Source organism: Aegilops tauschii, chromosome 5 (assembly GCF_002575655.3).
Source record: "Aegilops tauschii subsp. strangulata cultivar AL8/78 chromosome 5, Aet v6.0, whole genome shotgun sequence".
Lineage (NCBI taxonomy): Eukaryota > Viridiplantae > Streptophyta > Magnoliopsida > Poales > Poaceae > Aegilops > Aegilops tauschii.
In genome coordinates this window covers 177,960,023-178,032,111 of record NC_053039.3, presented here as the reverse complement: position 1 = coordinate 178,032,111, position 72,089 = coordinate 177,960,023, and the positions used below count along the sequence as shown (strand labels likewise).

The window sequence follows — 72,089 nt, the reverse complement described above, 5'->3', positions numbered from 1 at the left end:
CTTGCCAAAATGATAAGAGTGAAGTATGTTGGTGGAGTCACCCTCAAGAACTTTCTAGTTCTTCTTCTTCGGGATCCACACCATCTTGATGGGAATCCTTGGAGTCGTAGTCATACTTTATGAAGTAGAACTTGATGTACTCTTGGGAACCCACTTGACCAAGGCCTTTGGTGCTTCTTCAAATGCATCAATTTCCTATTGAAGCTTGTCCTTGCCTTTTTGCTTGTGGTCTTGTGGTGGAAGATCATCTTGAGCTTGTGTCCCTTTGAAAGAAGTAGGATCATACTTCTCTTGTTGAGGAACAAACTTCGTCTTGGGGTATTGATCTTCTTCCCACTCAACTCCATTGGCATTGAACTTTCATTCAAAACCAACACCTTGATTCTTCCGGTGTCTTCCTTGCTTGCGTACAATTTCCTCAAATTGCTTACTTCCGGCAAGGCTCTTGTAAACACATTTCTCTATAATTCCCTTCAATAAGCTATTTTATAGCTCAAGTGTAACTTGGCTAAGAGAATCATTAGTGGAATCAAGAGAACTACTAGAAGAAACAACATTGGATTTAGCATGATTGTTGTTACTACTAGATGAAACATCTTTCTTGTCCTTGTTGCTAGATTTAACTTGTGGCATGTAAGTAGACAAGAGTAAACGCTTGGCAATGTAAGAAGAACTTTTCTTGCGAAGATCATCATTGATTGCCTTTAAAAACTCATGCTCTTGCTCAAGGTTGAGCTTTTCAAAGCGTAGCTTGTCATGAGTCTTTGAAAGTTCTCGATGGTCTTTGTAACACCCCGGATGTAACTTTCCATATTTGTAACTCCAACACTTGCCATTTTCGGCTATGTGTTTGATATTCCCTCCATGGTTGGGTTTTGTCTTCGTTTTTGCATTTTGTCCATGTCATGCATCTCATATCATGTCATCATGCGCATCTCATTTGCATACGTGTTCGTCTCATGCATCCGAGCATTTTCCCCGTTGTCCGTTTTGCAATCCGGCACTCCCACATGCACCGGCGCACCCCTCTTGTTTCTTTTCGTGAGCGGGTGTTAAACGTTCTCGAAATGGACCGAGGTTTGCCAAGTGGCCTTGGTATACCACCGGTAGACCACCTGTCAAGTTTCGTTCCATTTGGAGGTCGTTTGATGCTCCAACGGTTAACCGGGTAACCGCAAAAGCCTTTGATGTGTTGCAGCCAAACCCCCCTCCTAACAGCCCAATAACCCATCTAAGCTCCCTCCATGCTCTCGGTCATTCGATCACGATCGTGTGGGCGAAAACCGCACTCCATTTGGAGTCTCCTAGCTCCCTCTACCAATAAATATGTCCTCCTCGTCCAAATCCGGGTCCAAACCCTAGTCTTCCACTTCCTCCGTGCGTCGGATGCGTCCGTCCCTCGCCGGACGAAACCGCGCCCGCGCCCGCACCAATCCCACTGCGCCACCTCTCACCGCCGCCGCTCCATCGTCGGCCCGTGGGCCCGTACGCCTCCCGCCGCCCGCGCCAGCGTCCCCGCCTCCCGCGCACCGCCCGCGTCCCTCCGCGTACGTGGTCGCCGCCGTCCTCGCCCGTCCCCGGCCACCGCCGCAGCCCGCCGGCCGCGCGCGTGGCCGCCGCCGCCCGCATCGTCCCCGGCCACCGCCGTCCTCGCCCGTCACCGCCATCCTCGCCCGTCCCCGCCGACCCCGACCGCCGGCGCCTCCTCCCTCTCCGTCCAAACTCCGGCCGTCCTTCCCCATCTCCGGCGAGCCGCCGCTGCCTCGACGTCCGAGCCCCGAACCCTAGATCTGTTTCGGGAGGTGATATTTCTGCCAAGTCCCGTATTTATCACATTTGTTGCTATGTTCATCACATCATATCTCAGTTCATACTGCTCTGTTTCATGCGCATGATATACCGAAATGTTCGACACGAGATGCTCTTCAATTTGTTCCATTGTGACATGTTCGTTTGAGTCCATCTTGAGGCCCAAATCTCTGGTGCAAGAGTGCTATATGATGTTTACTGCTGTTACTTATCAGAACTTGATGTTTTGTTATTTTTGTTGCATTTGACGTGTGCATCTTATGGGCATGAGCTCTACAGGTGTTTTGATCTATGCCATGCCATCTTTACAGAGGTGTATGCCGTGTATTTTTGTGATCTATGTGGTGACTAGCACAAGCATGCAAACTAGGCTTCGTGATGTTTCTGTTTCCAGGGACTTAGAAATTTTGTGAAGTCTTTTACTGCTGTCATTTTGTTGCCATGTATCCATGTGTCTACAGTGACATCCATGCTTCTTTTGGGTATGTTCAGTAAGGATTTTTTGGACATATGGTTATGCTCTATCCATCCATGTCCCTGTTTGCAATTATGGAGTGCCATAGCATGTCTTAATCTTACTCTACTTTTGCTATAAAATGTTCCTAGCAGAATGTTAACATGATATTCAATTTTGCCAAGGTTGTTGTAGTTGATCCATACATGCTATGAACTTGCTCTTGCCATGGTTAGCTTCATGAACATGCCATATTGCTGTAGGTAGGCTTGTTTTGTCATGCATTGCTTTGTGATGAGTGAATCGAGCTCACAAAGATGCCTTCATAATTCTGTTAACGCCATGTTCTGTTTTCTGCTAAGTCTGAAACCTGTTAACGAAACTTGCTATGTTTACATGGGTGCCATCATATCTTCTGATCCTTTTTGGCTCATGGACAGTAAGGAACTTTTGTTCTATGCATTTAGTATATTCATGCCATGCCTTGTTTTTCTATGTTAAGTTAATGTAGTATATTGATTTCTTGCTCTGAACATTGCTACCTGATGCTGTTTCATCCATGTTCAGTATTTTCACCAAGTCTGTGAAGCTGATATCTTTTGCACTTTTGCCATGCTTGTTTGAACATGTTATGGTGTGATCTAGCCGTAGCTCAGTGTTCATCTTTTGTCAAGAATCTCCTGTAGATCACTTTCATATGCTTTGTTGCTATGTTGGGGTGCTGTAGCATAGTTACTTGTTATATTCTATGTGCTATCATGCTGTTAATCGCAGAATCGTGTCATTCTTGTTTTGCTCGCCATTTGCAAACCGTACATCCGTTTCCGGTGATCTTTATATCGATTTCAACCGAAATCATCTCATCTTTCCAGTGGCATACTTGGGTTGCCAAGTTGATGCCTTATTCATCCTTTTTCTTCCGGAGCACGCATATCCATCGCATATCACATCTCGCATATCATGCATGTATTGCATCATGTTGCTTGTGCATTTCCCGTGATTGATTGTGGTTCCATTGCTTGTGTTCTTGCTGTGGGTAGAGCTGGGAGGCAAGTACGTGAACGAGGAACCTGTTGAGTACGCTTACGAGGATCAAGCTTTTGACAACTCTGAGAACCTTGCAGGCAAGATGACCATACCCTCGAAATCACTTCTATCTTTGCTTTGCTAGTTGTTCGTTTTATTGCTATGTTGCGCTACCTACCACTTGCTATATCATGCCTCCCATATTGCCATGTCAAGCCTCTAACCATCCTTTCCTATCAAACCATTGTTTGGCTAAGTTACCGCTTTTGCTCAGCCCTTCTTATAGCATTGTTAGATGCAGGTGAAGTTGAAGTTGGTTCCATGTTGGTACATGGATATTTTGGCATATCACAATATCTCTTATTTAATTAATGCATCTATATATTTGGTGAAGGGTGGAAGGCTCGGCCTTATGCCTGGTGTTTTGTTCCACTCTTGCCGCCCTAGTTTCCGTCATACCGGTATTATGTTCCTTGAGTTTGCGTTCCTTACGCGGTTGGGTGATTTATGGGACCCCCTTGACAGTTCGCCTTGAATAAAACTCCTCCAGCAAGGCCCAACCTTGGTTTTACATTTGCCTACCTAAGCCTTTTTCCCTTGGGTTTTCGCGAGCCCGAGGGTCATCTTTATTTAAACCCCCGGGCCAGTGTTCCTCTGAGTGCTGGTCCAAACTAGAGCCCTTTGCAGCGCCACCTCGGGGAAACTTGAGGCCTGGTTTTAGTTGTACGGACTGCTCATTCGGTGTGCCCTGAGAACGAGATATGTGCAGCTCCTATCGGGATTTGTCGGCACATTCGGGCGGCTTTGCTGGTCTTGTTTTACCATTGTCGAAATGTCTTGTAAACCGGGATTCCGAGACTGATCGGGTCTTCCCGGGAGAAGGTTTATCCTTCGTTGACCGTGAGAGCTTATAATGGGATAAGTTGGGACACCCCTGCAGGGTATTATCTTTTGAAAGCCATGCCCGCGGTTATGAGGCAGATGGGAATTTGTTAATGTCCGGTTGTAGAGAACTTGACACTTGACTTAATTAAAATACATCAACCGTGTGTGTAGCCGTGATGGTCTCTTTTCGGCGGAGTCCGGGAAGTGAACACGGTTTGAGTTATGCATGAACGTAAGTAGTTTCGGGATCACTTCTTGATGATTTCTAGCTTCGCGACCGTTGCGTTGGTTCTCTTCTCGCTCTCTTTTGCGTATGTTAGCCACCATATATGCTTAGTGCTCGCTGCAGCTCCACCTCATTACACCATCCTTTCCTATAAGCTTAAATAGTCTTGATCTTGCGGGTGTGATATTGTTGAGTCCTCGTGACTCACAGATTCTACCAAAACAGTTGCAGGTGCCGACGATACCAGTGCAGATGACGCAACCGAGCTCAAGTGGGAGTTCGACGAGGAACGTGGTCGTTAGTATGTTCTGTTTCCTGATGATCAGTAGTGGAGCCCAGTTGGGACGATCGGGGATCTAGCATTTGGGGTTATCTTATTTTTATTTGGATTTGACCGTAGTCGGTCTATGTGTGGATTTTGGATGATGTATGAATTAATTTATGTATTGTGTGAAGTGACGATTGTAAGCCAACTCTCGTTATCCCATTCTTGTTCATTACATGGGATTGTGTGAAGATGACCCTTCTTGCGACAATATCTACAATGCGGTTATGCCTCTAAGTCGTGCCTCGACACGTGGGAGATATAGCCGCATCGTGGGCGTTACAATCTTCCAAGGTAGTTTCATGAGCTAACATAAGAGTGTTTAGTTCTTTAGTTAGACGCTCAATCTCCTTCTTATCATCATCATTCGTTTTATCTTGATTAGCATGATTAATTGACGTTTCATCATAGTTTTCATCACTAGAGTTGTCAACAAGTAAATCATCATCATCACTATTGAAATCAACATACTCGGGATGTGTTACCTTTGGACCTTTGGCCATGAAGCATATTCCAATTTCTTCATTTGGTGAGTCAAATATGTCGTAGGAGTTGGTCGACACAAGTGCTAGACCGGCAACACCTTCATCTTGAGTATATTCAGAGTCGGAGTGATAACTTCTTTCGGAGTGATTGTCGGAGTCGGAGCCGGATACCCATTCACCAACATGAGCTCGATGTCTTCTTTTTGTGTAGCTCCTTGATGACTTTTCCTTCCTTTCCGAGTCCTTGCTTCTCCGAGAGGGTTTTCGTTCATAACGATCATCTCTACTCCTCCTTTCTCTTGGTGGTGACTCTTCTCTTCTACTTCTTCTTTTGGAAGAATCTTCTCTTCTTTTGTAGGGGGGCGTACACTCATTGGAGTAGTGTCCGGGTCTTCCACAATTGTAGCAATTACGCTCACGACTAGAAGATCTTTTGTCATTGTATGGCCTTGACTTGGAACTCCTTTCCTTGCTTCTACTCTTGTAGAACTTGTTGAAGTTCTTCACCATTAGGCTCAATTCTTCATTGAAGGTTTGCTTCTCACTTGATGATGTGGGAGCATCACACGAGGCTTTGTAAGCACCACTTGACTTGTTGTGTAGCTCTTCCTTATCCTTGAGTGACATCTCATGAGCAACAATTCTTCCAATGACTTCCGTTGGCTTGAGATCTTTGTAATTGGGCATCATTTGGATTAATGTGCACACGGTGTCATATTTTCCATCCCAGGCTCTTAGGATCTTCTTGATGATGAATTTGTCGGTAATCTCTTCACTTCCTAAGCCGGCAATCTCATTTGTGATGAGAGCAAGCCTAGAGTACATTTCAGCGACACCTTCACCATCCTTCATTTTGAACTTGTCAAGTTGACTTTGAAGCACATCCAATTTGGATTCCTTGACGGAGTCGGTACCTTCGTGCATATCAATCAAAGTATCCCAAATTTCCTTTGTATTCTCAAGACGGCTAATTTTGTTGAATTCTTCGGGGCACAATCCGTTGAAGAGAATATCACAAGCTTGAGCATTGTATTGTAGCATCTTCAACTCTTCCGCGGTAGCTTCACGGTTTGGTTCTCTCCCATCAAAGAATTCACCTTGCAAGCCAATACATACAATAGCCCAAACGGCGGGGTTATGTCCAAGAATATGCATTTTCATCTTATGCTTCCAACTAGCAAAATTTGTACCATCAAAGTAAGGACCTCTACGGTGGTAATTTCCCTCGCTAGACGCCATACTCTCCTAGGTTGTGAAACCAAGGCTATGACCACCAAAAGCTATGGAAATCAAAGCAAATGGAGACCTTAGCTCTGATACCACTTGTAGGATCGAAAGTATGTCTAGAGGGGGGTGATTAGACTACTTGACCAAATAAAAATCTAGCCTTTTCCCAATTTTAGTTCTTGGCAGATTTTAGCAACTTAGCACAAGTCAAGCAAACAACCTACACATGCAATTCTAAGAGTATAGTAGCGGAATGTAAAACAATTGCATATGAAGGTAAAGGGAGGAGTTTGAGGGAGCAAACGCAATATTGACACGGAGATTTTTTATCCGTGGTTCCGATAGGTGGTGCTATCGTACATCCACGTTGATGGAGACTTCAACCCACGAAGGGTAACGGTTGCGCGAGTCCACGGAGGGCTCCACCCATGAAGGGTGTACGAAGAAGCAACCTTGTCTATCCCACCATGGTCGTCGCCCACGAAGGACTTGCCTCACTAGGGTAGATCTTCATGAAGTAGGCGATCTCCTTGCCCTTACAAACTCCTTGGTTCAACTCCACAATCTTGTCGGAGGCTCCCAAGTGACACCTAGCCAATCTAGGAGACACCACTCTCCAAGAAGTAACAAATGGTGTGTTGATGATGAACTCCTTGCTCTTTAGCTTCAAACGATAGTCTCCCCAACACTCAACTCTCTCTCACAGGATTTGGATTTGGTGGAAAGAAGATTTGAGTGGAAAGCAACTTGGGAAGGATAGAGATCAAGATTTATGTGGTTGGAATGGAATATCTTGACCTCAACACAAGTGTAGGTGGTTCTCTCTCAGAAAATATGTGTTGGAAGTGTAGGCATGTTCTGATGGCTCTCTCTACGAATGAAGAGTGGGTGGCGGGGTATATATAGCCTCCACACAAAATCTAACCGTTACACACAAATCACCAAACTCGGTGGGACCGATTCAAAGAACTTGGTCAGACCGATTTGGTTCATAATGTGACCGTTAGGTATTTCGGTGGGACCGACACGTCAATTCGGTGGGACCGATATCATTAGGGTTAGGGCATAACGTAATCTCGGTGAGACCGATTACACAAACTCGGTGAGACCGATTTTGGTAATAGACTAACAGAGAGTTGGTCAGGCAAACTCGGTGGGACCGATTCGCTCATCTCGGTTTGACCAAAACGTTACGAAAAGGAAACAAAGTGTTTGCATTGCTATTTCGGTGGGACCGATCGCTCATCTCGGTTTGACCGAAACGTTACAAAGGGAAACAGTGAGATTACAATCCCATCTCGGTGAGACCGAGATCCCTATCGGTGAGACCGAAAAGACTAGGGTTTCTGGCAGTGGCTATGTCAACTGAACTCGGTGGCTCCGGATATGAAATTCCAGTGGGGCCGAGTTGGATTATTTGGTTTGTGACATATGTGGATATGAGAAAGTAGTGGAGGGTTTTGGAGCATATCACTAAGCATTTTGAGCAAGAACCTCATTAAGCAACACCTCATCCCTTCTTAATAGTATTGGCTTTTCCTATAGACTCAATGTGATCTTGGATCACTAAAATGGAAAATGTAGAGTGTTGTGCTTTGAGCTTGAGCCAATCTTTTGTCCTTAGCATTTTGAAGGGTCCACTTTCTAATCCATGCCATGCCAAGCATTGAGCTTTCCTGAAATATTCATCTTGGAATAGCATTAGCTCAATGAGCTATATGTTGTTAGGAATTACCAAAACCACCCAGGGATAGTTGCACTTTCAACGTCGCGCCTTAGCAATCGCTAAACCAACTCCGAGCGGTTATTGACCACGCCGGAGCACGATCAACCTGACCATGAGGGTCTATTTCCTGCGAGCAAACGAAGAACAAGCAAGAAACTGAGATTGCAATCTGGATATTGCGAATATAAGAGGAAAGTTTTATTAATGAAGGTGGGGTTCTATGACGCCTTTGTCTGGTCGTTGAACACAAACGAAGTACGCGGGGTTGCATCTATGGCGAACTTTTAATCTAAACAAAACCCAAAGTCTAAACGACGTCCTAAGGGCTGTATATATGGAGGACCGGGGGGGGGGATTTCGTGGCCCTTGGAGGAGGGGTCCGAACCCAACCGTAACTCTTGTTTCCCCACACATACAGACTCTAAAAACAGCCTATACTTAAGTATTTCGAAATTACATGGGCCTGGCCCAATAATAAGGTGACGCGGCACCTAGAATAGCCTCTGGACGAAATTTATGAAGTGGCATCTTGTATATTTCGTCCAAGGCTTCATGCACTCCTTATGGTGGCTTCAAAGTCCTGAAATCATCACTTGTAACTCCGTTCTTGTTCCCCTTGCGCATGCCATCATCTCCATGCTTGGTCTTGCTCCAGTGTTTATCTCTCTTATCCATGCCAAGCCCTACATTTGTAAGCAAAACAAATGTATCCAATTTAGGCAGCATCATATTCTCATGAACATTAGAATCATTACCAATAAACGTAAGTACCTGATAATTTAATTGGCGTGCGCGAGCTCTAGTAATTGGTCCAATATATGTAGCAGTAGGGGCTGTGGGTGTAACAATGGTATTGATGTCCTCATCATCCTACCCTTCTTGAAATGAAGTCGTCCTCGACGGAAGCTCATCTTCCTCACCCAAATAAGGCTTCAAATCTGCAATATTAAAAGTGAGACTAACCCCAAAATCTGCAGGCGGCTCAATTTTATATGCATTATCATTTATTCTCTCTAACACCTTAAAAGGACCATCAGCACGTGGCATTAGCTTTGACTTGCGCAAATCAGGAAATCTATCCTTACGCAAATGTAACCAAACAAGATCTCCAGGTGCAAACACAACATGTTTTCTACCCTTATCTCCAGCAAGTTTATATTTATCATTCATACGCTCAATGTTTTGCTTAGTTAACTCATGCATTTTTAAGAGCAATTCAACACGTTATTTAGCATCAAAATTAACCTTCTCCGAAGATGGAAGAGGCAACAAATCAATAAGTGCACGAGGTAGGAAACCATACACAATTTCAAAAGGGCACATCTTAGTAGTAGAATGAAACGAACGATTATAAGCAAATTCAATATGAGGCAAGCATTCTTCCCATATTTTCTTATTATTCTTCAAAACAGCCCTAAGCATAGTAGACAATGTTCTATTGACTACTTCAATTTGTCCATCAGTTTGGGGGTGACATGTAGTACTAAAAAGCAGTTTAGTCCCCAACTTAGCCCATAAACATCTCCAAAAGTGGCTAAGAAATTTAGTATCACGATCTGAAACAATAGTATTTGGCACACCATGCAAGCGAATAATTTCACGAAAGAACTAATCAGCAACATTAACGGCATCATCGCTTTTATGACATGGTATAAAGTGTGCCATTTTCGAGAATCTATCCATGACAACAAATATGCTATCCCTTCCCTTCTTTGTTCGAGGTAAACCTAAAACAAAGTCCATAGATATATCCTCCCAAGGAACACTAGGTACAGGCAAAGGCATATATAAACCATGAGGATTGAGTCGTGACTTAGCTTTTTGACATGTAGTGCAGCGAGCAACAAAACGCTCAACATCCCGTCTCATCTTTGGCCAAAAAAATGTGTAGCAAGTACGTCCTCCGTCTTCTTCACGCCAAAGTGTCCCATTAATCCTCCTCCATGCGCCTCCTGCAACAACAAAATACGAACGAAGCTAGCTGGAATGCATAGCTTGTTAGCAAGGAACACAAATCCATCATTAACGACGAACTATTACATGTTCTTCCTTCTTTACAATTCTGCATTACATCTTTAAAATCAGCATCATGCACATATTGATCTTTGATGGTCTCCAAACCAAATATTTTGAAGTCAAGTTGTGAAAGCATAGTATAGCGACGAGACAATGCATCAGCAATAACATTTTCTTTACCCTTCTTGTGTTTAATGACATAAGGGGAAGTCCTAACGAATTCAACCCATTTAGCATGTCTATGATTCAGTTTAGCTTGACTTTTAATATGTTTCAAAGATTCATGATCAGAATGTATAACAAATTCTTTGGGCACAAATAATGTTGACATGTCTCTAAAGTCCGAACAAGAGCATATAATTCTTTATCATAAGTAGAATAATTCAGACTAGCCCCACTCAATTTTTCAGAAAAGTATGCAACAAGTTTGCCATCTTGTAATAACACACCTCCTAATCCAATTCCACTAGCATCACATTCAAGCTCAAAAGTCTTATTAAAATCAGGAAGTTGGAGTAAAGGAACACGTGTTAACTTATATTTCAATACCATGAAGGCTTCTTCCCGTGCGGTACCCCAAACAAAAGGCACATCCTTCTTTGTAAGCTCGTTGAGAGGTGCGGCAATGGTGCTGAAATCTCTCACAAAACGCCTATAAAAACCAACGGGGCCAAGGAAACTTCTCACTTGTGTGGCCGTTTTGGGCTGCGGCCAACTCTCAATAGCTTCAATCTTGGCTGTATCAACTTCAATTCCCTATGGAGTAACAGCATAGCCAAGAAAAGATACTTGGTCGGTGCAAAAGGTGCACTTCCCAAGGTTACCAAAGAAACGTGCATCACGTAGAGCAATAAAAACAGCACGTAAGTGTTCCAAATATTCTTCCAAAGATTTTCTATAAATCAGTATATCATCAAAATAGACTACCACACATCATCCAATGAAAGCACGTAAAACTTCGTTCATTAGTCTCATGAAAGTACTAGGTGCATTAGTTAACCCAAAAGGCATGACTAACCACTCATATAAACCAAACTTAGTTTTAAATGTTGTTTTCCATTCATCTCCCAATTTCATACGAATTTGATGGTATCCACTACACAAATCAACTTTGGAGAATATTATAGAGCCACTCAATTCATCAAGCATATCATCTAGCCTAGGAATAGGATGATGATAACGAATAGTAATATTATTAATGCCTCTACAATCAACACACATACGTGACGTACCATCCTTTTTAGGCACTAGTATAATAGGAGCAGCACAAGGACTAAGAGATTCGCGTATATAACCTTTGTCGAGCAGCTCCTGTACTTGACGCATAATCTCCTTCGCCTCCTCTAGATTGGTACGGTATGGTGCACGGTTGGGTAGCGATGCACTGGGAATTAAATCAATTTGATGTTCAATCCCTCGAATAGATGGTAATCCCGGTGGCACGTCTTGTGGGAAAACGTCAGCGAACTCCTGCAAAATGTTAGTGACAGCAGGGGGCAAAGAGGAAGGCACGTCCTCGAATGAAAATAATGCCTCTTTGCACACAAAAGCATAGCAAACAGATTTGCTAAAATCTAGCTCATCAATATCAGATTTGGTGGCAAGTAAACATGCACTTTTCAATTTAATTTCAGAAACAACACTAGATGGTTTATTATTAGGCTTCATTTGTTGCTCAAATTCTTTTGCCACAATCTGATTTTCACTCTTATTTTTCTCCTGTTTTGCTTTATGAGCTCTATTAATATCATCTTTCAAAATGGAATCAGGAGTCATAGGAAGCAAAGTAATATTTGTATCCTTATGAACAAGAGTATACTGATTGTTTCTACCATGGTGTACAGAATTTTTATCAAATTGCCATGGTCTGCCAAGTAATAAGGAACATGCTTGCATAGGTACCACATCACAATCAACATAATCAGCATATGTAGAGATACTAAAATGCACACGAACAGTACGTGTTACCTTAACCTTGCCATTGTTGTTGAATCATTGAATGTAGTAAGGATGTGGATGTGGTCTTGTGGTGAGAGATAGCTTCTCCACCATCTCCATGCTAGCCAAGTTGTTGCAGCTCCCTCCATCTATGATGACGCGAACAGAACGTTCCTTCACAACTCCTTTGTATGGAACAAATTATGCCTCTGATTTTGCTCAGCTTGTGTGACCTGCACACTCAAAACACGTTGAGCAACTAAACATTCATACCTGTCAGTGTCTTCAGGAGCCATGTATTGCATCCCATGATCAGAATCATCTCCACCATGTTCTTCACGTGTAATAAGAGCCAAAGTCTCCTCATCATAGTCACTAGCGGACTCATACCCACCATCCTCAGTAGCAATCATCACACGCTGAGATTTGCATTCTCTCGCATATTGACATCTTCCCTTACAACGACGGCAAATAATATCACTTGTGTGCCCTGTTGATGCCATGGAAGAAGAAGAGCTCTGTGCAGGCCCGGCAGGTGTGCTCTTTGCAGATAGTGGTGGTTGTGCCTGCTTTCTGGTATCACGGCTAGAGGTGGCACCTGATGAAGGTGCTGGTGCAGTGGAAGCAAAGGATGCACGTGGTGTCCATGATGAAGGTCGACCTGCAGAAAAGTTAGTTCACGCCAATGCTTGTCGATCCTGCACTTCACGTTCAGCTTTACAAGCAAGATGGAATAAACGAGTGATATTATTATACTCCTTATACTCTAGAATGGTCTGAATCTCTCTATTTAATCCATCCATAAAACGTGCAAGCATAGCTTCATTCTCCTCAACAATACCACATGTAATCATGTCAGTTTGTAATTCCTGATAATATTCTTCTACAGAATTTTTTCCTTGTCTTAAACACTGCAATTTTTGAAGTAATTCACATTGATTATATGGTGGAACCCAACGAGTACGCATAGCAGTTTTCAAAGCAGCCCAAGTAGCTGGAATAGGATATAATCTACAATGTTCAAACCACCAAACACATGCAAAGCTAGTGAAAGCACAAACAGCAGCGGGAACACGTCTCTCCTCAGGATATTATAAACATGTAAATCGTTGTTCAGTTTCTAACTCCCAAGTAAGATATATATCAGGAACATATCTACCCTCAAATGGTGGAATATTCAATTTTAGTATAGGAAGATGGTCATGATCTCGTACCTCAGGTGGTGCAGCCCTACCGTTGCGATGATATGCATGAGGATGACCTGGTGGTGGTGGTGCTGGTGGTTGCACGTAGTTCTGCTTTTGATCAACCTCATCCTCGTAATGGTCCTCCACCTCTGCAGTAGCAGCAGGAGCTACAGAAGCATCAACAGTAGGTACAACGGCACCAGAAGTTTGACCAGACTCAAGGGGAACGCGTTGTGCTCGTTCCACTTGATTTGGAAGGCAATGTTGTTGTTGTTGTTGTTGTTGTTGTTGTTGTAGAGGTGCGATAGGTGCAGCGGGCGGTGGTTGTGGAAAATGCGCGAGCAATTCATTAAACTTGTTATCGAGCTTTGTTTCGAACGCCTTGTCCTTGCCATCTATCTTCTCCATGGTCTCTTCAAATATGTTTAGCACATCTTCCACCTGTCCACTCATCATTTGCTGAAACTTATCATGTAACTCTTTGTTCGTCATATTCTCCCAGTCAGTCTCGTCGGCTTGTGATCCTGCCATGGTTAGCCGCAATAGAAACACACAAGAATATGATCCTACAGACTACTAGGAAGTGGTGCTGGTGTGTCACAAATCCGTCAAGCGAATCTCAAAATCTTACTAGTTCTTAGCAAGCAGGAGGTGGTGATCAACAATGGTTGTAGTCAAAACTCTCAAAAGCTTGGATAAAGCGATTGCCAGGGAGAGTCAAACGCACAACATAGATGTATGTGGAGCTGGGAAGGCTTATAATATGGTAGCAAAAAGGGTCAGCAATAATCAATTGAGAGATGTAAAGTTGAATAAACGCTCAACGACGGTACTGTGCTGCTCCTAGGCTAGACCGTGCTAGAGACGCGAGCCTAGAACACTAACAAAATCACGGCGCTGCACGTAAACAAGGGAAAAGCACACTTTTTCCGCTCTGTTTTTTTTTGCGCTCCTCTTTTTTTGCGAAAAATCACTATAATAGCGAGTGTCTCAAAACTCTTTCCGGGTCAAAATGACAGGATGGGCACGAATTTTTTTTGACTATTTTTTCGGAAATCAGGGCAGCGACGATGAAAAAGTGCGACAAAAAATCACTATGATGGCGCGTGGCTCAAAAGACTCGGAAAAGCCTAAAAACAAGATAGGGAAAAAATATTTTCGCCTGCCGGAATTTTGGCCTAAGAACTGCCCGGGGGTCTCCGGACTTTTTTTAAAACCTACTCAGGCAAGGAAACACGAATCGGAAAATAGATGGATCTCGAAAACTACCTAATATGAAAGGAACTCGGATTGGTGGTGGATATATGGTGGTAGGATATGGCAGCGGTGGTGGTATATGGATACGGATTGGTGGTGGTATATGGAGACGGGTTCAAAGCGGTGACGGATAAGCGGTGGTGGTAGATGGCAGGGGTGATGATGATGGTGTGGTGGCGGCGTGACAACTTATGACCAGAACTCGAAACTCTAAAAGACTAGACGCTAAGACCAGCAACTTGACACGATGATGCAACCGCAAATTCAACAAAGCAAAATACTGAAAAGACTATGCAAAGCCTCAGACTGGTTCGGATAGGATGAACTAGCCCTATATTTTTTTTGCTTTTTCGTGGACTATAGGTATGAAGAACAGACTCGATCAAAACTACAAAAAACTGTAAAATCTCACCGAGCAACCTGGAAATCTGATACCACTTGATAGAGGCGAAGGTGTCCCGTCTTTCGATGAGATGGTGGCTAACGTTTATGGTGGAGTAGACTTTGATGATCCGACTACGAACGTACGAGCACGTCGCGCCTTAGAATTCGCTAAACCAACTCCGAGAGGTTATTGACCACGCCGGAGCACGATCAACCTGACCACGAGGGTCTGTTTCCTGCGAGCAAACGAAGAACAAGCAAGAAACTGAGATTGCAATCTGGATATTGCGAATATAAGAGGAAAGTTTTATTAATGAAGGTGGGGTTCTATGACGCCTTTGTCTGGTCGTTGAACACAAACGAAGTACGCGGGGTTGCATCTATGGCGAACTTTTAATCTAAACAAAACCCAAAGTCTAAACGACGTCCTAAGGGCTGTATATATGGAGGACCGGGGGGGATTTCGTGGCCCTTGGAGGAGGGGTCCGAACCCAACCGTAACTCTTGTTTCCCCACACATACAGACTCTAAAAACAGCCTATACTTAAGTATTTCGAAATTACATGGGCCTGGCCCAATAATAAGGTGACGCGGCACCTAGAATAGCCTCTGGACGAAATTTATGAAGTGACATCTTGTATATTTCGTCCAAGGCTTCATGCACTCCTTATTGTGGCTTCAAAGTCCTGAAATCATCACTTGTAACTCCGTTCTTGTTCCCCTTGCGCATGCCATCATCTCCATGCTTGCTCCAGTGTTCATCTCTCTTATCCATGTCAAGCCCTTCCTTTGTAAGCAAAACAAATGTATTAAATTTAGGCAGCATCATATTCTTATGAACATTAGAATCATTACCAAGAAACGAAAATAACTGATAATTTAATTGGCGTGTGCGAGCTCTAGTAACTGGTCCAGTATATGTAGCAGTAGGGGCTGTGGGTGTAACAATGGTATTGATGTCCTCATCAAGACGCGAGCCTAAGACACAAGCGTAATTCTAGTGACCGCGGGATGAATATATGCAATGACAAAGAAAAACAATAGTTGACATGTATTCCACTGCCTTTGTTTGAACCAATGACAAAGAAAAACAATAGTTGATGTGTATTCCACTGCCTTGGTTTGAACTTTTCCGACTGAACCAAAGTTGAGCAGCACGTATCCTTCGTTCTCTTTTTTTTCCTCTGAACGTTGTGTTCCCTTTATTTTTCTAACCGATCCAACTCTCTCGCTGCACAAGTCAAACCAAGTATATGTCCCTCTTCTTTTTCTATTTCCTTCTATCTCTCTATGGTTCAACAGCCAAGCAAAATAAGATGACACGTGAGCGAGCAAATATCTCAACTTTCCAAACAAGCACCCCAAGCAATCAATTTTTTTTCTTTTACCAACGAAATCTCACCAGCCAAAATAAATAAATAAATATAACCACCTAATTTTGGGACCCAGCAAAGATCTCTTTCCTTTTAAAATGAAACCACAAATTAGCACTTTATTCCTTGCCAAACATTGTCTCTTTCTTTTGGATAGGCCACACCAAACTTGCTTTTTATTCTGTTTTTTTTTTTCAAATCCAAAGTTACCAAACCAGAAGGATTCGGTTTGTTTTTTTTAATTCGAAGTTACCAAACCAAGGAGCACACCACGTCCCCCTTTTCCTCTTTTTTTTCCTAACTTAACTCTCTGCCCCTCTACAATTCATAGTCAACTCCTTTTTTTTCTTCACTTTCCTTCTTTGACTTCAACGATTAGGAAACTTTCCAAACGTCCAATACATGGAAAGAGATCAGCACTTCCTCCTTTGTTTTTTTTTGTTTCCTTGTTTACCACGAACAAACAGGGATTTATGGAAACAAATCGGCGCTTGCCTTTTTTTTCGGATGATCCCTTCTTTCCGTAAAACAAGTCATGTAATGTTTCCAAATGAGCTTGCCCTTTTTTTTGCTCTTTTCCTTTCCTTATTTTGCATGGAGAGACCGAACTGCAGTTTTTTTCTTCTTCTTTCTTTTCAATCTGGCCGATCCACTGATAGAGGCAGGGTGTCCCAATTTTTCGATGAGATGATAACTATCGATTTGGTGGAGACGACTTTAAAGATCCGACTACAAACGTGCAATGACGTTGCGCCTTAGCAATCGCTAAACCAATCTCCGGGAGGTTACCGACGATGCCAGAAGCACGATCAGCCTGACCACGAAGGTCTGTTCCTGCATGCAATCGAAGAACAAGCAAGAATATGATAATGCAATTTGAATATTGCAAATATGTATGAAGTATTGATAATGGTGGGGATCCGAGAGCGGTCTTGGTCTGGTCATTGGACACAAACAAAGTACACGAAGTTGCAATGGCTAACTTTTAAGTAAACAAATCCCAAGGAAAAAGCTACTAGATGGATCTACTTATATAGGAGCAAGGGGTGGCGGCCAAGGAGGTGGGAGGACGTCCCAAGGCAGCCTAAAACCAACCCTAGGTCATACAAGGCTCATGGGCCCAAGTGGAGGTGATGCAACACCTTTGGACTTGTTGTTTGACTCGGATTCTGCTGCAGCGTCAGATTGTTTTGTCCATATCTCAACGCTCCGGACGAAATTTAAAGGTGAATCCAATTGGGTTGGAAAGAGGACGAAATCTACTTTCCATCAAAAAAAGAATCACCCAATTCGGAGTCCGTATGAAAAAGTTGTTGGCGTTTTGAATCAGGTATGTCTGTGCAGTCCGAATCTGAATCCAGAACGTGAGAGACTTGGACTCTGTCTTCTCTTGGCCCAAAAGTGACGTGAGAGGACTTTTTGAACAGAACCTAAACTTCTCCTTTTGCCTTATCTTCATATGTGGATTGTACAAATGTCCCATACACCTGCAATTAGACAAAACACAAAAGTGTGTGAAGTATTTTTGTTCTGGATAACATAAATAGATTATTGAGTAGTTTGCACTATAAATCACCTGACAAATATGCATGTATGCAATATTTTTGATCGTATCCAAGGTAGTCATGTCCTCATCATCCAGTCTTTTTTCGTTTCCCAAAATCCAACGTGGCTGACTAGTACTTTCCAAACAAACTGTCAAAGAGTAAAACGAGAGAGGGAGAGCAAATGATCGAACAATTGTTTCTCATTGATTGAAGACAGGGTATTTGTACCCACTTACAAGGCAGTTAGGATTACAATGTCGGTACTACAACCGACTTAACAATCGACTTAAGCATTGATTATTAGGATTAAATTAATCCTTAACACTCCCCCTAATCTATGCTAGTCTAATACGCATCATCTTGATAAAGACTCCTCCGAATATGTGTTTGCCTTGAGAATGTTCATCGTCTTCATTTTGAGAAAGACTCCTCCAAAAACCCTGTGGGAAAAATGTGAGGAGAATTGTATTTGATATGTTGCTAAAACCCTTTAAACCCAGTGGAAAAAATAAGGAGAAAATGATGCAACATATAATGATTATTGTCTCTTGATAACCCATATGAGAAAAACCTTTGAAGAAGGATAAAACTCATTAGTGAGTTTAGAGAACAAAAATATGTCTTGAGTACTTCCTTTAAAAACCCCGATAGGGAAAATAGAAAGTATGACATATAATCTTTGAGAAGATATTGCCTCATTAAAAACCATTATGAGAAACTTTGAGAAAAAAACTCATAAGGGAAAAGAGTGCGATTATATATGCCATTGAAAACTCCTTTGAAACCCAATGGGAAAAATATAAGGAGAAAATTATATGACATATATGAACACTTGTATCTATATTGTCTTGTTAAAAACCTTTTATGAGAAACCATTAGGGAAAAACTCATGAAGGGAAAAGGAGTACAATATATGTAATCTGATGATCATTAACAGGTTATACTTTGGGAGATTACTCCCCCTGAACTTTGCAAATCTGGAGGATGTCTCATATCAATTACATTGACATGATCATGACATTATGAATAATATGTTGGTTTTTCCAATATTTTGGTTGCAAATTGTTTCATCACTTTTCTATAATTCGTGAGGATAAGTGGTCTCGAGCAATGTGCTTTGTGATATTGCTCTTCATATAACCTGTAGGTATTGAGTAATACAAGTGGTAGCATCTTGATAAATCAAGTTATGTTATTCTGATGAATCTCAACCACATGGTTTTGAGTGTGGTTAGTCATTCTGCTAAGCCAAGCATATTTTCAATGCCTTTAGATAAAGTAATTGTGTCAGAATGATAAGTGTAAGTAGCCGTTAAATTCTATTTAGATGACTTCCATAAGAAGGCTATTCCATCAAATTCAGTCATTGATATGGCTTTGTTGGGATCAAGTAAAGAGCCAATATCATATATCCTATCATGGTCAAATCTTGATTTTCCTGATGGAATTGTCCAAGATTTATTGTGAACTGGAGATATAAGTTAATATTCCTCATATCGACCATATACGTTTTGTTAGTGTGATATATCCACATTGAACTTCTCATATATGTTTTGGATATATGTAGACTGATATGTATTCTTGAGAGAATGCTCAAGTTGTAAACTTAAGCTAAATTTGGTTTAATCCAAATTTTCCGCCTTGAGATGATTTTGTGTATGTTTAGGTCTTGTATAGACATTGATGATGAAGTCATCGATATACACTAAGTTATATAAGGAAAACAAATGTGGGATTCCCTTATTAACACATAAGCAATCATCATTCTTTGAGTAATCCCTTTGAAGAAGGAACTCATTTAGTCGGTAGTACCATATGATTTCCGACTATTTTCAAGTCATAGAGTGACTTTGAAGTTTTACACAAAACATGCTACGATTGATCTTTGGATTCGAAATTTTAAGCCCTTCAGGGACTTTAAAATAGATATCCAGAAGGAGTGGTCAATATGAGTATGTAGTCACTGCATCCATTAACTGCATGGTATTATTTGTACTGCCTATGATATTTAGTATCGAAACATAATTCCACTAATACCAGGAGGGTATGTCACATCATAATCGATGTCAGATCTCTGCGTGAACCCTTTTGCTACAAGCCTCGCTTTCTCACCACCTCATTGACTTTGTCTATGAATGAGAAGGTTTTAGTATTCCATATGGAAGATACTTATGAGGAGTAGGTATTACTGCGGTAAATACCACTCGTTTGCAGAGCGAGTGCTATTCTTCGTTACTTGCTTCCTTTTATGTGAACCAATATGAGTGCAAGAGGCACTCTACCATGGATTTTGGTTCAGGGCCCAAAGGTTTAAGCAATTTGATAAGAAATATATGTCGACAAATGTAGTCTTTAGTTTATATGATTCTGATGGAATCATTGAAGTTTGTGGATAATATATTTATTCCTTTTTCAACTCCTTGTGATTTCCTACAACAAATGGAGTCAAGGTGTTTCGATGTCCCGGCACCAAAACATTTGTGCACATTTATGCCGGGCTTTGGATGATGAGCATCCAGTGAGGTGTCTTTCAACTTGATGTTGAATTACATTTACTGGTTGAGGATTTGATTTCCTCTGTTTCCGCGGAAGCACATGAGAGTTATATCTCGTGTTGTCAGATTTTCTCCCCCTCTTGCTCTCATTTGGGGAGAAGAGTGGTTTATTAGGTACCTCCACTCTTTCTGACACATCACTGCAGGAATATAAAATTTAGTGACACCTTGTCAGATTTGCAATGTGTTGCAAATTTATGATTCTCTAAACTTCTAGTTCAGATTATTTGAGTACGTGGATATAAGGATTGAATGTCAATAACATTTTTAATTTTATTTCTCGGCATTCTTTGTGGTACTTATCTCCCCCTAATGCCGAAAATATCCTTATTGCTGGTGCAATCAGCATACGGGCTGTGAATAATTTTGATTGACGGATAAATTATTATTTCTCACACAGATCCCTAATTTTCTGTGAGTGCCCATTGATGTATGTTGGAGTGGTGATATCGGTATGTAACCGAATTATCGCAGATGGGAAATACTTTGTTGATTTCCATGTAGTTACTACAAGGGGAAAGTAGTATGATATGCAGTTGGTATGATTTAGATCATACTTACGGTGTGTAAGGCCGTATGTGTCCAGCAAGAGGCTGGTAAATTACAATTCTTTAAAAGTGGTCATGTAATTCATTTGACTATCTTTAATAAGAAATTTAGTTAAACCATTCTGGGCATGTACATAGGGTACTGAATGTAATCAGAAAATTCTCGTGAAATAAGTTCAACGACATTGTCCATTCGGATGGGTTTATCCTTTGTTTAGGAGAATTTGCTCCACCTTTGATAAGTTAAGTAATTTATTGGGTAAGATCATGGTTGTGTGTGATAAGACACACTTAAAAACATTTTATGAGTGTGTATATGAGTACCATGAAGTGTCTAAATTAACCCAGATAATGGTTCAACATTCCACATATATCTTTTGAATGTGTTCAAGAAAGAATAAGTGGCCCATTTAGAATTTTAAGGTGAGAGTTCCTTAAAACAGATTTCCCCTATGGCACATGTGGTGCACATATAATCTGATGATCTGGGGAATATTTTTTGCAACTTGTTAAGTTGTGACCAACCGAATTGTCAACAATTTTCTAATCATCCCCAAACGAGGATGGCTAAGGCTATCAAGCCTAATATTTAATTAATTAATACTTAGAAAATCATTGTGTACGCAACAATATTGAGTATGAATTGAAACATACATTCAAATTTATCGAATATGGTATCCAATGGATATGATATTGGACACTTTACTACATGTAGTAGTACTAGTATGGGCTAATAATATATTGGGATAATTAGGAGATTACCTGAGGTCTCCGATATTTTTGAGTGCAAATGTTTTCATCCTCCATTTTCTGCACTAGATTTTGTTCCTCCTTCTGATGAAGATTCTGAGAGCAATCCTTTACCAGAATTTGGTTGTTATTTGCAAATTTGCAAATTTATCCCATTGAACTTATTGGCTTTTAATAAATTTATGGTGTGGTTTGACCATATGTTTAAGGATTTGGTAATCATAGGTACGATGTTTGTATAACCACACATTTGACAAACTAGAGATTTGTCTTTGTGATCATTTGAAAATGATTTATTCCTTATTAAGAGGTAATTCTATCTTCGGTTGTCTTTTAGCCTCCACTTTAATTTTGAATTTCACATGGTTCTATTTTGCGACTATGAAGTTGCACAAAATACTAAGTACTAGCAAGAATTTCAAATAATGGAATAGAACCCGTTGGTTGAATCTAATGATTTGAAGAAATTCCATGTTTCTTCGTCATGGAAAATGGTAATACCATCATATGAGCATGTAAAGGGTATTAAGGGCTTTTTCAACCAAATTTACATATGAAAATATTTGATCATTTATCTCAACTTGAAGTTGATTAAATGACAGAATTGTGATCTGCGATAGACTTGAGGTCTTGAAACATGAATGGGTGATCATTCGCGATGTGCTCATGGCAGCATGTTTCTCTTAAGTAAAATATTCGAGATGAATAAATATTCATCCATTATTTACTTAGTTTGAGAACTAAGTGAAGTTGGTGACATATAAATTTCATATGTGCATATTTAGCTATCAATAGAATAGCCATGTGTTACATGAAATGATCATGTATTATTCAATTTACTTCTTGGAGTAAAAGATATATATATGGATGAAATGATGTTGTTGAGCACAATCCACCAAGGTGATGCTTGGCGAACATGGGGTGTACACCTTCAAGTGCATGCGACGAAATCGTTGCTAATGTTTTGGGCTTCTTTCTTAAGGAAAAAGGCGTGACTTTAGAGTCACGACCAAAACATGGACTTTGTAATTTTAACATTGGTTAGGTACCATGTAAATAATAACCACAATGTGATGTGGATCTTGCAACTGTGTTTGAGACACTCGATCATTGCAATAAATTATTGTATCATGAATGGACGACACTATAATTAGAAATAGTGACATAGGCTCAACTGCCATGTATTTAACCAATATAATAGAAGGTAATTACCCTGGTATGCATATATTTGCGTAATTCTCTATGACTTATCTAAGCAAAATGAGGCTTGAATAATTGATATTGGTAGATAATATCATTCAACATGTAATGATCATGCATGAATTTACTATGATAGTAAATCATTTTAGTGAACAACAACAATTGCTTCAGAGGAGCAGTTCTTTTTTTTAGATAGCTGATGCTATACACTCATATGTGTAGACCTCAATTTATATAGGATAACACTTTGAAGATAATCACCGTATGCGGTGTAGATCTCGCAGTAATAGAAAACATAGTCTGACATTTGTCAGTAGATGTTAATAATTCTATTACCTTACGTTATGCTATATTTAAAAAAATCACTTTGAAGATAATCATCTGTCAAGTGACATGATGTAGACCTTGCAGTAATAGTGGATAGTCTGCAAATTTATTTTACAGTAGATGCCAGTATTATCTTATGATATCTTGAGGTAGTCACTTCTAATATTAATATTTGGAAGAGCACATTGAAGGTAGTCATCTTCTCAAAATGACAAGATGTAGACCTCACAGTAGTGGTGGATAATCTGCAAATGGTGTAGTAGATACCACCAATACCTTGTGATTCACAAATAATATTTGAGCATGTCATATGAAGTATGACAATTTATAATTCTTCTTTGAATTACATAAAGATTTGCAAAATAAACCGATTTCTATTGCAAATTCATAGTTGTTGTCATACATCGCATGTAATGCTAGTGGTAAAGACATAGGAGATCTCTTAAATTTCAGAGCAATGGGGCTGGAACGTAGGCAAAAAAATCATTTGCAATAGTATTACTGTGGTAATACGTGGAAAGTAATAATTTGCATACTTAAGAAGGCATGAGGTCTTCAAATGAGAATTTTACCTATTGTAAAAATGGTGCATAATTATGTTGTACGTAATTTAGGGTAACCCGAGGTTCTCCCACATATATTTTCTAAAGCCAAGAGCTTAGAATAGAAAGAATAATAACCAAAGAGTTAAAGTGTTAAATAGTAAGCCTGAAGGCTAAACTACACAAGGCTTGATAATTTGACTGTAAAATACTGCAAGCCAAATGGGAAATGGCTGATACAGAAATACATGGACTTTTGCGGAATTAACATATAGTTAGAAGGCTAAATCAGTAAATAACTGAATGGATAAGAATCCCCAATTCCCCTCCTGTGCGGTTACATCCCGTGGGGGATTTTTCTAGTCATCGCCGCCGGGAGGATTTGTGCGCGGCGCCAGGAGCCGTGTCGGAAGTCGCGGCCGCATTGCTTCAATCGAAAACCGTCGGCGTACGGGCTAGATTGTGCTCCGAGCGCCGGAGGGCGATCCCGCAGGCCTGAGCGATGCCGAGTCACGGCCGCTGCGGGCTTGCTGTGTCGCGCTGCCAGAGGGCGTCATGTCGCCCGCTTGCTGGAGGAGCCGCGCCGGGGAGCGCGGGCTCGCGCGCCGCGCTTGCCGTCCGCATAGCGTCTCCGGAGGCCAGGGGAGCATCGCCGGGCGCTGCATGCTCCTACCGTGCCTGGGGGCATCTATGGCCGCTGGCCGCACCCCGCGAAGGCCGAAGGCCATGGTTGCGCTGAACAGCGTTACGTTGCCGTTGTCCAGCAGGTTAGTACTGATTCTGTGTAGGAACAAGCAAATTTGGAATAGGATCACCTGATGATACAGCAATTAAGATCCAGGAGTTTTGATCTGTATGCTTCATTTGTGAAGTACGGAACCTGAGAATCAGGATGCTACTAGTTCGTGATTTGACTCCTTTTTTAATTCGATTTATGCTTCTTGTTCGTCTCAATCCTGGATCCGTTGTCGTTGTTCTTCTCCTGTTCTTTGCAACTTCTCTGTTTTTCTGGTTTCCGCCGGTGTCGCGGATCTCACGTGGGAAACGCGCCTCCGTCCGGGAGGGCCAGGTCATCCCGTCGATCTGGACGATGCCGCTGCAGAGGGCCGGATGAGAGCCATGGCCTCGGCCGCTGCCGCACGGGAAGGGCTCTCCTCGTTGGAATCGCTCAGTCGAGAGCGTGCTGATAACTTGTCAAAGAGTAAAACGAGAGAGGGAGAGCAAATGATCGAACAGTTGTTTCTCATTGATTGAAGACAGGGTATTTATGTTGGGAAACCGGGCCACCCGGAGGGGTGGCGGCGGCCGTGTGCAACCCCCTCCCGTTTCCCCTCTTTTTTTGTTAAGTGGGTATTTATCCCTTGACCCTTGGTCCATATATAAAGCAACGAGGAGCTATCATTGTAATCCCTGATCATTGATTAATAAAGTTGGTCTCCTCCATCTCTCTGTGTCATTTACTTTCGCGTGTTTCGTCTACTTCGTCTACGACGCGCGCCCTCGCTCCGCAACCTCGGACCGGACTCGCCGGCGGAGTTGCGGAACACGTTATCAGCACGCTTTGCTCCATCAACTCTCCGTCAAGCCTGCATCACGCAGGCTTTCGTCGATCCCACGGAGGTATAAGATCCGATCCCCACTTTTTTGCAAAAATGGATTCCTCTCGTTACTACGATTTCGTTTTTGCGATTAGATTATTATTCGGATTTGATTTACCTATGGTGCGGATTTTCCTCCCAAGAACCGAGCGGACGAACACGTCGCCGACCAATGTCGATATTCTTGGACTACGAGGGACTTGTTGACTGCATTTTAGGGAGTCGGTACAGATCGCGACCCAGATGGTCGCGGTACCGCCGCAAAAGCACCAGATGTGCCATGCGCCGTCGGAGTTCCGGACGAACACGACGAAGATCCGCATCCCGAGGCCGGCGTCCAGATGACGCCGTACCAAGCCATCAACGGCGTCGCCTTGGCCCTGCTGGCCACGCGCCGTAGCCCTCTGCCGACCGCGACCCTGCTGGTCACGCACGCCGCGCCGCGTCCTGCTGACGCCGCCGCCGCCGTCTCGGTGGCCGGCTCGACGCCACCGTGCCCTGCTGGCGCGCAGCCCGCCTCGATGGCCCCCACCCGCACGTCGCTGCCGACGCCGCGTTGTGTGGCCGTGGCCGCCGTAGTCGCGGTCGTCGCCGTCGCGCGGCGTGGCCGCCGCAGTCGCGCCGGTCGTCGCCTCGGCCGAGCCCGTGCACGGCCGGCTGCCGTCGCCGGGGCTCGAGCTGGCCGCGCCGTGCCCTGCCTCTGGCCGAACCGCGCCGTGCCTCTGGCCGCGCCGCTCCGCTCCACTGGCCTGCTTGGCCGCCGCCCCGCTGGCCTGCTTGGCCACCAGCCCCCGCCGCGCGAGCTGGCCGGCCCCAGGCTGCCGCCGCACCCTGGGCGCTAGGGAAACCCTAGCGTCGCTGCGGGCAGGAGCCGAGCGCAGCGCCTGGGCCGGCCCGCTGGCTGCTGGGCCGGATGGGCCGCGGCCGTGGGATCCCTCTATAAAAAAAAAGAGGGGCGCCGGCTGTAGCGTGGAAGAAATTGCGGTTTAGCCCCTGTAGTTTTTAGCTTTTGCGCGAGTTTTATTCCTGCAGCAATATTTCGCGTAGAACCCCTAGAACTGTCTGTTTTCGCTGAAAACCCGTATTTGGGCTTTAAAATGCCTCGGGAATTCATTTTTTTGGGCTAGTTTTCACATACTAGATGCGCTTAACATGCTATTTTTTGTAACATGATATTATTGTATGATTTTACTGCTGTAGATTAATTGTTTAGCACTCTTAATAATTTAGTAAGTCATATAATAGCATGTTTTAAATATTGGAACGTCATTTTATTGAATAAGTTTATCAACATCGCTTTGTACAAAAGATTACCTGCTGTAATCTCATGATTTTTGCATAAATCGCAGATGGCCAGAATTGTCCACAAGGAGTTTCCTGAGCTGGCCCAGACAGGGCTGAACTACCTGTCATGGTCCTCGGACTGCGAGATCTTTCTCCAGGGCAAAACCCTCCTGAGGGCGATCGGTAAGGGGGCCCAGCTGGCCGTCACTGATCCCAAGTTCGAAACTGAGAATGCGCAGGCTCTGCACTTTCTCCGTCATCACCTGTCACCTACTCTGAAAGATGAGTATATGGCTGAGCGCAGTGCTTCTGGCCTTTGGACCGCTCTTAAGCAGCGGTTTGAGCGGCTGAAGTACACTGTGAAGCCACGTGCAGAGGCAGAGTGGATCCGTCTGAGGTTTGCGGACTTCAAGACGGTTGGGGAGTACAATTCGGCTCTGCTCCGGATTTGTACGACTCTTCGGTTGTGTGGTACTGAGATTACCGACTCCCAGAAGATTGAGAAAACCCTATCCACTTTCCACCCCGACGCGGTCCAGTCCTCACGGAACTACCACCAGGGGAACTACACGAGGTATTCAGAGTTGATTGACGTCCTCCAGGTGGCGGAGGCGCAAGACGAGGTTCTCAAAAAGAACTTTGTCGCGCAACCACTTGGGGGGAGTTCTCGCCAGGAGGTGAACGCTCTCAAAGTCCGCAAGCCTCAACAGAAGAAGAGGGGCCGGAAGGGCAAGAAGAAGGGCCCTCACCCCCCCGCCCCGGCTAAGCGGAACAAGCCGGGCAAGGGAGGGCAAAGGCCTCAGGACTGCTTCCGTTGTGGCTCGGTGGAGCATTTCTCCCGCCAGTGCCGCGCACCACAGGAGGTCGTTGATGCATATAAGGCTCGGAAGGCGCGTGAGACGCACATCGCCTTGGTTCAGGAGGGAGCTCCACCGGCGCCCATGGCGGCACCCGTGATGATTGCTACTCCCCCTGCTGCGCCCATAGAGGCGACCCCCGTGGTGCCCATCGCGGCAGCTTTGGCGGTCTCTACCGACGCCCAAGTCGCCATGGAGGTTGACCACATGGCCGCCTCGGCGGCGCCGCCACTAGACATTGATGCTGCCTCCAAGATGATTTCTGAGGAGGATCAGCTCACTAGTATGGAGATTGCGGCGGAAGTGAATGGCTTCTTCACCGAGTCCACTTAGCATACCTCTTTTGGTTATCATGATTCCGTGCTTTGATACAATAAAATTGAATAAATTCGATTTGGTTGTAAGCTCTATGAGAGCATAAACTTATTCTTTACTTTGGCGATTGGATGACATTTATTCATTTATTCCATTATTTATACATGATAGCATGTTATGTTCTGAGATGTGTGCATTTATTTTTAATGTATTTTCTTCCTCATTACATTAATTAGATGTCATATTTTAGAACGCGTGTGGCGCCCGAATGGAGGAAACGTGCCTTGCCGATAGCGCCACCACTCATACCATTTTACGAGAAACTAAGTACTTTGAGTCCATTAAAAAATCTCCGGGAAGTATTATGACAATCGCCGGCTGCGGTTCTCACATAGTTGGCTCCGGACGAGCCACCATTATACTCCCCATGGGAACAACTTTGATCATTAATGATGCATTGTTGTACCCGGAGTCGACTCGTACTCTTTTGAGCTTTAGAGACATCCGCGCTAATGGTTTCCATGCTGAGACCGATGATGAAAACGGCAAGGAGTGCCTACTCATCACAAAGCGGGATGCAGGTGGTAAACATGTTATCGAAAGGCTTCCTTCGTTTGACACAGGGCTATACTACACTAAGATAGTAGCACCGCCCGTGTACACTACCCTTAAGACCGTCTTTAGAAGCTCTGAACTCTTCTGCCTCTGGCACGATAGGTTAGGCCACCCCGGACTTAGGATGATGAGAAATATAATTAACAACTCGCATGGCCATAATGTTAACGTGAAGAACTTCCCGAATCCTGATGATTTCGTGTGCTCCGCATGCGCAAAGGGGAAATTAGTCATTAGGCCATCGCCCCTCAAGGTGAGGGATGAAATCCCCGCGTTCTTGGAACGTATCCAAGGGGACATATGCGGTCCAATTCAGCCCCTCACGGGGCCGTTTCGGTACTTCATGGTGCTCATTGATGCTTCCTCTAAATGGTCCAATGTTTGCCTGCTGTCAACAAGGAACCATGCTTTTGCAAAATTGATCTCACAGATCATACAAATGAGGAATAATTTCCCGGATTATCATATAAAGTCTATTCGAATGGACAACGCCGGAGAATTTACTTCAAAGGCGTTCGATGATTATTGCATGGCAATGGGAATCAAAGTTGAGCACTCGGTACCACATGTTCATACACAAAATGGACTTGCCGAGGCATTGATTAAAAGAATTAAATTCATTGCCCGACCGCTCCTTCAGGGTTGTAATTTACCAACTACATGTTGGGGCCACGCGGTGTTACACGCGGCTAATCTCATCAACTTTCGACCGTCGGCCTACAACATCCACTCTCCTGTTCAACTTGCGCAAGGGTCGGCACCAAAAATTTCCCACCTTCGTAGGTTTGGTTGCCAGGTATATGTACCAATACCACCCCCTCAGCGATCGGCGATGGGCTCGCTCCGTAAGTCGGGGATATACGTTGGTTATGAGACTGTGTCCATAATCAGGTATCTGGACCCCATGACAGGTGACTGTCACACGGCTCGTTTTGCTGATTGCATTTTTGACGAGGATCTTTTCCCGACTTTAGGGGGAGAGAATCAACCCCTTGATGCTAAAAGTCGAGAAATCACGTGGCAAGCCACGGGGATCCACGCTCATGACCCGCGCACTGCTGAGACTGAGAGAGAAGTCCAAAAGATAATAGATTTGCAGTCTTTAGCAAATCAACTGCCCGACAACTTTAGTGACTTAAAGACTGTGACAAAATCGCATGTGCACGCGCGCAATGCACCGGAAAGGGTTGAAATACCGAAGAAAAATGATGGTATGCCCGCTCCCGTCCAAAGGCCTAAAAGGACGAGAAATCCGGCTTCTCAAATCCCAAGTACTCGGGGACGCCCAACGAAAAAGGATAAGAGAGATTTATCACAGCCTGTCGCCAAAGTACCCCAAATTGAAACGGGGAGCCAGTCGAGACCTGGCACAAGTACAGAAAATTCAGTGCACGAAATTCCGGACTTAAACTTTCCCATAGGGGAAACACCCAGCGGAGATGTGAGTGCACACATCGGCGCGGGAAATCTAAAGGACCTTGCTCCCATAATGGGAAATTTGGTAGAGCAAGTGTTTGCGCCAGATGCGCTCCATGACGAAATGGCCATAAATTATATTTATACGAGGGAGTCCCTGAACCGAGCAACGGTGATTGTCGACATCAACTTTGCTACGAAAATTGCCTCAATCATAGATCTTGACCCTGAGCCTAACACGCTCGCTGATTGCAAGAAAAGGTCGGATTGGAAAGATTGGCAGCAGGCAATTACTGCCGAATTATTATCTCTCAACAAAAGGAAGGTGTTCGGACCAGTTTGTCGAACTCCTCCCCACATTCGCCCTGTTGGCCATAGGTGGGTTTTTGTTCGAAAGAGAGATGAGGATAATAAGGTAGTACGGTACAAAGCAAGGCTCGTTGCTCAAGGGCTCACTCAACGACCAGGTGTCGATTTTGAGGAGACTTATTCCCCAGTCATGGATGGAGTTACCTTTAGATACTTGATCTCAATGGCAGTAAACATGGGCTTGAAAATGAAACTAATGGATGTTGTCACTGCTTACCTATATGGTAACTTGGATTCGAACATATACATGAAGGTTCCAGAAGGTATCCCCGTTCCGAACCATGATAGAGCAAATAGGGGTCTATATAGTGTTCAACTTCAAAAGGCACTGTACGGACTCAGACAATCTGGTAGAATGTGGTACAATCGCTTAAGTGTTTTCCTTCATGAGAAGGGCTACACGAGCAATAAAGATTGCCCATGTGTTTTTATACGGCGATCCCAAGATGGATTCTGTATAATCTCGGTGTACGTGGACGATTTAAACATAATCGGTACACCTGAGGATATTGAGGAAGCGAGTTCCTACCTGATGTCGGAATTCGAGATGAAGGATTTGGGTAAAACCAAGTTCTGTCTAGGTCTGCAACTTGAACATTCCCCTGATGGGATTCTAGTGCACCAGTCGGCCTACACCCAGAAGGTGTTGGAAAGATTTGGATTTGATAAGGCATATCCTTCTAAGACCCCGATGGTCGGAAGATCTTTACAGCCAGACAAGGACCCGTTCAGGCCAAAGGAAGAGGGGGAGGAAACTCTGGGACCAGAGGTTCCTTACCCGAGTGCAGTTGGGGCACTCATGTACCTCGCAAATTGTACACGGCCAGACATTGCGTTCGCCGTCAGTTTGCTTGCTCGGTACAGTTCTGAACCTACCAAAAGACATTGGAAAGGTGTCAAGGACGTCTTCCGTTACCTGCAAGGGACCAAAGATCTTGGTCTATTTTATAAGAGGAATCAAGACCTATCTATTATAGGCTATGCCGATGCTGGGTACCTGTCGGACCCGCATGATTGCAAATCGCAGACTGGATATGTTTTCCTTTGTGGTGGAACTGCGTTTTCCTGGAAATCGTCCAAGCAAACACTTGTGTCGACTTCCACGAACCACTCGGAAAATCATGGCACTATTCAAAGCGTCAAAAGAGTGTGTATCGCTTCGGCGGATGGTCGGCCACATTCAGCAGACATGTGGGCTGAACACCGTACAAACCCCTACCATTATCTATGAAGATAATGCTGCTTGTGTTGCACAAGTCCAGATGGGTTATGTGAAGAGTAACCTCACAAAGCATATTAGTCCCAAGTTCTTCAATGCACATGAGCTGCAACAGTTGAACGAGGTGAGAGTTTTGCATACTAAGTCCTGTGACAATCTTGCTGATATGTTCACTAAATCATTACCGGCATCAACCTTAGAGAGGTGTGTGCGTGGAATCGGTATGATGAGACTTAGAGAGATGCAAGGTTCAGGGGGAGAAACTTCACAAACTCGTCGCTAAAATCTCAATCCTGATGATCGAGTACTCAACTTGATGGTTGAGTGGATTGTACTCTTTTTCCCTTGAGTGAGTTTTCCTGATGTTTCTCACACGAGGTTTTTGATGAGGCAATTCCTGCAATACAACAACGTATACTGTGTGCTCTTTCTCCACATTTTTTCCCACTGGGTTTTTCGGAGTTTTGAGGCATGGATATATGGATAATTACCCAAGGGGGAGTGTTGGGAAACCGGGCCACTCGGAGGGGTGGCGGCGGCCGCGTGCAAAGCGCACGGGCTGGCCCCTCCCGTTTCCCCTCTTTTCTGTTAAGTGGGTACTTATCCCTTGACCCCTGGTCCATATATAAAGCAACGAGGAGCTATCATTGTAATCCCTGATCATTGATTAATAAAGCTGGTCTCCTCCATCTCTCTGTGTCATTTACTTTCGCGTGTTTCGACTACTTCGTCTACGACGCGCGCCCTCGCTCCGCAACCTCGGACCGGACTCGCCGGCGGAGTTGCGAAACAATTTATACCCACTTACAAGGCAGTTAGGATTACAATGTCGGTACTACAACTGACTTAAGTATTGATTATTAGGATTAAATTAATCCTTAACACAAACCAACCGCACGTCAACCTTTCCTTGGAAGCCAAACCAAATCTGCTTTTTTACCAGACTTGCCTTTTTAATAGGACCGATGGTGCCCTCTCTCCTTTTCCTGCGAAAAAAATAACTAGGCACAACGTGGCAGCTAATAACAGCACATTTTTTAACTCTCAACCAACGAACCTTCCTACAAGAAAAGATTTTCTTTGCTTTTTTTCCAAGTACTAAAACACAGCCAACTCTGTGATGTACTAGTGTCAAAAACATTCTTATATTATGGGATGAAGGAAGTATCTTTTATTGTACAAGAAACGAATCAACCAGCCCCAAATACAATTCCTAATCTCCACTTCGTTTCTCTTTTTTTTTCAAAACATGGAGATCAGCATTGGTTGCTCCTTTCTTTTGTCTATCTCTTTGCATCATACTTTCTCCCCTTCAAGAAAATTTCACATGCAACCAATCAACAGGATCTTTCTTTCCAGTAACAACTAACTCCATTTTTTTTCTTTTTTCTCGGTGGATGCAACAAGAATTTTGGTGGTGAAAGAAATTGAGATGTTGGCGACTTACGACAATTATGGATGGATGGTGGTGATGGCGTCGAACACAATGAGTGGCAGCGGAAGATGATAACGATGCGAATGATGGCGTATGCGGCGTGAAGCAGACGTGACTAGAACTCGAAACTCTAAAAGACTAGACACTAGAAACCAGCAACTCGACTCACGATGCAACTAAAAATTCAACAATGCAAAACTAAGTGATAAAAGCGAAAGGCTCAGACTGTCTAGGACACGGGTGAACTAATCTAGATTTTTTTATGGCTTTCTGTTGGACTATAGGTATGAATTAAGAACAGATGCAATCTTGACTACGAAAAACTGAGAAATCTCACCGAGCAACCTGAAAATTGATACCACTTGATAGAGGTGGGGTGTCCCGATCTTTTGATGAGATGATAACTATCGATTTGGTGGAGACGACTTTGACGATCCGACTACAAACGTGCATGACGTTGCGCCTTAGCAATCGCTAAACCAACTCCGAAAGGTTATTGACCACGTCGGAGCATGATCAACCTGACCACGAAGGTCTATTCTTGCAAGCAATCGAAGAACAAGCAAGAATATGATTAAGCAATCTGAATATTGTGAATATGGATGAAGTATTGATAAAAGTGGGGTTTCATAAGCGGTCTTGGTCTGGTCGTTGGACACAAACGAAGTAGACGAAGTTGCAGAGATGGCTAACTTTTAACTAAATAAAAAACCCCAGTCTAAACGATGCCTTAAGGGCTATATTTATAGAGAAAAGAGAGGGGATTTCGTACGCCCTAGGCAAGGTGGGACTAAAACACCTCCTAAATCGTTTCCCCTACAATATGGACTCTAAAAATAGATTACATGGGCCTGGCCCAAAATAAGGTGGCGCAACACCAATAATAAGCTATGGACGAAATTTATGAAAGGCCATCTTGTATATTTCGTCCATCTTCTTGTATGTTATCATGGTGGCTTCAAAGTCCGGAAATCTCCACTTGAACCTCCGTTCTTGTTCTCTTCGCATGCACCTTCATCTCCGTGCTTGACGATGCTCCAGTGTTCATCCTTCTTGTCTGTTCTAGGCCCTTCAATTGCAATCAACACAAATGTATCTAAGTTAGGCAGCATCATATTCTCATGAACACCAGAAACATTACCAAGAAACGAAAGTACCTGATAATTTAATTGGCGTATGCGAGCTCTAGCAATTGTTCCAAGAGGTAAAATAGCAGGGGATATGGGTGTAACTGTGGTAGCCATGTCCTCATCATCCTCCCCCCTTCTTGAAAACAAAGCCGTCCTCGGCGTTGCTTAGTCAGAAATGTGGCTAACAAAAGAGACAAGGTGTGCATGTTGTATATGTATATGTCATCCATTTTTACTGATCTCAGTTGGGCACATGTGACACGGTTATACAAGATCACCCTTCAAAAGTCATGAAATATAAAGCCAATATATTATCACATGAAGTCAAAGGCATGAAAATATTGCAACTCGGTTCCTACAAGCAATCGAAGAACAAACAAGAATATGATTAAGCAATCTGAATATTGCAAATATGGATGAAGTATTGATAAAAGTGGGGTTTCATAAGCAGTCTTGATCTGATCGTTGGACACAAACGAAGTAGACGAAGTTGCAGCGATGGATAACTTTTAACTAAATAAAACCCCAGTCGAAACAATGCCTTAAGGGCTATATTTATAGGGAAAAGAGAGGGGATTTCGTCCACCCTAGGCAAGGTGGGACTAAAACACCTCCTAAGTCGTTTCCCCTACAATATGGACTCTAAAATAGATTACAAGGGCCTGGCCCAAAATAAGGTGGCGCAACACCAATAATAAGCTATGGACGAAATTTATGAAAGGCCATCTTGTATATTTCATCCATCTTCTTGTATGTCATCATGGTGGCTTCAAAGTCCGGAAATCTCCACTTGAACCTCTGTTCTTGTTCTCTTCTCACGCACCTTCATCTCCGTGCTTGACGATGCTCCAATGTTCATCCTTTTTGTCCGTGCTAGGCCCTTCAATTGCAAGCAACACAAATGTATCTAAGTTAGGCAGCATCATATTCTCATGAACACTAGAAACATTACCAAGAAACGGAAGTACCTGATAATTTAATTGGCATATGTGAGCTCTAGAAATTGTTCCAAGAGGTAAAACAGCAGGGGATATGGGTGTAACTGTGGTAGCCATGTCCTCATCATCCTCCCCTTCTTGAAAACAAAGCCGTCCTTGGCGTTGCTTAGTCTGAAATGTGGCTAACAAAAGAGACAAGGTGTACATGTTGTATATGTATATGTCATCCATTTTTACTGATCTCAGTTGGGGCACATGTGACACAGTTATACAAGATCACCCTTCAAAAGTCAGGAAATATAAAGCCAATATATTATCACATGAAGTCAAAGGCATGAAAATATTGCAACTCAGTTCCTGCAAGCAATCGAAGAACAAGCAAGAATATGATTAAGCAATCTGAATATTGCAAATATGGATGAAGTGTCGATAGAAGTGGGGTTTCATAAGCGGTCTTGATCTGGTCGTTGGACACAAACGAAGTACACGAAGTTGCAGCGATGGCTAACTTTTAACTAAATAAAACCCCGGTCTAAACGATGCCTTAAGGGCTATATTTATAGGGAAAAGAGAGGGCATTTCGTCCACCCTAGGCAAGGTGGGACTAAAACACCTCCTAAGTCGTTTCCCCCATAATATGGACTCTAAAAATAGATTACAAGGGCCTGGCCCAAAATAAGGTGGCGCAACACCAATAATAAGCTATGGACGAAATTTATGAAAGGCCATCTTGTATATTTCGTCCATCTTCTTGTATGTCATCATGGTGGCTTCAAAGTCCGGAAATCTCCACTTGAACCTCCGTTCTTGTTCTCTTCGCACGCACCTTCATCTTCGTGCTTGACGATGCTCCAATGTTCATCCTTCTTATCTGTGCTAGGCCCTTCAATTGCAAGCAACACAAATGTATCTAAGTTAGGCAGCATCATATTCTCATGAACACTAGAAACATTACCAAGAAACGAAAGTACCTGATAATTTAATTGGCGTATGCGAGCTCTAGCAATTGTTCCAAGAGGTAAAACTGCCAGGGATATGGGTGTAACTATGGTAGCCATGTCCTCATCATCCTCCCCTTCCTGAAAACAAAGTCGTCCTCGGTGTTGCTTAGTCTGGAATGTGGCTAACAAAAGAGACAAGGTGTACACGTTGTATATGTATATGTCATCCATTTTTACTGATCTCAGTTGGGGCACATGTGACACGGTTATACAAGAGCACCCTTCAAAAGTCATGAAATATAAAGCCAATATATTATCACATGAAGTCAAAGGCATGAAAATATTGCAACTCAGTTTGCATATATAAGTGAAGCTCTTATTCATATCAAAAGATTGACAATGCTTATCATTAAACCACCCCAACATTGATGAACCATCACCAAGATTAGAGGTCATATCAAAACGATTAGACATTAGCACAATTATTTTCGAACATATTTGATCCAAATATGATTTATTCCCTGATTCACATCATTCTTTTGCATCAATAGTTAATTCAATGGGTTCACTCAAAATGGTTTGATCACATGGCAAAGTCAAATCATCAACATAGTCCTCTAAAATAACTGGTGTGATCAAAGTAGTGGGTAGCTCATTGCATGGTGCATTGAAATTGACAAGGCATGCATCATACTCATGTGGAGGTGGAAGATCGGTACCTTTATCATTACCTATTACGATCGACTTAGATGATGTAGGCACTCTTGAAGGTGATGTGTCACATGGTGGAGGTGATGTAGTCCTCACACAAATGGATGTGTTTGTCATAGTATGCCTAGCAGTGGAAGGAACAACCGTATGATCGCTTGGAATGTGCTCCTTGCGCTTGTTCTCCTTGTGGGCAACACGTCGTTTTATTTCCTGTTCAGCTCTGCAAGCAAGACGAAAAAAACGGTCCATTGGATAACACTCTTCATGAATTAGTATCTCCTTCATAACACGGTTTAATCCGCCACAAAATCTACCAATAAAATCATCTTCAGTTTCCTCTAAAAAGGAGTGCAACAAGGTAGTTTGTAAGTGTTGGTATGGAAGGCGCCCGTGGATACGGTTAGCCATGGAAAGTGAAAGTATGGTGGAAAAAGAAATAAACTTTGATTTCTATTTGGGAACTGCCTATGATATATCTAGCATGGAAAATGTTGGGAACTCTAAGTCGTTTTCGTTGGTGGGAAAAGTATGCCTTCCAAAATATTTTTCATCTCTCAATTTTCGCTTTGAGCTCTGGCACCTCTACAAATCTCTACTTCCCTCTACGAAGGGCCTTTCTTTTACTTTATGCAATTTTTATTTTTATTTTTATTTGAGTCTCCATCTTCTCTTATAAAAGCACCAACTAGGGGGCACTATGATCGTACTTGAGCATTGGGTGTAGTTAATATGTGAGTGTGTTAAGTGAATGGATCAATGATTGAGCATGATGGGCTAGGAATAGCTTATTTTAGTGTTGCTATTTTGAAAGACATGGTTGCTTGTTGGTATGCTTGAGTATTTAAGTTATCATGTCAAAACTAGACTATTGCTTTGAACAATATAAAAGTCAAAATGTCCATGCTATAAAGAAAAGAGTATGATATGACATGTTAGGCAGCATTCCACATCAAAAAATTTGTTATTATCATTTACCTACTCGAGGACGAGCAGGAATTAAGCTTGGGGATGCTGATATGTCTCCAACGTATCTATAATTTTTTATTGTTCCATGATGTTATATTATCATTCTTGGATGTTTTATAATCATTTTATATCTTTTTTGGTACTATACTATTGACATAATGCCAAGTGGCAGTTGCTTTTTTTTGCATGTTTTTTACATCACAGGAAATCAATACCAAACGAAGTCCAAATGCAGCTAAGCTTTTTGTGGATTTTTTTGGACCAGAAGACATCCAATGGGCCGAAGAAGCACCTGGGGGATGCTCTAAGGGGAGCACAACCCACCAGGGCGCGCCTGGAGGCCCAGGCGCGCCCTGGTGGGTTGTGCCCACCTCAGGTGCCCCCCGGACCGCCTCTTTACTCTATAAATACCCCAATATTCCAGAAACCCTAGGGGAGTCGACGGAAATCAATTCAGCCGCCGTAGAGTCCAGAACCACCACATCCAATCTAGACACCATCACGGAGGGGTTCACCACTTCCATTGGTGCCTCTCCGATGATGCGTGAGTAGTTCTTTGTAGACCTTCGGGTCCGTAGTTAGTAGCTAGATGGCTTCCTCTTTCTCATTTGATTCTCAATACAATGGTCTCTTGGAGATCCATATGATGTAACTCTTTTTGCGGTGTGTGTTTGTTGGGATCGGATGGACTATGAATTTATGATCAGATCTCTCTTTTTATCCATGAAAGTTATTTGAGTTTCTTTGATCTCTTATATGCATGATTGCTTATAGCCTTGTATTTCTTCTCCGATATTTGGGTTTTGTTTGGCCAACTTGATCTATTTATCTTGCAATGGGAAGAGGTGCTTTGTAGTGGGTTCGATCTTATGGTGCTTGATCCCAGTGACAGAAGGGGAACCGACACGTATGTATCGTTGCTACTAAGGATAAAATGATGGGGTCTATTTCTACACAAATAGATCTTGTCTACATCATGTCATCATTCTTATTGCATTACTTCATTTCTCCATGAACTTAATACACTAGATGCATGCTGGATAGTGGTCGATGTGTGGAGTAATAGTAGTAGATGCAGGCAGGAGTCGGTCCACTAATCTTGGACGTGATGCCTATATAATGATCATTGCCTGGATATCATCATGATTATTTGAAGTTCTATCAATTTCCCAACAGTAATTTGTTTACCCTTCGTTTGCTATTTTTCTAGAGAGAAGTCACTAGTGAAACCTAAGGCCCCCGGGTCTCTTTCTCATATTATTTGCCTTTGCGATCTATTCACTAGTGGCTTCTCTCGAGAAAAATAGCAAACGGTGGGTAAACAAATTACTGTTGGGCAATTGATAGAACTTCAAATAATCATGAGGATATCCAGGCAATGATCATTATATAGGCATCACGTTCAAGATTAGTAGACCGACTCCTGCCTGCATCTACTACTATTACTCCACACATCGACCGCTATCCAGCGTGCATCTAGTGTATTAAGTTCATGGGGAAACGGAGTAATGCAATAAGAACGATGACATGATGTAGACAAGATCTATCTATGTAGAGATAGACCCCATCGTTTTATCCTTTGTAGCAACGGTACATATGTCTCGGTTCCCCTTCTATCATTGGGATCAAGCACCGTAAGATCGAACCCACTACAAAGCACCTCTTCCCGTTGCAAGATAAATAGATCAAGTTCGCCAGACAAAACCCAAATATCGGAGAAGAAATACGAGGCTATAAGCAATCACGCATATAAGAGTTCAAAGAAACTCAAAAAACTTTCGTGGATATAAAATGATAGATCTGATCATAAACTCAAAGGTCATCTGATCCCAACAAAGACATCGCAAAAAGAGTTACATCATATGGATCTCCAAGAGACCATTGTATTGGGAATCAAACGAGAGAGAGGAAGCCATCTTGCTACTAACTACGGACTCGAAGGTCTACTAAGAACTACTCACGCATCATCGGAGAGGCACCAATGGAAGTGGTGAACCCCTCCGTGACGGTGTCTAGATTGGATCTAGTGGTTCTGGACTCTGCGGCGGCTGGAATTGATTTTCGTCGACTCCCCTATGGTTTCTGAAATATTGAGGTATTTACAGAGAAAAGAGGCGGTCCGGGGGGCACCCGAGGTGGGCACAACCCACCAGGGCGCGCCTGGGCCTCCTGGCGTGCCCTGGTAGGTTGTGCTCCCCTCGGAGCACCCCACAGGCGCTGCCTTGGCCCATTGGGTGTCTTGTGGTCCATAAAAAATCTCCATAAAGTTTCGTTGTATTTCGACTCTGTTTGGTATTGATTTCCTACAATGTAAAAACATGCAGAAAGCAGCAACTGACACTTGGCACTATGTCAATACGTTAGTATCAAAAAATGATATAAAATGATTATAAAACATCCAAGATTGATAATATAACAACATGGAACAATCAAAAGTTATAGATACATTGGAGACATATCAGCATCCCCAAGCTTAACTCCTGCTCGTCCTTGAGTAGGTAAGTGATAAAAACAGAATTTTTTATGTGGAATGGTGCCTAACATGTCATCTCATATTCTTTTATTTATAGCATGGAAATTTGGACTTTTATAATGTTCAAAGCAATAGTCTATTTTCGACATGATAACTTAAATACTCAAGCATACCAACAAGCCATGTCTTTCAAAATATCAACGCTAAAATAAGCTATCCCTGGCCCATTATGCTCAATCATTGATTCATTCATGAAACACACTCGCATATTAACTACACCCAATACTCAAGTACGATCATAGTGCCTCCTAGTTGGTGCTTTATAAGAGAAAATGGAGACTCAAATTCAAAAATAAAAATTGCATAAAGTAAAAGAAAGGCCCTTTGCGGAGGGAAGTAGGGATTTGTAGAGGTGCCAGAGTTCAAAGCGAAAATTGAGAGATAAAAACATTTTGACAGGCATACTTTTCATACCAACAAAAACGACTTAGAGTTTCCAACACTTTCCATCCTAGATATATCATAGGCGGTTCCCAAATAGAAATTAAGGTTTATTCCTTTTTCAACCATACTTTCACTTTACATGGCTAGCCGTATGCATGGTTGCCCTCCATACCAACACTTTCCAAGGAATTTATTATTTGACAACATAAAGTAAATTCATTTTTCATTTCGGGACTGGGCATCCCTAATACCTTTGCCTTACTCTCATGCAATGACCAGTGAATAAACACTCATCGTGAGAATAACACATCTAGCAAGGAAAATATTAGCCACCCCTCACCGCCTTGTTAGAGGTACGAGCACACAAAAGAGAAATTTATTTTGAATATTAGATATGACACATACAAATTTGCTTAGAACGGCAAAAGAATCCTGCATATAGGTAGGTATAGTGGACTCATGTGGCAAACCTGGTTTAAAGGTTTTTGGATGCACAAGTAGTGATCATACTTAGTGCAAAATGAAGGCTAGCAAAAGATTGAGAAGCGACCAACCAAGAAACGAATTATCTCATAAGCGGGCATTAAGCATAATTAACACTGAATAATACACCACAAGTAGGATATAATTTCATTGCATAATTATTGACTTTCGTGCTTGCATAGGGAATCACAAACCTTAACACGAATATTCTTACTAAAGCATAATTACTCATCAACATGACTCACATAACATCATCATATCTCAAAACTATTACTAAGAATCAAGTTTATTTTGTCTAGTGATCTTCATGAAAGTTTTTATTATATCCTTCTTGTATATCTATCACTTTGGAACTAATTTTCATATGTTGCTTTTGATAAGCTCAAACAAATATAAGTGAAGATCATGAGCATAATATTTCTTTCTCTCAAATTAATTTAAGTGAATCAAGAGAGAATTTCTTGAAAAATACTAAAGCACACCATGCTCAAAAAGATATAAGTGAAGCACTATAGCAAGTCCATAGCTCATAAAGATTTAAGTGAAGCATAGAGAGCAATTCTAACAAGTCATGACATAATTTTGGCTCTCTCAAATAGGTGTGTCCAGCAAGGAATCAAGACTTAAAACACAAAATAAAACAAGAAAAGACTCTTATCATACAAGACCCTCCAAGGCAAACACATAGTACGTGATGAATAAAAATATAGCTTCGAGTAAAATACCGATGGTCGTTAAGAGGGGATGCCACTCGGGGCATCCCCAAGCTTAGTTGCTTGCTCTCTTTTGGATAATAGCTTGGGATGCGGGGGCATCCCCAAGCTTAGGCTCTTCTTACTCCTTATTCCTCCATCCATCGTAAGATAACCCAAAACTTGAAAACTTCAATCACACAAAACTGAACAAAACCTTCATGAGATCCGTTAGTATAAGAAAGCAAATCACTACTATAAGTACTGTAGCAAACCAATTCATATTTTGTTCTTGCATTATATCTACTGTATTCACACTTTTCTATGGCAAAAACTCATCAAAGAAAACCATAGAGGCATCAAAACAAGAACACAACAAAAAGAAAACAAAATCTGTCAAAAACAGAACAGTCTGTAGCAATCTGGATATTTCTAATACTTCTGAAACTCCAAAAATTCTGAAAAATTAGGACGTGAGCAATTTGTATATTAATCTTCTGAAAAATAATTGGTATTTTATCACGCTCTGGTAAAAAATGAGAATTGTTTTCGTGAGCGCAAAAGTTTCTATTTTTTCAGCAAGATCAAACAACTATCACCCAAGAAGATCCTAAAGGCTTTACTTGGCACAAACACTAATTAAAACACAAAAAACACAATCATAACAGTATCATAATTGTGCAAACACTCAAGAATAGGAAGCAAAAGGCAAAAATAAATTTTATTCATTGGGTTGCCTCCCAACAAGCGCTATTGTTTCACACCCTTAGCTAGGCATATAGCAAGGATCTAAGTTTTGTCATCTTTGTTTCGAGATCCATAAGATGCCCTCATGATTGATTCATATGGTGGCCTAATTCTTGTTCTGGGGAAGTGTTCCATACCCTTCCTGAAAGGAAATTGGAACCTAATATTGCCTTCTTTCATATCAATCACAGCACCGATAGTGCGTAAAAACGGTCTACCAATAATAATTGGACAAGATGGATTGCAATCAATATCAAGAACAATAAAATCTACGGGCACATAATTCCTATTTGCGAGAATAAGAACATCAATAATTATTCCCATATGCTTTTTAATAGTAGAATCCGCCAAGTGCAAATTTAAAGAGCATTCTTCAATATCAGTAAGACCAAGCACATCACATAAAGATTTCGGAATTCTAGAAACACTAGCAGCCAAGTCACACAAAGCAAAACACTCATAATTTTTCATCTTGAATTTGATAGTAGGTTCCCATTCATCATGCAATTTTCTAGGAATTGGAACTTATAATTCCAACTTTTCTTCTAAAGCTTTCATCATAGCATCAACAATATGTTAGTAAAAGCTTTATTTTGTTCATAAGCATGGGGTGAATTTATCATGGATTGAAACAAAGAAATACAATCAATCAAAGAGCAACTATCATAATTAAAGTCTTTGTAATCCAAAAGAGTGGGCACATCACTAGTTAAAGTTTTGACCTCTTCAAACCCACTTTCATCAATTTTCTGAACAAGATTTTCACCCTCCGAATTATCGGGACGCCTTCTAACTAAAGTTGACTCTTCTCCAGTCCCTTCTTCATCAATCTTAATTTACTAAACAAGGAATCAATAGAAGAAACACCAATCATTTTAAGATCTTCAGCATTTTTATGAAAGCAATCACTAGAAAACGCTTTTTCTAAAAATTCTCTTTTAGCTCTAAGCATAGCAGTTATTTTCTTACTTTCATCCATAGAAACATAAAGAGCTTTAATTGATTCATCAACTTTAGGCACAAAAAATTTCATCTTGAGATTTTCTACATCATGAGCAATTCTATCAACGCTTCTAGACAAATCATCAATCTTATTCAACTTTTCTTCTATGGTAGTGTTGAAAACCTTTTGTGTGTTGATAATTTCTTTAATATTATTCTCAAGATTAGAGGTGTTCCTATTATTATTATTATAAGAAGTATTTCCATAGTAATTACCATAATTATTGGAGGAATTACTAGGAAAAGGCCTAGGATTAAAATTACCTCCATAAGCATTGTTGTTGAAATTATTTCGAGAGATAAAATTCACATATACGGCATCACTAGTTTGCTCAATCAAAGTAGACAAAGGCATATCATTGAAATCAATAGGAGCACTTTTACTAGCAACCAATTTCATAAGAGCATCAACTTTTCACTCAAAGAAGAAATTTCTTCAACCGAAATAACTTTTTTACTAGTAGGAGCTCTTTCGGTATTCCATTGTGAATAATTTGCAATGATATTATCAAGCAATTTGGTGGCTTCACCCAAAGTAATTTCCATAAAAGTACCACCAGCGGCGGAATCTAATAGATTACGAGAAACAAAATTCAACCCCGCATAAAAAAATTGTATGATCATCCAAAGATTTAACCCATGAGTTGGGCAATTCCTTAGCATCATTTTCACCCTTTCCCAAGATTGTGCAACATGCTCATGTTCAAGTTGCTTGAAATTCATGATCTAGGTTCTAAGGGAAATAATTTTTGCGGGTGAAAAATACTTAGTGATAAAATCATATTTGCACTTATTCCAAGAACCGATACTATTGCGAGGCAAAGAAGAAAACCAAATTTTTGTAGAATCACGCAAAGAAAACGGGAACAATTTCATCTTCACAATATCATTGTCCACATCTTTTTTCTTTTGCATATCGCGTAATTCCATGAAGGTATTAAGATGGGACGCGACATCCTCATTAGGAGTACCGGAAAATTGATATTTCATAACAAGATTCAGCAAAGCAGTATTAATATCACAAGACTCTGCACTAGTGGCGGGAGGAGTAATCGGAGTGCCAATAAAATCATTGTTGTTGGTATTTGATAAATCACACAACTTGGTGTTCTCTTGAGTCATGATGACTGCGCAACAAGATTGCACTCAAAAACAGATCCGACAAGAAAACGGCGAACAAAAAAGAGGGCGAATAAAAACGACAATTTTTTGTGAAGTGGGGGAGAGGAAAACGAGAGGCAAATGGAAAATAATGTAAATTGCAAGGAGATGAGATTTGTGATTAGGAACCTGGTATATCTTGAAGATCCTCCCCGGCAACGGCGCCAGAAATTGGCGAGTTGACAGGAGACTATCTTGACTTGATCCTCCCCGGCAACGGCGCCAGAAATTCCTTTTGATGCGGCTTGAAGCTACGTCGGTATTTCCCCAAAGAGGAAGGGATGATGCAGCACGGTGGCGGTAGGTATTTCCCTTAGTTATGACACCAAGGTTATCGAACCAGTAGGAGAACCAATCAACACAGCGTAAACATCCCCTACACACAAATAACAAATACTCGCAACCCGACGTGTAAAAGGGGTTGTCAATCCCTTTCGGGTAGCGGCGCCCCAAGATAGGCAAACAGACGTGAAATAAATTGTAGTAGATTGATAGATCAAATGCCAAATAAAATAAATAAGAATAAAACGTAGCAAGGTATTTTTGTATTTTTGGTTTAATAGAATTGAAAATAAAAGGCAAATAGAATAGTAGATTGCAAAGGCAAATAATATGAGAAAGAGACCCGGGGGTCGTAAGTTTCACTAATGGCTTCTCTCGAGAAAAATAGCAAACGGTGGGTAAACAAATTACTATTGGGAAATTGATAGAACTTCAGATAATCATGATGATATCCAGGCAATGATCATTATATAGGCATCACGTCCAAGATTAGTAGACCGACTCCTGCCTGCATCTACTACTATTACTCCACACATCAACCGCTATCCAGCATGCATCTAGTGTATTAAGTTAATGGGGAAACGGAGTAATGCAATAAGAACAATGACATGATGTAGACAAGATCTATCTATGTAGAGATAGACCCCGTTGTTTTATCCTTAGTAGCAATGATACATATGTGTCGGTTCCCCTTCTGTCACTGGGATCAAGCACCGTAAGATCGAACCCACTACAAAGCACCTCTTCCCATTGCAAGATAAATAGATCAAGTTGGCCAAACAAAACCCAAATATCGGAGAAGAAATACGAGTCTATAAGCAATCACGCATATAAGATATCAAAGAAACTCAAATAACTTTCATGGATATAAAAGGATAGATCTGATCATAAACTCAAAGTTCATCCGGTCCCAACAAACAGACCACAAAAAGAGTTACATCAAATGGATCTCCAAGAGACCATTGTATTGCGAATCAAACGAGAGAGAGGAAGTCATCTAGCCACTAACTACGGACCCGAAGGTCTACTAAGAACTACTCATGCATCATTGGAGAGGCACCAATGGAAGTGGTGAACCCCTCCGTGATGGTGTCTAGATTGGACCTGGTGGTTCTGGACTCTGCAGCGGCTGGAATTGATTTTCGTCGACTCCCCTAGGGTTTCTGGAATATTGGGGTATTTATAGAGCAAAGAGGCGGTCCGGGGGCACCCGAGGTGGGCACAATCCACCAGGGCGTGCCTGGGCCTCCTGGCGCACCCTGGTGGGTTGTGCTCCCCTCGGAGCACCCCCAGGCGCTGCCTTAGCCCATTGGGTGTCTTCTGGTCCATAAAAAATCTCCGTAAAGTTTCGTTGCATTTGGACTCCGTTTGGTATTGATCTCCTACGATGTAAAAAACATGCAAAAAATAGCAAGTGGCACTTGGCACTATGTCAATAGGTTAGTACCAAAAAATGATATAAAATGACTATAAAATGATTATAAAACATCCAAGATTGATAATATAACAACATGGAACAATAAAAAGTTATAGATACGTTGGAGACATACGAAAGATTGATTTAGTTTATTTCCTTCGATATTCTATTCCACTGCTGTGATTGGGATAAGTTTCAAAACTTCCGAAAGAAATTTTGAATCTCCCATTCACCCCCTTTGGTCAATATACTCTCGGTCCTAACAACAGGTATGACTACTCTTCTTGCTGCTGTTGTTAGCTTGCTCTTGTTGCCAGGGTACGTGAGTGCATGTGGCATGTAAGTAGGACATATCTGAATGCCAAAAATAGTAGGTGCAAGTAGGACATGTGAGTGGTGGCTTCATCTGATCTGTGATAGCACTGATAATTGTAAGCACTGATAACTAAAAGCACTGATCAGAGTAGCACTGATCATGTGTTAGTACTTAGTAGTTATCATTGTAAGCTGTGTTAAGTGAGCATAGATGATGTCCTACTTTTTAGCTTTGATCATATGTCATATGTGTTGCTAACTGATGTCAATCTTCCTGACAAGATAATGAAGACAGAGTGGGACACAGCCGGCGGTGATGCGCAGGTCGTCGCTAGCGCAGAGGGGCGGAGGCCCTCATCCACACCAACCGGTGGTTGCAGAGGGTGGTGCTCCCTGGCAGGGTGGAGTTCATGAGCATACCACTGGGCGCTGGTAGGAGACCGAGGATCGGCCACGAGGAGGGTGCTCGAGAACCTATCAGGTTCTATGTGCAGATCGCTGACTAGGAGGACATCGCCATGCTCATCATGCCGCGTAAATTCAGGCCGATGATGAAGCAATGGCTGGTCAGTGGCCCTCCTCGCGTCGTCAGCCTCCCCGCCAACAAGTGGTGCAAGTTTTGGGTCCAGGTGCAGATGTTCATGGGGCACATGCGCTGGGGCGCGGCTAGGAGTACTTCTGCGGCCGACACAAGATCGTCCCCGGTGACCTTATAGTCTTCAAGCTCTCCAACCTGGGGCTGAAGGTGGAGATCTCAACACCAACAGCTCCAACATCTACATGGTCTGGTGCTCAAAGCACAACTGCGTCGGTGACATCACTCAGGCCCTCTAGTTCGTCTGTTAAGTCTGATCTCTCATGCTCGTAGTCTGAACTGAAGTAGTGTAGGTTTGAAATGAAGCCTGATCGTCTCTTTTGCTGTGAACTTGTGTATATTTTGCCCAGGGAACAACACCCCGGGTCCATTAGGGGCATGTGATGCCCTGCTGTTTTAAACTTATGCCTAGTAGCTTATGATCTGCCTGTTCTTTGCTTGTTATTGTTGTTTTACTGCTGATGTTGATCATAGTGTGTTGTGTGCTGTCAAATGGGTGGTAAGTCCACCACATTTGAAAGGGGTGAGCAGATCAAGTACTTGCACACAACCAAACAGCTGTGGTTTGCATCTGCTCACACCTAAAGCACAAACACAGGCAACCAAACAAGTTGCAGCCATCTGGGCCTTGATGCAATGCAGGCAACCAATCAACATGCAAATGATGGTTTCTTGTTTGCATATGCTCAGCCAAGCCCAGTTGGAACAAGTATGCAAAGTGGCAAAAACCATGCAGGTAACCAAACATGCCCTTAGCTAGGCAGGAGGACACAACCCCTTTATGATAGGCCTCAGGGTGGGCATCGGGTCCCGGTTCGGTTTTATTTCCATAGTATACGGTTCTCGGGTTAATGGGTAGTGCTCCTTCTAACCGTATAGCCCAAAATCCATATACCTATACCTATTTTAGAGGGAATAGGTTCCCTTAAAATATAAATAAATAAAGGGAATAGGTATTCTTGGTTCGTCATGCTATTTTATAGAAACTCCTGATGTTTCTGGTAATCAACCTGTAGTCCAATTTTAAGTCACAATTCTTGTTTTTGTAGATACCCGCCTGATGTTTTTGATTATCAACTCACAAGCTAGTTTTAAATTATATTTTTTTACTTTTGCAAGAAACCCCTGATATTTGGGTTAATCCACCCGTAGTACATATCAAATGCTTTTTAAAAATATCCTTATCTTAAACCCTAACTTTAAATTTAACATGTTATATATGAGATTTGATTAGAAAAATATGTAGAGTCTGAATATGATGTTAGTTTACTTATTAACCATTTTTAAAATGCTTTTTAGGGTGGAACCTTAATCGATAGCACATGATTCGTCTTTTTCGTACCAATGTCAATCTAGATTGTAAATGAACACTTCATCAAACCAGGATCGGAGACGAAAGAAACCAACTATAACCAAGCATGTAAGCCTTGCCATAACCTCACAGAAAAAAATAAGATTTCTCATCTTATACCGAGAGAGAGACGCCTGATTAAGAATATTCAAATGCTTTGTGATTGTATGAGCATTGAGGCCACCATAGGCAAGGGTGAGAAGGACGATAAGTGGCAGCACTGATGAGATGCCATGTGTTGAAATAAAGGATGTGAACTTATTGAAGTCTTGAGTAATGGTTATTGTATTAGGGGAGTGTGATTTTTTTCTGTCGCAACGCATGGCTTTTTTGCTAGTATATATATAGGGGAAAAGCTAAGTTTTATCGATCAAATACCACTTGAAGTGGGATACAATAAGGATCGTGGGGTTGAAACCAATCATGGCGCCCCTCATCCAGAGAATTTGAAAACTTAGCTAAACTATCTACTTCTTTATTTGTCGTTCGTCCTTCGAAGGTAAATTTGTAGTTAAAATTGGCTGCACGCTGCTTGATCTCTCTTACAATGATCTCATAGTTGCTCATTGTGCCTTCATGTATCTCCTTGATAACTTGATTTGCATCTGAGGCAGCAGCAAATTGTGGACGTGCAAATCCTCGGCTAGCGACAGGGCCTCTCGGCAAGCAATTGCTTCCAGAACTGCTGCATAAGGGATTCCACGAATAACCAAGGCTGAGCTACCCATGAACGAACCTCCTGCACCTCGGTAGAACGCAACTGCCGATCCATCAAGTCCAGAACATGTTGTCTGGTCATATTTCTCCCTTAGTGGTTTTGGTGATTGATGACAATGCATTTGCGGACTAATCCTGTGCATTGAGCATTTCAGATAATCTATCATATGGCCCAAGACGATTCGAGCCCCTTGGAGCTTTAAATGTGAAGATGGTCATTTTCATGCGTTTCTTTTTCGGTGGATTTGAGTCATAGGAGAACCATACTATTAAGATGGGGGTCTGCTTCGGAAAGGTTTGGGTGGAATCAACACACACACTTTTTTCATTTGCACCTCATTCCTTTTCCCGCGTCGATGGAGTTGCTCCTATGTTTCCTGTGCATAGGTCTAGAAGGCCCCAAGCAGTAGTACCGCTTAGAACAGTGGTAGTACCGCTTGTGAGCGACAGTAACGCAGTCTAGTGCCGCGTGTAGTACCACTGCTTCTGGGGAATCGATCTTTCATGTCGGGTTGCATGGCAGTGGAACGATAGTACAAGCGGTAGTACCGCCCGTCCACTACTGTTCCACTTCCGATTCCTTCTGGACCCGTCACGCTCTCAACGGCAGTTAGAGAGCGACACTACCACTTATAAATGGTAGTACCGCTGTTGCGGCACTGCTGCACCCCGTCTGTGCTGCCCTACTTCCTTAGTACTCTGAGCTGCAACCCCAGCTGCAGTACTGCTCGGGCGAGCGCTAGTACCGCTCTGGCGGCACTATCGCCTCGTGGTCTCGTGCCACTGCACTGCTCTTTGTGTACTACCGCCTGAGCGGTAGTACCGCTATCCTGAGCGGTAGTACCGCTCTCCTGAGCGGTAGTACTGCTTAGTGCGGGCTGTGAGCAAGGTAACAGTTGGAATCTTTCCCACTATATAATGGGGGTCTTCTTCCCAAAGAAGACTCACCTCCTCCTCCCCCAAACTTCATTGTTGCTCAAAGCTTCATTTTCGCCCGATCTCACTCCCTAGTCAACAAAACTTGTTGATTCTCTAGGGTTTGGTTGAGAGGGCCCCGATCTACACTTCAACCAAGATAAATTTGATTCCCCCCACTAATCTCTTGCGGATCTTGTTACTCCTGGGTGTTTGAGCACCCTAGACGGTTGAGGTCACCTCGGAGCTGCAATTCACTATGGCGAAGCTTCGTGGTGGTGTTAGGAGCCTCCAGTTCGGTTGTGGATATTTGTCGTGGTGGGCGCACGGCAGATGCCAAGGGATGGCTAAAGAGAGGAGGAGGCTCGAGGGCGCTGGTGGGCTCCAGAGGCGAGGTTGGCATGAGCGGGCACGGGACGCCAGACATACCCAGGTTCGGGGCTCTCCGGAGAGATAATACCCCTAGTCCTACCGAGTATAGTTGGATGATCGATAGTACAATGTTGCTCCTGGAGCTGTATGGAGGAGGAATGAAGCTGGCCAAGGCTTGGGTTGCTCCTTCTCTCCAGTGTTGCCGTTTTGTGGCTAGTCCTCTTGCTCGCCCCCTGAATGATCATGGGCTCCCGAAGGTTTTATAGTCCAACCCCCCGGGGGTACAATGGTAATGTTATAAGTCAGTGGGTCCGTGTTGTCGGTGTCCGGGGACCCGGGCTGGGTCCCGCTGAGGGCTTGTGGTTCGCCGGGTTCCCCTAGGTGCGGGCCCTGCAAGCCTAGGGGGACTGTGCGCTGTCTTGTCGATCGTCAGGGCGTGGCCGAGTTGAGTCGCGTACAGTGCTTTCCGTCAGGTTGCCGCTTGCTGTCGTCAGCGGTGAGGGCGGGGGCACTGTAGCCACGCCGGCCCTGGTCAGCGGGTAGGTGAGGGGCACTGTTGCCACGTTCCTGCTGACCAGAGGCATGGGCGGGCACTGTTGCCTTGGTCATCGTTGATTGAAGTCTCGTCCCCATCATACGGCCTGGATGGGACAGGAGTTGACCCGCGGCTGGATTGCGTAGCACGCCATGGGTGGCGCTGGTTGTTGAGGAGGCTTTGGCCGTGCCGGGTTCGGCTGTCTTGCGCCAGTTGTTGAGACCGAGTCGACGTGTCTTGCCGGGTCGGCTAGTCTGGCCGGCTAGCGGGGCTTGGCCGGGTCGAGCGAGCCGGCCAAGCGCGTGCCGGTATTGAGGGGTGGTGCCAGCCCCGTTGTTTTTGAAGAGGATCCGGGTTCCGTTGCCTGCCCGGGGTCCATCCCCCCGACAGTAATCCCCGAAGCTGTGAAGGTCCGCCGTCTTCGGATGAGTGGGCCTTCGCAGTTTCCCCCTTAAGCAAGGTGGATTCTGCGAGCGCCGGGTCTGGCAACACCCACTGTGTGTCGGTTCTCTCAGAAACCGGATCGCGACATCTCAGCCATGGCGGGGACTGAGAAGTTCGCCGAATCTTGGGGCAATCCCTCGGGCTTTGCGCGGGCGCCACATGGTGCCCGAAAGTCGGAGGAGCCTGACAGGCCACGCGCGTGACGGGACCGGGCGACGGGCTGGGGCCCACCGCCGCGCGCCCTCGGCCCAAGCGCGCGGATTTATTGCGGCGTCCGGGGGCCGGTTGCTCTTCCCCGGGCAGTTACTGCGCGTGTACGTGCGCACTTATTGCGGGGTAGTGGAACGTGCGCATGCAGACGATCCCACTTCCCCACGTTCAAACCGAGGGTTATAAATTGGGGGGCAGGGGGCGGCGGACATTATGCTCGCTCGCGCCCTCCTGTCCCTTTGCTCTCGCTCCGCTCTTTGCAACTGACGCACTGCGACGCCCGCTGCTCCGAGCAGAACTCCTTCGCCGTCCATCTTCCTTCTTCTTCCTTCGATCATGTCGCTGCCATCGGGCTCCTGGATGGGTTCGAATGTCACCTCCGAGGACATCACCCAACTCCGGGCAACGCGGCGCCTGCCCCGGGAGACGGACGTCAGCGTCCGCCTGCCGCGCGGCGAGCAGAGGCCTCGGCCCGAGGGGCAGGAGCGCGTGGTCTTCCTCATGCACTTCGAGCGCGGGTTCGGGCTGCCAGCGAGCACCTTCTTCCGCGTGTTCCTGGAGTTCTTCGGGCTCTAGCCGCATCATCTTGGCGCCGGCGCCATCGTCCAGCTCTCCGGCTTCGTCACCCTCTGCGAGGGGTACCTGGGGGTCGAGCCTACGATCGACCTCTGGGCGCGCTTCTTCTCCTTGAAGCAGCAGGGCCCGTCGGCCGGGGAGTTCGCCGATTGCGGCGCCGCCGTCATCTCGAAGCGGTCGGGGGCGGATTTCCCCAAGATCCCGCTGGAGGATTCTGCCAAGAAGTGGCAGAACTCCTTCTTCTACGTCCGCAACCTTGGTGCGGATCGCATCAACCTTCCGGCCTTCGCCATCGCACCACCGCGGGCGAAGACGAACTGGGGCTACTCGCCCAGGCGCCCGTCGCAGGAGATCGTTAATCTCTGCGAGTGGGTGACGGTGATCAGGACGCAGGAGGGGCTCACCGGCACCGACCTCCTCGCTGCGTTCATCATGCGTCGGGTCCTTCCGCTTCAGGGGCGCTCCTGCCTCATCGGCGAAATGGTCGGCCTTCAAGACCCCAGCCGCATGGGGTCGACGCGGCTGTCCGCGGAGCAGGTCACGCGCGGCGTGAATGACATCTCCAAGGCCAACCTTGGGGAGGACTGGCGGTTCGGCAAGGCGTCGTACAGCCAGTCGAACTCGGCGCCGTAGGTGAGCGTCTGATCTTCTTACTTTGCTGCCGCGCACCTTCTCATCCGTCCTGACGCGACGCGGGGGTACTTCTGAACGTGATTCGGCATCCTTACGCCAGGGCCCCGTCGCAGGTGGAGCCGGTGGCACCAGAGGAGCACGCGGCTCATGGCGGGGGGGGGGGGTGAGGAGGCCGAGTCCGACGCCGGCGCTGGGCGTCGCGCGGGTAAGTCTCGTGTTTTTCTTCATGTGTTTTGAATTGCTGACCGCGCACAGAACGGTCAGTGCTGACGCCAGTTGTCGGTGTAGTGGCATTGGGCGGGGGAGGCGGCGACGCGGGCGGAGCTGGGTCCCCGCGTGGGGCGGCGCCGAGCCGCCCGCATGGGAAAGACAGCATCGCGCCGCGACCCCGGGCCCCGAAGTGCACGGCGGACCCGGCCGGGGCCGAGAGGCCGGCCAAGAGGAAGCGCGGCGGCGGACACGGGAGGCAACCCCGGTCCCGGTCTTGGCAGGGTAAGCTTCATCTCTCGTTTGTGCTCAGATTTTTTTCTTGAGCTAGTCTTGTTTCTTTTCTGCTCATTCTGTCTTCTTCCCCAGGTCGCCAATCGCGTTGGCGAGGGCGGCGGTGGAAGCCACGACCGCCGAAGGGGCCGCGTTCCGCAGGAGCCGGTCAAACCACGCCGACCAGGCCGAGGTGGAGGGACGGGCCGACTCGGACCTCGGCCTGGATCCGAACGACGCCGAAGCCTTGGCTTGGCGGGACAGGAACCAGGCCGAGGCGGAGCTGGAGGCGGCGTCGGTCCGTGCTTGTACCGACGCAGCGGCGGCATGGGCGCAAGACGGCGCGGAGCCGGCCTGGCGCGAGATGCCGGAGGGCACGGTGGTGGCGGCGACGGTCTTTGAGCCGTCGTCGGTGAGGGAGCGCGGCCGTGGAGGCCGGGCTGAGGTGGTGATCCCCGACCGGGAGGTCGTGGAGGTGGAGGATGACACCCCGCCGCGGGCCGACGTGGTCGAGCAAGCGGGGACTGATGGTGGTGGTGGCGGCGGCGTTTTGGAAGAGACGCTGCGGGCGGCGGTGTCAGAGGCGCCGCCGGTTTTGGAAGAGGCACCGCGGGCGGCGGTGCCGGAGGCCACCCCGGCAGCTGGGCCGGAGACGGCGACGCAGGGCGTCCCGGCGTCCGGGTCAGAGCGACGCAGGGCATCCCGGCGTCCGGGTCGTCGTCGGCGCTGGGAGGGGCGTCGGAGGAGGTGCTGGCCGCGTCGCGAGCGGCCAGCGGGGAGTACGCCTTGGTGCCCCGGCAGGGAGGGTGCCGAGCTGCCGTGCCGCAGCCGGTGCGAAGCGGGGGCGCCATTGTCTTCGGGCCTCAGACCTAGGAGGAGGTGGCGCTGGACGCCGTCAGTCGCCGCCTGCGAGGCCGGACGGAACGGCTCGAGGCCTTCGCCCAGGCCGAGGTGGAGCGGACGCGCGACCTGGAGCGCGCCGTTCTGGTAAGTCTTCTTGTAATTTTCTTATTTGTGGGGGCGCGCCAGCGCACCCACTGGGTGTAGCCCCCGAGGTTCGGGCCAACTACGTAGTAGTTGGGTCGAATCTTTAGAGTGTTGGCCTTGTTCTGATTTCTGCTTTCTTCAGCATCTCGACGCCTTCCGGGTCGCCGCCTACAATCGTCTCCTGGGCAAGCACCGGGAGCTCATGGAGTAGCTTGCCGCCAAGGAGGAGGAGCTCCGCGTCGCCGCAGGTATTCTTGTGCTCTTTTCTAGTGGGGGGGCGCTAGCGCACCCACTGGGTGTAGCCCCCAAGATTCGGGCCAACTGTGTAACAGTTGGGCCAAATCTTAAGTCTTGCTTTTTTCTACTGCTGATCCCTTCTTTTTCGCAGCCGAGGTGCTGTCCTGGTGGACTCGTCTGCTCCGGGCCGGTCATCACTACAACCGGCTCGTTGCCGACACCGGCCGTCTCGGCGTCGAGGCGGCGTAGGCGAGGGCGGAGGTGGCCGCGGCTCGGCGGTCTCTTGACGAGGCCAACCGGCTGCATGAGCAGCTGGCGGGTCACAAGAGCCGCCTCGTGGCCGAGGTGGAGCTCCTTAAGGCGGAAGCCGCCAAGGTGGCAAAGGCGCAACAGGCCCTGGTGGAGGCGGACCAGCAGCGCGGCCAGCTGGCCGACGACAAGGGCCGGCTCCAGGCCGAGGTGGATCGCCTGCGGGGGCAGGTCACCACGGCTGAGGGGGCCCGTCAGGACGAGGTCCGTCGCCGCGAGGCGGCCAAGAAGGCGGCCGAAGACAAGGACGCCGAGCTGAAGGCGGCCCTTGCCAAGGCGGCCGATCTGGAGAAGGCGCTCGAGGAGCGCGACCGCGCCATCGAGGGGGAGCGGCGTGGTACGTTGCTTGAGGCGCAGCACCTGGAAGAGTCCTTCTCTAGTAAGTGCTTTTTCTTGTCGTTTGCCGGGTCGGGATCCGGCCTTTCTTCCTTGTTGTTCTTCTTCTAAACTCGCGTCTTCCTTTGTGGCAAGGGCCTTCCCAGAGACGCAGCGGCTGGCGGAGGAAGCCGTCTGCTATCAGCGCGACCCGACCGGTGTCGTTGGGTCCGGGACGGATCCGTGGGTGGCCAGGACCTTCCCGGAGATCATCGCCACCGCTGAGGCCCGCCTGCAGGTCCTGGGAACGCAGTTGGGGCGGCTGTCCCAGGCCGGCACCGCAATGACGGCGGCCCTATGGCCGGACTCCGTCCAACCGAGCAGCTTCTCGCGCCTGGCGCGTTGGTTGGAGATGGGGCCGGACATGCTTGGCGAGTGGCGCGTCTCCGCCGCTCGTGCTGGTGCTGAGATGGCGCTCCGGTTCGCGCTGTCCTGGCATCCGGACCTGCAGCTGGACGCTTTGATGGGCCAGCGGGCCGGTTCGGAGCAGCTCTTGCAGGAGCAAGCCGGCCGGATCGCTTCCCGGGCCAGCTACATTGCCGAGTTCGCCTTCCACGATGAGTTCCTTCCGGAGCGGACGGAAGACGGCAGGGCCGTGGACGGCGACGACTACGGCTTGCTCCTCCACGATCTGAAGGGTAGCTCGGAGGAGACGGGCGTCTACCGCGACGCGGGTGCTGAGGAGGGCACCGGCACCTCGCTGGACCCGGAGGCCGCCAGGGGAGAGCCGTCGATGTTGCGACACAGCGCTGGAGATGCCTGAGACACTTTGTGTAAAATCTGTTAAATAGCAGGTCCACCCGCCCACTGGGGGTTTTAGGGTGTAATGAACTCGGGCCGTGGGCCTTTTCTTAAATACTTTGTGTAGATGTCGTGGGTGCTTTTGCTTTTTGCCTTCCGTTTTTTGGACCGATTTCATGCGCTTTTCCTTTCTCAAACCTCCCCCCCCCTCGCGAGTCAGACGGCCGAGGCTCCGGTCCGTGACAAGGAGTTCGGTTCTTTGAGAGGAGCGCGCAGGACTTGGGTCCCTCGAAACGTTGAGCGCGAGCGAAACACCCACTGGGCCGGCTGGCGGTAATCCAGCGAAGCCGATTGGCGAGCAACCGGTCGTGCGGCTGTTCATTTGATGAATGGTGGGCCGGGTTGATCGACCCGGCAACCTTTGACTTAGTGTATGAAGCGTAAAGGAGCTTTGGCCCGTTGTGCTTGCCAGCCGACAGCCAAAGCTGGATCTGTGGCTTTGGGGCGAAGTGGGGGACCGCGGCATCCTAACTTTATCAGGAATCACCAAGTAAGGTGGCGGGGTGGCGACCGAGCCGGCCAGCCCCCAAGCCCCCGGGTCGAGCGAGTCGGACCGGTGGCCGGGTTCAGTGTTATAGTGATGCAAGAAAATAGGGACACAATAAATTGGTCAACAAAAGGCAGCCCCCGAGTCTCGTTCGGGGACCCCATAGTTTCATGCGTTTACAAAAGGCGATGATACATACGCTCGTGCGGCTAACTGTAAAACGGGCGGAGGAGTTCCGCGTTCCGCGTCCTTCTTGTGCTTCCTTGACTTGCGTGCGTCGATGAGGTAGTAGGTGTTGCGGTCGCGCAAGGCCCTGCTCACGATGAATGGGCCCTCCCATGGAGGGGACAGCTTGTGCTGGCCTGCCTGCTCTTGGATGAGTCGGAGGACGAGGTCGCCCTTCCGCGAGGGGCTTGATCTCTTGTTGTGGTAGTGCCTCAGGCCTTGCTGGTAGATGGCCGAGCGACTGAGCGCCAGGAGGCGTGCTTCTTCTAGCAGGTCGACGCCATCTTCGCGGGCTTCTCTGGCTTCGGCTTCGGTGTACATCGCGACGCGCGGCAAGTCAAACTCAACGTCGGTCGGGATGACGGCTTCGGCTCCGTAGACAAGGAAGAACAGGGTGAACCCGGTCGACCGATTCGGCGTGGTGCGTAGACTCTAGAGAACGGCTGGCAACTCATCAAGCCAGCTGCCGGGTGAGCGGATGAGCGGCTCGACGAGTCGCGGCTTGACGCCGGACAGGATGAGTCCATTGGCCCGCTCGACCTGCCCGTTGGACTGCGGATGCGCAATGGAGGCCAGGTCGAGGCCGATGCCGGAGACGGAGCAGAATTGCTCGAGTGCGCCCTTGGCGAAGTTGGTGCCGTTGTCGGTGATGATGCTGTTCGGCATGCCGTAGCGCACCGCTATGTCCTTGATGAACCGGACGGCTGTTGGCCCGTCCGGTTTCTTGATTGGTCTTGCCTCGATCCACTTGGTGAATTTGTCCACTGCCACCAGCAAGTGCGTCATGCCGCCGCGAGCGGTTTTGAAGGGTCCCACCATGTCGAGTCCCCAGACCGCGAAGGGCCAGGCGATCGGTATGGTGCGGAGTGCTGACGCCGGCTGGTGGCTGCATTTGCTGAAGCGCTGGCATCCCTCACACTTGAGGACGAGCGACTCGGCATCTTGGAGGGCCGTGGGCCAGTAGAAACCGTGGCGGAACGCCTTGGCCACCAGGGATCGTGATGCGGCATGGTGCCCACACTCGCCCTGATGTATGTTGAGGAGGATGTCGATGCCCTGTTCCTACTCGACGCAGTGCTGGAACACACCGGTGGAGCTGCGCTTGACGAGCTCGTTGTTGATGATGCTGTAGGCGGACGCCCGGCGCTGCACTTGCCGAGCTTTGGTCTCGTCCTTGGGGAGAACCCCGTTCTCCAAAAATTCTGATATTGGGAGGGCCCAAGATGGAGCCGCAACCACGGCGAAGACGGCCACTAGGGTGGGTTCCGAGTCGGCAGCCCCCGAGCCGGGTTGAGCAGCCCCCGGGTCGGGGATGGTGACGGCCGGGTCCGAGACGATGGTGGCCGGGTCGAGCTGAGCAGCCCCCGGGCCGGGTTGAGGTGCGGCCGGGTCATCTGGAATGTGGATGGACTCGGAGTCCGGCGATGGCTTGACGGACGGCTTGCGCAGGTGCTCGAGGGAGATGTCAGACGGGATGGCTTGTCGTGACGAGGCGGTCTTGGCGAGCCTGTCAGCTGCTTCGTTCTCCGCGCGCGGGACGTGGAGGAACTCGCAGCCCTCGAAGGATCCGGACAGCTTCTGGACGAGGAAGCGGTAGCTTGCTATGTTGGAGTCGCGGGCGTCCCATTCGCCGGAGCATTGCTGCACCACCAGGTCCGAGTCGCTATAGCACAGGATGCGCCAGATGCCGAGTTCCTTGGCAAGCCGGAGGCCGTGCACAAGGGCTTCATACTCGGCGACGTTGTTGGAGGCGGCGAAGTGGATCTGGAGCGCGTAGCGGAGCCGGTCGCCCTTCGGGGACGACAGTACGATGCCGGCCCCCAAGCCGAGTCGCATCTTGGACCCGTCGAAGTGCATGCGCCAATGCGTCGAGTCGGGAGGCGGTGGCAAGTACTGGGTCTCGGTCCAGTCGACGAGGAAGTCGGCCAGGGCTTGAGACTTGATCGCGGTGCGGGGCTCGTAGAGGATGGTGTGGCCGGCTAGCTGGATCGCCCACTTGGCAACCCGGCCAGAGGCATCCCGGCACCCGATGATTTCTCCGGTAGGCGCCGTGCTTACCACGGTGATGATGTGCTCTTGGAAATACTGCTTCAGCTTCTTGGCGGTGAAGTACACGCCGTAACACATCTTCTGGTAGTGCGGGTAGTTCTGCTTGGAGATGCAGAGCACCTCGCTCAGGTAGTAGACTAGGCGCTGGACGGCCTGGATCTTGCCCTTCTCTGGTCGCTCGACCACCAGCACCGTGCTGACCGCCCGTGAGGTCGCGGCTATGTAGAGCAACAGCGAGTCCTTGTCGGTCAGCGCGGCCAGGACTGGTGCGGTGGAGAGCATGCGCTTGAGGTCTTGGAAGGCCTCGTCTGCCTTGTCGTTCCATTCGAACGGGCTCGTCTTCTTCATCAGTTGGTACAGGGGTAGCGCCCTCTCGCCCAGCCGGCTTAGAAACCGGCTGACCGAGGCCAAGCATCCGATGAACTTCTGGACATCGCGCAGCCGAGCCGGCTTGCGCATGTGCTCGATGGCCTTGATCTTCTCCGGGTTCGTCTCAATGCCGCGTTCCGAGATGACGAAGCCGAGTAGCTTTCCGGCCGGGACGCCGAAGACGCATTTTTTCGGGTTAAGCTTGACCTTGTATTCGCGGAGGTTGGTGAAGGTTTCCTTCAAATCATCGAGGAGCGTGAGGTGCTGCTTGGTCTTCACCACGATGTCGTCCACGTATACGTGGATATTGCGGCCGAGTTGCGGCAGCAGGCATTTCTGCATGCAGCGCTGGAAGGTGGCGCCGGCATTCTTCAAGCCGAACGACATGGTGATGTAGCAATACGCCCCAAAGGGTGAGATGAAGGACGTCTTCAGGGCGTCGGCCGGGTCCAGATTGATCTGGTGGCAGCCGGAGTAAGCGTCCAGGAAGGACAGGAGCTCACACGTGGCGGTCGAGTCGATGACTTGGTCGATCTGCGGGAGGGCGAACGGATCCTTGGGACAGGCCTTGTTGAGGCTAGTGTAGTCGATACACATGCGCCAAGTCTTGTTCTTCTTCAGGACGAGGACTGGATTGGCCAGCCAATCGGGGTGAAACACTTCCATTATGAAGCCGGCCGCCAAAAGCTTGGCGACCTTTTCACCAATGGTTCTTCTCTTCTCTTCGGAAAATCATCGTAGGGGTTGACGGACAGGCTTGGCGTCCTTGCGGACTTAAAGTTTGTGCTCGGCGTACTTCCTCGGGATACCTGGCATGTCCTTGGGGGTCCATGCGAAGATATCCCGATTCTCACGGAGGAAGTCGACGAGCTCGCCTTCCTATTTGCTGTCGAGGCAGGCGCCTATGACAACGTACTTGCTGCAGCTGGGGTCTTCTGGGTTGAGCTTCACTTTCTTGGTCTCCTTGGAGGGCTTGAAGGCGGCCTCGTCGGCCGGGTCCGGGGTCGGGATCGATGCGGCGGAGGCCTCGCCTGCCAGGGCGATGATCCGGTCGAGCTCGTGCCGCTCCTCGGGAATGACCAGCGACTCGGCCAACTTGGCGCCGTCTCGGGCGCACTCCAGGGACTTGCGGTAATCGCCGGTGATGGTGATGAGGCCCTTGGGACCCGACATCTTCATCTTCAGGTAGGCGTAGTGGGGAACCGCCATGAACTTGGCGAGCGCAGGCCGGCCCAGCAACGCGTGATACGCGCTGGACAGGTCCACCACCTCGAACCAGATCGGTTCGCGCCGGAAGTGGCTGCTATCACTGAACAGGACATCTAGCCGAACCTGGCCAATGGGGGAGCAGGAGAGGCCGGGCACGATGCTGTGGAAGATGGTTTGGGTTGGCTCCAGGTCCTCGGCCTTGAGTACCGGGCCAATGCAGCACCGGCGCCGGTCGCTCCGGCTCTGTCACCAGAGCCGGTGGCCCTCTCCATCGAGTCGAACCTGGCAGGGATCCAATACCCGCCGGCGTCGTCCTTTGCAGGCCCCTCTTATGGGGGTATTTTTACCCCCATAGGAGTGTTTTCTCCTCCGCGTCCGGTGCAAGGGGAGGGGAGCTCCAGGACGTTGACGTCATCTTGGAGCCGGCGCAGGACGAGGCGCACGACCACGACCCTCGGAATGGCCTGGTCCTCTTCATCGGCGGCAGAAGCACACCTCTTCCCGCCGTGGTTTTTACCACGGCCGACGTACGCTACACCGGCAACCCCCACTGTAAGCTCTGAAATCTCCCTCTGCTTCGTACTTGGGTTCTTAGGGTAGTTCTAAGTGTGTTAGATTAGATTCTGGCCCATACATTGGACGCGATTCGATCCGATTCGACTAGATTCAACCGGATTCGACCAGAATCCACTATTTTGGGGATGAACCAGAGTGCATGCTTACTTTTTTCATCCCACATGGCTAGATTGTTCATAATGTAGTGTTAGTTTGCGTCGTTTTAGTGCCATATTGTTACTTTGTACTGCCAAATTGTTAGTTTGTAGTGGCACATTGTTATTTCCTACTACCACATTGTTAGTTCTTAGTTCTGATACTAGTGTATATGCTACTGTTCTTGATGCTGTTGTTAGTTCTTGCTGTTGTTAGTAGTGTATGTGCTACTCTTCTTGCCGCTGTTGTTATCTTGCTCTTGTTGCCAAGGTACGTGAGTGCATGTGGCATGTAAGTAGGACATACCTGAATGCTAAAAATAGTAGGTGCAAGTAGGACATGTGAGTGGCAGCTTCATCTGATCAGTGATAGCACTGATAATTGTAAGCACTGATAACTATAAGCACTGGTCTTGATTCTGTCATAACATCGTCATGGATGTGCATGCATGACAGAAAACGTGACCTACTATGACAAAAATGTATCATCACGAAAGTATTTTTTGTAGTGAAGGTGGTTGATAAGAGGTGCATGGACTGGTCCTCCATAGACCAGGGGAGGGGCAACCATGGCATGGATGCTCATCCCATTGTTACCTTGAGGGGTGGTAATTTTACCACGATTAGCCGCCTCCTTGATGGAGTCGGCATCCAAATCCGTGGTAGTGTGTTTGACCACTTACAATGGATCGGTAGAGAGATTAAGATCCTCAAGTAATTCCTTGAACAAGTATTTGACCTCGGTTTTCATAGAGATCCTAAGTGAAGCCAAAGCTTCACTTAGGTCCTCTCGTGTGACTGTGGCCACCGTATCGGCCGTGGGAAAACCACCATCACTTGACCCATCGTCAACCATACTCTTAAGGCAGTTAAGCGGTTAAAAGAGACGAGGCTCTGATACCAATTGAAAGGATCAATATGGTTGACTAGGAGGGGGTGAATAGGCTACTACCAATTTTTTAGCTTTTCTTAAAAATTAGGTTTAGCAACAAATAGGTTGTCTAGATATGCAACTAGGTGAGCAACCTATATGATGCCAACAACAACAACACAAGCAAGCAAGCAAAGGATACAACACAAATAAAGCTTGCACAAAGTAAAGGTAAGAAGTGACCACAAGTGGAACCGGTGAAGACGAGGATGTGTTACTGAAGTTCCTTCCCTTTGAGAGGAAGTACCTCTCTGTTGGAGCAGTGTGGAGGCACAATGCTCCCCAAGAAGCCACTAGGGACACCATATTATCCTCATGCCCTAGCACAATTCAAGATGCCGTGATTCCACTAGTGGTGCCCTTGAAGGCGGCAACCGAACCATTACAAACAAGGTTGGGGCAATCTTGTCGGGGGGATGGACCCCGGGCAGGCAACGGAACCCGGATCCTCTTCAAAAACAACGGGGCTGACACTGCCCCTCAATACCGGCACGCACTTGGCCGGGTCGCTCGACCCGGCCAAGCCCCGCTAGCCGGCCAGACTAGCCGACCCGGCAAGACACGTCGACTCGGCCTCAACAACTGGCTCAAGACAGCCGAACCCGGCACGGCCAAAGCCTCCTCAACAAGCCAGCGCCACCCATGGCGTGCTACGCAATCCAGCCGCGGGTCAACTCCCGTCCCATTCAGGCCGTATGATGGGGACGCGACTTCAATCAACGATGACCGAGGCAACAGTGCCCCGCCCATGCCTCTGGTCAGCAGGAACGTGGCAACAGTGCCCCTCACCTACCCGCTGACCAGGGCCGGCGTGGCTACAATGCCCCCGCCCTCACCGCTGACGACAGCAAGCGGCAACCTGACGGAGAGCACTGTACGCGACTCAACTCGGCCACGCCCTGACGATCGACAAGATGGCGCACAGTCCCCCTAGGCATGCGGGGCCCGCACCTAGGGGAACCCGGCGAACCACAAGCCCTCAGCGGGACCCAGCCCGGGTCCCCGGACACCGACAACACGGACCCACCGACTTATAACATTACCATTGTACCCCCGGGGGGTTGGACTATAAAACCCCTGGGAGCCCACGATCATTCGGGGGGGCGAGCGAGAGGACTGGCCACAAAACAGCAACACCTGAGAGAAGGAGCAGCCCAAGCCTTGGCCAGCTTCCTTCCTCCTCCATACAGCTCCAGGAGCAACATTGTACTATCGATCATCCAACTATACTCGGCAGGACTAGGGGTATTATCTCTCCGGAGAGCCCCGAACCTGGATATGTCCGGCGTCCTGCCCCCGCTCATGCCAACCTCGCCTCTGGAGCCCACCAGCGCCCTCGAGCCTCCTCCTCTCTTTAGCCATCCCTTGGCCTCTGCCGTGCGCCCACCACGATAGTTGGCGCCCACCGTGGGGCAGCTCGAGGAGCTGGCCGGGAGCATGCTTCAGACGGGGCCCTTCTCCTACGCCGACGAGTCCGTCGCGCTGGCGGACGACGTCGTCGGCGCGCTTGTCGCCTCCTTCGCCGTGCTGCGCATCTCCGATGCGTTCGCGGCCGACGAGTACCCCAGCGAGGTGCTCAGCTACTCCGACTCTCCCCTCTTCCTCGGCGGCGGCGTTTCCGCCGGGGCAATGGACGTCCATGTGGAGGTCTTCGTCACCGGCGACGGCGCCTCCTCCTCGTCGAGCAAGACGAGGAAGGCTGCCGAAGCCAGGGCCGCAACGGATCGTATCAAGCCGTCTGATCCATTGCGCACCGCGATGGAGAGCCTTCGCATCCCCATCGGCACCGACGTCGACGCCACCAACGTCGCTGAAGCCCGAACCCAGCTCGAGGAAAGGCGTCAGCAGATGCTGGACCTATCTGAGACGCTCGCCGCCACTCAGCGTCGCCTGGATGCCGCTCAGCTGGAGCGCGACGCCGCCTACGGATTCACGCCCGCCGCGGTCGAGCCAAGCCAGGTCGCCGATGTGCGTGCCCGGGTAGGAGCGATCGGCCGGGCCCTCGGCGCCGTCCCAACCTTCTATGAGACCCCAGCGAAGAACATGCGCGCTGCCCAGGCAGCCGCAGTCGGCCTGGACCAGCTCGCGGGTGAGGAGCTGAAAGAGCGCATCAGGCGGATGCGTGAACTCCTCCATGCCGCCAACACCCAGCAGGACCGCCTCAACCAGCTCGCCAAGCCGGCGGGATCTGGCTCCGCCCGCCTTGGCGGGCCCGGCGAACTTCTGCACACCGCTTCCTCGCCACCCGGCGAGGCGCACTCCGGCCGAGCCCGGACTCGGCGCGACCCGGCCGCTACACCCGCCGGCGGATTGGGCGACGAGCCTGTCCTAGAGATCCAGCGCGGACCCGGCCAGCATGGCCGGCGTCCGGCTCCAACCGACCCGGCCCCACGTGGCCTGGCCGCAAGTCGACTCGGCCCGCGCGCCATCGACGACGCTGACGCTCGCCACCGCCTCGATCAGCTCGCTCGCTCCCTGGAGGTGGAGGAGAGCGGCGCTATCGGGCTGGCGTGCTTCGGCCCGCGCATCCGGGAGGAGCCCTTCCCCAAAGGATTCGTGCTCCCCCGCGACACCCCCAAGTACAACGGGACGGTGAAGCCAGAAGACTGGCTCACCGACTACACCACGGCCATTGGCATCACCGGTGCCAATCGTCGTCTCGCCGTGCGCTACGCACCGCTCATGCTCCAAGGGTCGGCCCGCACGTGGTTGAACAGCCTGCTGATGGGCAGCATCAACACGTGGGTGGATTTCGAGGAAGCCTTCATCCGCAACTTCACGGGGACCTACAAGCGACCCGGCCGCCCTAGCCAGCTCGCCATGTGCGTGCAAGGGCCTACGGAGACCGGTCGCGAGTACCTCGCATGCTGGACCGAGCTCCGGAACAGCTGCGAGGGCGTCCATGAAGTCCAGGCGATCCAGTACTTCGTCAGCGGGTGCCGAGACAGCACCCTCCTCAAGCACAAGCTCTTACGCTCCGAGCCGGCCACCATGGCCGCGCTCATGGTGACGGCGGACAAGTACGCCAACGCCGACTCCGCCATGAAGATCCAGGTGGCGCTGGATGAAGCTGGCAAGGCGAAGCCGGTTCCCCCTCCGAAGCCGGCCGGCGAAAGCAGCCGGCAGCAGCATCACTAGAACAACAAGTGCAAGGCCGACCAGCCGGCGCCGCGTCATGACAACCGGCTCGTCGCGGCCACCGAGCCCGCGGCGGACCCGGCGGCGAAACGCCGGCAAACCGGCAAGACGGCATGGCAACCCGCCATGAGCTTCGAGCAGATGCTCGACACCCCCTGCAAGCACCACAGCGGCACAAGACCCTCCACGCACACGCTTCGGCTGTGCGCCATCACCAAGCGCATCATGAGGGGCGACGTCCCACCCCCTCCGGCTCCGGCTCCAGGCGCCGGGCAGCTGCCTCCGCCTCTAGCTAGCGGCGCGATGCGCGACGACGCCTACCCGGACCAGAGCGCGGCCTACATCGTCTTCACTAGCCTCGGCGACGACAAGCGTAGCGAGCGCCTCCTTCGGTAGGAGGTGAACACCGTCGTCCCGGCCAAGCCGGAGTTCATGCGTTGGTCGGATCGCCCGATCACCTGGACCCGGGAGGATCACCCGGCAGTCATGCCGAGCCCGGGTGGTTACGCCCTCGTCCTCAACCCCACCATCGTCACGCGGCAGACATGCAAGTTCTCCCCAGTCCTCATCGACGGCGCCAGCAACATCAACATCCTCTACCGTGACACGATGACCAAGCCCCCAGAGTACGGAGTCAAGCTCCTCGACCCAGTGTTTGTCTGATTCTTTTAAAGACCGCACTAGCCTGGGTTTGATACCGCTCATAATAAGACCGTTAGCTCGCTCGACTTGACCGTTGGTTTGCGGGTGGTAGACAGAGGCGTAATCGAGCTTAATGCCCAGATTAGCACACCAGCTTTTCACTTCATCAGCTGTGAAATTGGAACCATTATCAGTGATGATGCTGTGCGGTACACCATAACGGTGCACCACATCAGATATAAATGCGATCACCGGTCCGGACTCGGCCGTTTTGACTGGTCTAGCCTCTATCCACTTGGTGAATTTGTCCACCATGACCAGCAGATATTTTTTCTTATGGCTTCCCCCTTTAAGGGGTCCAACCATGTCCAAGCCCCAGACCGCAAAGGGCCATGTAATGGGGATTGTTTGTAGGGCGGTTGGGGGCATATGGCTTTGGTTGGCGAAGAGTTGGCATCCAATGCAGCGCTGGACGAGGTCCTGTGCATCTGCCCGGGCCGTAGGCCAATAAAATTCTATCTGGAAGGCCTTGCTGACAAGTGCCCGGGCTGCGGCGTGGTGCCCACCGAGATCGGCGTGAATTTCTGCCAATAGTTGCCGCCCCTCCTCCTCGGACATACACCTTTGAAGGACTCCGGTGGTGCTTTTCTTGTATAGCTCTCCCTCGTGAACTTTATAGGCCTTCGAACGCCGGACGATGCGGCGAGCCTTGTTCTGATCTTCTGGGAGCTCCTTCCTATTAAGGTAGGCCAAGAATGGTTCGGTCCATGGGGCAATTACTGCCATGATGAGGTGGGCCGATGGTGTTATTTCGGTGGCTGAGCCTCCGATGATATCGGCGTGTTCGCTATCTGTGTTTGTGTTTGGAATGGGACTGTCGTTGCTGTCTCCCCCTTGCCACACCACAGATGGCTTAAAGAGCCTTTAGAGGAAGATGTTAGGTGGGACGGGGTCGCGCTTAGCGCCGATGCAAGCAAGGACGTCTGCCGCCTGATTACTTTCGCGGGCGACATGATGAAATTCGAGTCCCTCGAATCGAGCCGACATCTTCAAGACGGCATTGCGATAAGCTGCCATCTTTGGATCTTTGGCATCAAAGTCTCCATTAATTTGGGATATTGCGAGGTTTGAGTCCCCGCGCACCTCCAGGCGTTGTATGCCCATTGATACGGCCATCCAAAGGCCATGCAGCAAGGCCTCGTATTCGGCTGCGTTGTTGGAGTCCTTGTATAATATTTGGAGTACGTACTAGACGATATCTCCTGTGGGGGATGTTAATACGACGCCCGCCCCCAATCTTGCCAACATTTTGGAGCCGTCAAAATGCATCACCCAGTTGGAATATGCGCCGTACTCTTTAGGGAGTTCGGCCTCTGTCCATTCGGCGACGAAGTCAGCCAGTACCTGGGATTTGATGGCTCGACGTGGTTTGTACGTGATGTCGAATGGCAGGAGCTCAATGGCCCATTTGGCAATCCAGCCCGTTGCATCCCTCTTGTTGATTATATCATTGAGGGGCACTTCAGAAGCCACCATGATCGAGCACTCCTGAAAGTAGTGTCGCAATTTTCGAGATGCCATGAAGACCGCATATGCTATCTTTTGATAGTGAGGGTACCGGGATTTGCATGGTGTGAGGACGGTGGATACGTAGTATACCGGCTTTTGGAGCGGAAATTTGTGTCCGTCCTGTTCTCGTTCGACGACGAGCACGGCGCTCACCACTTGGTGTGTTGCCGATATGTATAGCAACATGGGTTCGCCTGCGTTTGGTGCAGCCAGGATTGGATTGCTTGCTAGGAGGGTCTTTATTTCCTCCAGTCCGGCAGTCGCCATGTCCGTCCATTCGAAGTTATCCATGCGCCGTAAGAGGCGATAGAGTGGGAGTGCCTTTTCTCCTAGTCTGGAGATAAAGCGGCTTAGTGCTGCCACGCATCCTGCCAGCTTTTGGACCTGTTTGAGGTCTGTTGGTGTAGCTAACTGTGACAGAGCTCGGATTTTAGCCGGATTCACTTCGATTCCTCTATTGGAGACTATGAAGCCCAACAGTTTTCCAGCGGGGACGCCAAAGACACACTTCTCCGGGTTGAGCTTAATGTCATATGCCCGGAGGTTGTCAAACGTGAGACGTAAGTCGTCTATTAGTGTTTCGACGTGCCTAGTCTTAATGACGATGTCATCAATGTAAGCTTCTACCGTCTTGCCGATCTGTTTTTCGAGGCATGTTTGGATCATGCGCTGGTAGGTGTTGCCGGCGTTCTTGAGCCCGAAAGGCATGGTGTTGAAGCAAAACGGCCCGCATGGGGTAATCAATGTTGTTGCAGCTTGATCGAATTCCTTCATTTTGATTTGATGGTATCCGGAATATTGGTATTTTTATGATAAAGATGCAAAGTAAAATAAAAAGCAATAAAAATAGCTAAGTGTTGGAAGATTAATATGATGGAAAATAGACCCGGGGGCCATAGGTTTCACTAGTGGCTTCTCTCAAGAGCATAAGTATTTACGGTGAGTGAACAAATTACTGTTGAGCATAGTTATGAGAATATCTAGGTATGATCATGTATATAGGCATCACGTCCGAGACAAGTAGACCGTCTCCTGCCTGCATCTACTACTATTACTCCACACATCGACCGCTATCCAGCATGCATCTAGAGTATTAAGTTCATAAGAACAGAGTAACGCTTTAAGCAAGATGACATGATGTAGAGGGATAAACTCATGCAATATGATATAAACCCCATCTTGTTATCCTCGATGGCAACAATACAATACGTGCCTTGCTGCCCCTACTGTCACTGGGAAAGGACACCGCAAGATTGAACCCAAAGCTAAGCACTTCTCCCATTGCAAAAAAGATCAATCTAGTAGGCCAAACCAAACCGATAATTCGAAGAGACTTGCAAAGATAACCAATCATACATAAAAGAATTCAGAAGATTCAAATATTGTTCATAGATAAACTTGATCATAAACCCACAATTCATCGGTCTCAACAAACACACCGCAAAAGAAGATTACATCGAATAGATCTCCACGAGAGAGGGGGAGAACATTGTATTGAGATCCAAAAAGAGAGAAGAAGCCATCTAGCTAATAACTATGGACCCGAAGGTCTGAGGTAAACTACTCACACATCATCGGAGAGGCTATGGTGTTGATGTAGAAGCCCTCCAAGATCGATGCCCCCCTCCGGCGGAGCTCCGGGACAGGCCCAAAGATGGGATCTCACGGGTACAGAAGGTTGCAGCGGTGGAATTAGGTTTTTGGCTCCGTATCTGGTAGTTTGGGGGTACGTAGGTATATATAGGAGGAAGGAGTACGTCGGTGGAGCAACAGGGGGCCTACGAGGGTGGAGGGCGCGCCCAGGGGGGTAGGCGCGCCCCCCTACCTCGTGCCCTCCTGGTTGATGTCTTGACGTAGGGTCCAAGTCCTCTGGATCACGTTCGTTCCGAAAATCACGTTCCCGAAGGTTTCATTCCGTTTGGACTCCGTCTGGTATTCTTTTTCTACGAAACTCTGAAATAGGCAAAAAAGGCAATTCTGGGCTGGGCCTCCGGTTAATAGGTTAGTCCCAGAAATAATATAAAAGTGTATAATAAAGCCCAATAATGTCCAAAACAGAATATAATATAGCATGGAACAATCAAAAATTATAGATACGTTGGAGACGTATCAAGCATCCCCAAGCTTAATTCCTGCTCGTCCTCGAGTAGGTAAATGATAAAAACAGAATTTTTGATGTGGAATGCTACTTGGCATAATTTCAATGTAATTCTTCTTAATTGTGGTATGAATATTCAAATCCGAAAGATTCAAGACAAAAGTTTAATATTGACATAAAAATAATAATACTTCAAGCATACTAACTAAGCAATTATGTCTTCTCAAAACAACATGGCCAAAGAAAGTTATCCCTACAAAATCATATAGTCTGTCTATGCTCTATCTTCACCACACAAAATATTTAAATCATGCACAACCCCGATGACAAGCCAAGCAATTGTTTCATACTTTTGACGTTCTCAAACTTTTTCAATCTTCACGTAATACATGAGCGTGAGCCATGGACATAGCACTATATGTGGAATAGAATGGTGGTTGTGGAGAAGACAAAAAAGGAGAAGATAGTCTCACATCAACTAGGCGTATCAACGGGCTATGGAGATGCCCATCAATAGATATTAATGTGAGTGAGTAGGGATTGCCATGCAACGGATGCACTAGAGCTATAAGTATATGAAAGCTCAACAAAAGAAACTAAGTGGGTGTGCATCCAACTCGCTTGCTCACGAAGACCTAGGGCATTTTGAGGAAGCCCATCATTGGAATATACAAGCCAAGTTCTATAATGAAAAATTCCAACTAGTATATGAAAGTGATATCATAGGAGACTCTCTATCATGAAGATAATGGTGCTACTTTGAAGCACAAGTGTGGTAAAAGGATAGTAACATTGCCCCTTCTCTCTCTTTCTCTCATTTTTTTATTTGGGCCTTTTCTTCTTGTTTTTTTATGGCCTCTTTTTTTCGTCCGGAGTCTCATCCCGACTTGTGGGGGACTCATAGTCTCCATCATCCTTTCCTCACTTGGGACAATGCTCTAAAAAATGATGATCATCACACTTTTATTTACTTACAACTCAACAATTACAACTCAATACTTAGAACAAAATATGACTCTATGTGAATGCCTCCGGCGGTGTACCGGGATATGCAATGAATCAAGAGTGACATGTATGAAAGAATTATGAACGGTGGCTTTGCCACAAATACAATGTCAACTACATGATCATGCGAAGCAATATGACAATGATGGAGCGTGTCATAGTAAACGGAACGGTGGTAAGTTGCATGGCAATATATCTCGGAATGGCTATGGAAATGCCATAATAGGTAGGTATGGTAGCTGTTTTGAGGAAGGTATATGGTGGGTGTATGATACCGGCGAAACGTGCGCGGTATTAGAGAGGCTAGCAATGGTGGAAGGAGGAAAAGTGCGTATAATCCATGGACTCAACATTAGTCATAAAGAACTCATATACTTATTGCAAAAATCTACAAGTTATCAAAGCAAAGTATTACGTGCATGCTCCTAGGGGGATAGATTGGTAGGAAAAGACCATCGCTCGTCCCCGACCGCCAACCATAAGGAAGACAATCAATAAATAAATCATGCTCCGACTTCATCACATAACGGTTCACCATACGTGCATGCTACGGGAATCACAAACTTTAACACAAGTATTTCTCAAATTCAAAACTACTCAACTAGCATGACTCTAATATCACCATCTTCATATCTCAAAACAATTATCAAGCATCAAACTTCTCATAGTATTCAACACACTCATAAGAATTTTTCTTTTACTAATCTTGTATGCCTATTATTGTTATAGCAAACTACCATGCTGTTTTGTAGGACTCTCAAAATAATCTAAGTGAAGCATGAGAGAACAATAGTTTCTATAAAACAAATCCACCACCGTGCTCTAAAAGATATAAGTGAAGCACTAGAGCAAAAACTATATAACTCAAAAGATATAAGTGAAGCACATAGAGTATTCTAATAATTTCCGAATCATGTGTGTCTCTCTCAAAAGGTGTGTACAGCAAAGATGATTGTGGTAAACTAAAAAGCAAAGACTCAAATCATACAAGATGCTCCAAGCAAAACACATATCATGTGGTGAATAAAAATATAGCTCCAAGTAAAGTTACCGATGGAAGTAAACGAAAGAGGGGATGCCTTTCGGGGCATCCCCAAGCTTTGGATTTTGGGTATCCTTAGATTATCTTGGGGGTGCCATGGGCATACCCAAGCTTAGGCTCTTGCCACTCCTTGTTCCATAATCCATCAAATCTTTTACCCAAAACTTGAAAACTTCACAACACAAAACTCAGCAGAAAACCTCGTGGGCTCCGTTAGCGAAAGAAAACAAAAGACCACTTCAAGGTACTGTAATGAACTCATTATTTATTTATATTGGTGTTAAACCTACTGTATTCCTACTTCTCTATGGTTTATAAACTATTTTACTAGCCATAGATTCATCAAAATAAGCAAACAACACACGAAAAACAGAATCTGTCAAAAACAGAACAATCTGTAGTAATCTGTAACTAACGCAAACTTCTGGAACTCCAAAAATTCAGAAAAAATAGGACAACCTAGACAATTTGTTTATTGATC

At 46.8% G+C, this 72,089-nt stretch overlaps 1 protein-coding gene across 1 annotated transcript; it reads left to right on the top strand.

Moving 5' to 3' along the window:
- Positions 1–26,734: 26,734 nt before the first annotated feature.
- Positions 26,735–27,859, top strand: LOC109755404 (uncharacterized). Its single transcript, XM_020314321.3, has one exon. The coding sequence runs from the start codon at positions 26,735–26,737 to the stop codon at positions 27,857–27,859; it is 1,125 nt and encodes a 374-aa protein (XP_020169910.3).
- Positions 27,860–72,089: the final 44,230 nt, after the last annotated feature.

Bases quoted from the DNA above. Each gene is read 5' to 3' on its own strand.
- LOC109755404 (XM_020314321.3), top strand. From the start codon at position 26,735: ATGGCCAGAATTGTCCACAAGGAGTTTCCTGAGCTGGCCCAGACAGGG.